Source organism: Coptis chinensis, chromosome 3 (genome assembly GCF_015680905.1).
Source record: "Coptis chinensis isolate HL-2020 chromosome 3, ASM1568090v1, whole genome shotgun sequence".
Lineage (NCBI taxonomy): Eukaryota > Viridiplantae > Streptophyta > Magnoliopsida > Ranunculales > Ranunculaceae > Coptis > Coptis chinensis.
The window spans coordinates 97954027-98013544 of NC_141458.1; the positions used below are offsets into that span (position 1 = coordinate 97954027).

General features: G+C 36.4%; 4 protein-coding genes and 4 long non-coding RNA genes across 20 annotated transcripts; 6 read left to right on the forward strand and 2 right to left on the reverse strand.

The window, feature by feature from the left end:
* The first annotated feature begins 10763 nt into the window (after window positions 1-10763).
* On the forward strand, window positions 10764-16661 carry LOC147511975 (uncharacterized). The gene is made up of 2 exons (XR_015219553.1): window positions 10764-12280; window positions 16498-16661. It is a non-coding gene; the product is annotated as an uncharacterized LOC147511975 (long non-coding RNA).
* Window positions 16662-17084: 423 nt separating this feature from the next.
* On the forward strand, window positions 17085-20351 carry LOC147511976 (uncharacterized). The gene is made up of 3 exons (XR_015219554.1): window positions 17085-18118; window positions 19275-19547; window positions 19812-20351. It is a non-coding gene; the product is annotated as an uncharacterized LOC147511976 (long non-coding RNA).
* A 675-nt stretch (window positions 20352-21026) lies between these two features.
* LOC147511977 (beta-glucosidase 32-like) lies at window positions 21027-28194 on the reverse strand. Of its 7 annotated transcripts, XM_086603567.1 has the most exons (6): window positions 26346-26486; window positions 26172-26243; window positions 26000-26028; window positions 25654-25909; window positions 25433-25525; window positions 23523-23726 (listed from the first exon to the last, which is right to left on the reverse strand). In XM_086603567.1, the coding sequence occupies exons 3-6, from the start codon at window positions 26014-26016 to the stop codon at window positions 23655-23657; spliced, it is 438 nt and encodes a 145-aa protein (XP_086459693.1). In that variant the 5' UTR covers window positions 26017-26028; window positions 26172-26243; window positions 26346-26486; the 3' UTR covers window positions 23523-23654. The 7 variants fall into 7 exon arrangements, 6 of the variants coding, with proteins under 6 accessions (XP_086459691.1, XP_086459692.1, XP_086459690.1 ...); XR_015219555.1 differs by lacking the exons at window positions 23523-23726; window positions 26000-26028 and adding an exon at window positions 27783-28194 and having other exon boundaries at window positions 25203-25525; window positions 26346-27660; XM_086603565.1 differs by lacking the exons at window positions 23523-23726; window positions 26346-26486 and adding an exon at window positions 21027-21545 and having other exon boundaries at window positions 26000-26236.
* Window positions 28195-28624: 430 nt separating this feature from the next.
* LOC147511978 (uncharacterized) lies at window positions 28625-33909 on the forward strand. 5 transcript variants are annotated; one of them, XM_086603556.1, is made up of 11 exons: window positions 28625-28782; window positions 29305-29580; window positions 30878-31018; window positions 31529-31606; window positions 31691-31744; window positions 31848-32026; window positions 32287-32583; window positions 32665-32760; window positions 32948-33274; window positions 33381-33674; window positions 33766-33909. In XM_086603556.1, exons 1-10 carry the CDS (start codon window positions 28716-28718, stop codon window positions 33672-33674), a joined length of 1809 nt encoding a protein of 602 aa, XP_086459682.1. In that variant the 5' UTR covers window positions 28625-28715; the 3' UTR covers window positions 33766-33909. The 5 variants fall into 5 exon arrangements, with proteins under 5 accessions (XP_086459682.1, XP_086459684.1, XP_086459685.1 ...); XM_086603558.1 differs by having other exon boundaries at window positions 31541-31606; XM_086603561.1 differs by having other exon boundaries at window positions 28638-28782; window positions 29275-29580; window positions 30840-31018.
* Window positions 33910-34158: 249 nt separating this feature from the next.
* On the forward strand, window positions 34159-39136 carry LOC147511979 (uncharacterized). Of its 2 annotated transcripts, none has more exons than XM_086603554.1 (16): window positions 34159-34315; window positions 34397-34627; window positions 35361-35671; window positions 35771-35983; window positions 36077-36169; window positions 36262-36381; window positions 36476-36925; window positions 37014-37079; window positions 37165-37419; window positions 37494-37711; window positions 37805-37963; window positions 38042-38146; window positions 38229-38292; window positions 38375-38470; window positions 38549-38653; window positions 38742-39136. In XM_086603554.1, exons 1-15 carry the CDS (start codon window positions 34159-34161, stop codon window positions 38639-38641), a joined length of 2631 nt encoding a protein of 876 aa, XP_086459680.1. In that variant the 3' UTR covers window positions 38642-38653; window positions 38742-39136. The 2 variants fall into 2 exon arrangements, with proteins under 2 accessions (XP_086459680.1, XP_086459681.1); XM_086603555.1 differs by having other exon boundaries at window positions 38776-39136.
* Window positions 39137-43411: 4275 nt separating this feature from the next.
* On the forward strand, window positions 43412-46920 carry LOC147511980 (uncharacterized). Of its 2 annotated transcripts, none has more exons than XR_015219557.1 (5): window positions 43412-44234; window positions 44575-44643; window positions 44748-44839; window positions 45751-46447; window positions 46704-46920. It is a non-coding gene; the product is annotated as an uncharacterized LOC147511980 (long non-coding RNA). The 2 variants fall into 2 exon arrangements; XR_015219556.1 differs by having other exon boundaries at window positions 46729-46920.
* A 9-nt stretch (window positions 46921-46929) lies between these two features.
* Window positions 46930-50237, forward strand: LOC147511981 (uncharacterized). Its single transcript, XM_086603569.1, has 7 exons — window positions 46930-47144; window positions 48436-48503; window positions 48639-48713; window positions 49254-49285; window positions 49392-49469; window positions 49574-49738; window positions 49847-50237. The coding sequence occupies exons 1-6, from the start codon at window positions 47103-47105 to the stop codon at window positions 49630-49632; spliced, it is 354 nt and encodes a 117-aa protein (XP_086459695.1). The 5' UTR covers window positions 46930-47102; the 3' UTR covers window positions 49633-49738; window positions 49847-50237.
* A 3951-nt stretch (window positions 50238-54188) lies between these two features.
* Window positions 54189-54798, reverse strand: LOC147511982 (uncharacterized). Its single transcript, XR_015217197.1, has 3 exons — window positions 54737-54798; window positions 54491-54637; window positions 54189-54318 (listed from the first exon to the last, which is right to left on the reverse strand). It is a non-coding gene; the product is annotated as an uncharacterized LOC147511982 (long non-coding RNA).
* Between the last annotated feature and the right edge of the window lie 4720 nt (window positions 54799-59518).

A 59518-nucleotide genomic window follows, 5' to 3' on the forward strand; every position in this document is an offset into this window, starting at 1 on the left:
AATCATATTCGTCATCATTTGTGTCCTCGTCTTCATTCTCATCCTCATCCTCATCTTCGTTCTCCTCGTCATCGTCGTCATCTTCGTCCTCTAACTCTACATCCAATACTGTAAAGCAAAAAGAATGGAACGTCAAGTTTTAAAGGCAATTTTGCGTAAGATAGGATACTATGAATTAAGCTTAAGGAAGCAATATTATACTTACTTGGGCCCTTCTTTCTATTTTGATTTTCAGGACAATTTCATCTGTCATGGTTAACACCAACTTTGTTACAACATGTACATCCTCTTTGTCTTTGCTTTGGCTTTTGTGCATGCTTGTTCAAGACCCCCTTTTATTCCACCAATGTCCTTAGTTTTCTTATAAATATTCATGACTTTTTTTTCTTCCTTTTGTTTGAGAGATGTTAGGATTCAAAAGTAAAACTTGGGATGGGTCGTCAAGTGGTGGTGATGAACTATCAACAATGGTGCATGAATTAACAAATGTAAACACTCAGTGGTCAACTTCCTTCCTTACGTTTCTTGAGCTCCACCGGCAGCTTCTTGTAGTCTTTGCGGATTAATTGTAAAAGTTGAATCGGTTCCCCGCACTTCATACACCAACCGATTAGCAACCATTTGAAGTTGAGTAGTTCTCGATTACCTCGAGTTCTTCTCATGGCCACTTACCGGTCCACGGTCATACTCGATATATACTTATTTACCCCTTTCATCCACCTCTTAAGAATAAAGTGCTCGAATCTCAATATCACGACTCTGAAATACCTTTATGAGGTGTCCACAAGGTATCCCCTTAAAACTCAAAAGTTTTGCATTCACAATTATCTTTTTTTGTCATTGGGTCTAACTTCATCTTCCATTCACGTTCACACCAGAAACTTCGCGACTTATAAGTGTAGGTTCTCGTTGCCACATACCTTTTTCATCATCATGCAGACATACTCGGTTTCAGCTAACTTCGATTCTTGCTTGAACCTATCATACACATTCCTTGTATATACACTTGCTGCACTCTTCAAGAAAAAGGAATTACCGCCTACAATCCGATTCAAGTGTTCAGTAATATAATCCTTTTTTTGTTCTCTTTCAACAATCCTCATCAAACACTTATCATTCTTCACTACAAACTCTCTAAGAGTTGTCGTAGATGTGAAAAAGTTCTTGTAAACATAATACATGCTTTCAGAACGCCCGGTAGTCGAAGTGCCGGCATAAAAAGTATCCAAGTGATAAACTGGAGCCCATTTGTGTCAAATCTTGTACATCTCTTGAAGCCATTCATTCTCCTCCAATTTAAAACTAGACATCAATTTTGCCCACCTCCTTTCAAACACATCAGGAATAAATATTTGTCGAATACAGTGTTTGAATTCTTTTTTGAATTTTGATCTCCTGTAATAATAATTTGGAAGTTTTTCGGGAACTTCTTCATAATGTGCCATAGGCGTAAATGCATGTCGAGTCTTAGGGAATATTGTACCAACAGCTAGAGTCATAGCTCTATCTTGATCTGTGATAATAATTGCGATGGGGCACGCCCCCCCATAGCTCCAAGCCAAGTCTCAAAACCTCACCGAAAAGAATCTTACGTTTCATCCAAAAGCGATTAGCACAACCAAATTGGATTGATTGCATATGGTGGTTAACTCCAGTAAATGGGGCGAATGGCATTTCATATACATTCTTACGATATGTGGTGTCAAAGAAAACCATGTCACCAAAATATTGAAATTGTGTACGCAACCGACCATCTACCCAGAAAAAATTAATGGCCCCTTGCTTCATGATCTATTTCTATTGCATAAAAGAAATTAGGATCCTCTATACTTTTCTTCTTGAAAAAATGAAGCACCGCAGTAGAATCACCTCTCACCGGTTTCTTGTATTCTTTCGAGGGGCCCAAATGGTTCCAACAATCCCTATCATCAAAACTAGTTTGTACTCCGTCAAGTATATCAACAACTTTATTCACAGGTACACCACCATCACGAAATGAGTCAATCAACATCTTAGCTGCAGCAGGCATATTTCTATTAACAGACATACGCATTCTTTTTGCCGGACTAACCAGGTTGTGATTGTGCTCGCAACTAAATTTCACCACTTTACAGATTCCACTATTTGCTTTGCTTTGTCACCCTCATTGAAGCAAGACACCCACATTTAAGTGTATTTGTGTTTCTTTTTCTCACTTCTTTCTAAGTTCCATCCACATTCTTATTTTTGCCTCCTCGATCTCTATAAACCCCAAATCGCGAGCAAGTCATTTGACAACTACTAACTTCATCCGAACGAGAAAATGATTTTTCAGAGCTTCGAATTACGAGACTAAACTCAAACGATTTTCCGTAATCTATATAGAATTGTTTTGCAGCCTCAAGAGTTTCAAAACACATTCCCAAACATGGTGGCTTCACAATTTCCACTTCCACTTCAAACTCCAGAGGTTGAACAGAAGAAGAAAATGCCGCAGAAGGCTCGAGTACTGCAAATAAATGTGTCCTCGTAAAAAAACAAAAAAACTAACACGGTACAATAATACAATATTGAATTCGTTGGTAGAAATCGAAAATAAAATTGAAACATTAGCTCACCTGAACCATATTCTTCATGCTCTCCAACTTCATCAATCAATATGGAGTCGTCCATTCCTGCAAATAACTCATGCAGAATGTTCCATTAGCCAACCACAATCAATAAAATTACCCAATTAAAAACTCCATAACATTCAGTTCCTCAAAATTCAAAATTAACACCAAATTCCCATATCATATAAAAGCCCAATTAAAAAAAAATCTTTCAAAATCCATTTCGGTGAATGAATGAAAATGAAAATAAAGGTTTACCTCAAATTAATGAAAATGAATTTCGGTGAATGAGGAAAAAGATTTACTTTTTTGGATAGAGATTTCAGCAAGATTTACTTTTTTAGATGGAGATTTCAGTAAGATTTACTAGATATGGTCGATTAGAAAGAGAAATGGTTAAGAAATTTCGGTGAATGAGAAATGGTCGATTTATTTTTCACTAAGATCGATCTAATTTTGGAGGAGTTTCAGAGAAAATTATCGGTGTTAATTTTGAAAATTTTGTGTTTTTTTGTTTCGCAAAATATTTTTTTTCTGAAATTTCTTTAATTTTGTTTTGCTACCTGAGAATTGAGATGGTCTGTAGGATTGGAAAGAGATCAGTGGTGTGGATGCACTGTGCCTAGAATGTGGCTACAGTGAATGTGCCTCTATATATATCACCCGGTTCGGTTTATATCGGTTAACCGAACCCCCAAATTGAAAATCGGACCTAACTAGTTGGTTCTGCCTTTTGAAAACTGGCAACCGAGGAAGTTAAAAGCCGTTAATTTCATCCGGTTTGGCTCAGTTCAGTTTGGTTTCTCGGTTTTTTTGACAAGCCCTATGCATTGCTGACATCTTAGAAGGCAAACGCTATAAAATTGGTGCCGTTTTTCTATTTTTTTTTTAAGAAGAAAGGTACTGGATTATATTATTATACTAGTTTGCCACTATGAGTTTACATAGAATTGCAATGCAATAGTTTATGCAGGTTTATTTACTTATTTTTTCCATAGTAGACAAAATGCTCTTCAATTTGAAGTTGTAGTCTTGGTTGTTGACATTTTTTTTTTCGAGTTTAAACTCGAGTACGACTTCAAACGAGCGAAACTGTGCTTGAGCTTGTGCATAGGAAAAAATCTCGAGTTTACTATGCATAGGAAAAATTGCAGCAAAAATCGATTGCATACCGTTTCGAAAATTGTTATTGGCCTCTCTGAAGGACATAAGAGCATCATCAATGCATTTCTAAATTTGATTTCTAATGTGACAGTTGACAATTTTCGTCCCCAACGCGCTGTTATAACAACGTTTTTATAATAACAATTGTCAAATCCGGAACCAAATTACCCAGAAATATAGAAATGACTCGCACGGGACAACTTGTCCCGTCCAAGAGTGAGATGGGACTACTTTTGCTGTTTAGAATTTTTTTTTGTTTTTTTTAATAAAAAATTCCAAATGGCCCAATTTTGTACCGTTGGGCTTTTGGACTGTTGGGCTTTAGTAATTTGGCACGTCCAAAATTAAAAAGCAAATTTTGCCCCCAAAATGCACTGGTTCTTCCCTTCGTTTTAGAAATTTTGAAGTACCAAAACTGTTCAGGTGTCACAACGAAAAATGGAATTGCGTTGACGATGTTCTAATGATGTTTTGATCAAGGTGGGCCTTTTCAATTATTTTATTCTAGTTAGCATTTTATATTTTTGTTTTGAATTATTATTGAATATTTTTGAACGTTTGGTGTGTTGTGTACGAATACAAAGTAAGGTAGGTTCTGACTTCTGAACCAACTTTTTTTTTCAAATTTTAAGTTGGGGTTAGGCAGACCCCTACCTGCATTAATCAACCAAATCTTACATATATGTTACCCGCTACATCATCCTCGACAAACTTATATAATTCTCTCTCTAGAGGAGGTCCAACATGCAAAATATCCCTTACATGGGATCTAGAGAGTCCTGCAAGATGATCTGCGACTCTATTGGCCTCCCGATATACATGTACAAAAATATAACTTATAAAGTTGGACGACATTTCTAGGATATGAGTTAACATATCGAGACAGTTCCAAGGTGGCTTTGCCAGTTTTATTATCATTTGGATTGCTAGAAGCGAGTCTGACGCCACATCTACATTCCCAAAACCCATCTCTACGATTCCGCCCTGACCTCGACCTCTTTCAGCTTTCTCTCACGAATAGGGGACCGACCGCCGCCACCACTACCGTAAAAAACGCCGCCGAACTTCTCCCTTGCAATTCGATTGCTCCACCATGCCCCGTACCCTCCGGCTATCATTGACCCATCCAGATTCAAACGGACTCGATCTTGTTCTCGGCGCGATCCATTGGCGGTCTTTGTTGTGTCGCTCTTTGGAACTTGACACGGATGCCGATAGCTTTGAGCCAACCTTCCGCTTCGTTGGTCCTCCATTTCCAATACTCGTACCTGGATGTATGTTTTCATATTCCTTAGGACTCTTCTCAAAACCACTGATGTTGGTCTTTCCTGATTTTGAAACATACGCACATTTCGCTCTTTCCAGATTCCATCAACTGCCGCGCAAATGAAACTCTTATATATTTCGGTCACCCAACTCGATCCCCTGCATAATCTCAGAATAGACGACCATTCTCTATTGGAATTCCTTCTATCCGTAGCTATACCCAAAATCTGTTTGATTCCATTGATGGTCTCGCGAGAGTACGTGCAATCAAAGTAAAGGTGATTAGAGTATTCCCTACTTTGCTGACACAAGCAACAAGAAGAGTGAGAGAGTATCTTCTTTTGTACTAACCTGTCTTGGGTAGAAAGACTGTTGGAGAACAGTTGCCAACAAGTGAAAGAATGCCGAGGGAATACCAGTCGGCCCCATACCAGTCTTTGCCACTTTACTTTTTCCCTTTGTCTACTCAAAGCTTGATATGCACTGTTAAAGGTGAAGGACCCACTATGATGAGGAAGCCACACCACTCGGTCTCTAGCAAGGTGGCGATTAATTGGTGTGTTCAGGATATCTTCTCTGAGGTTTTGACACTGCAACTCATTCACTGTATTATTCCACTCGCCATTTGACACGAGTTCCTTCACTGTCGCATTGAGAGGTAGCTGAATTTCTGCTATTGCTTGAGCATTGTTGAGTAATGGGCTACTATCACACCAAATGTCATGCCACAGTAGCGTATCTTCGCCATTTGAGATCGAGTATCTAATCAGCTCTCTTGCTTCTTTCTGGCACTTCAAGATGTTTCTCCATAACCATGAACAATCAGCTAGAATCGGCATGGTCCACAGGTACTTACTTCTCATCTGATTCTCCCAAATCTAGTTGACCCATACACTGATGTCTTTACTTGCTATCTTGAACAGTAACCCACACTGAGCACCCTTATTCCATATTTTCAAATTCATCATGCCTAACCCACCCTCCTTTTTTTTTTTTTTTGCATATAGTGCTCAAACTTGCTTGATGCACGCATCTCTTTGCTTCTGTCCCACTCCAGAGAAAAGTGGCACATATCTTCTCCACTTGTTCTAGGACCATTAAAGGCGTAATGAATGTAATGAGCCCAATAGATATTTAGCGAAGCTCAAAACCGGCCGAATCAATTGTAATCTACCTGCATGGGATAATAGTTTAGCTTTCCAATCCTTGATTCTACAAGTTATCCTCTCGATCAAAGGTTGACAGTCTTTGATACCTAGCCGATCAGAAAAAAGTGGGAGTCCGAGATATCTCACTGGCAGTTTCACTAGTTCCGTGATGTCGGTGACAATAATTGTTGCTTCTTGTTGCTCCATGGAACCCGTCATGATTGTAGTCTTTTGAGAGTTAATACTCAGTCCAGACGCTTCATTAAAGATCTGCAAGCACTCCCTGAGGGCTTCAATAGAGCATACTTCCCCTTTGCAGAATATAAGGACATCATCCGCGAAGGCCAAATGCGTCAACAAAGTTCTCTTGCATTTTGAATGGTAGCGCATGAGTTTTGAATCAATACTCTCCCTGATTACAATACCCAGTATTTCCATGGCAATCACAAAAAGATATGGCAACATGGGGTCACCCTGTCTCAACTTTCTCCCTCCAGCAAAAAATCCTTTAGGCGACCCATTCACCAAGACAGAATAGAATGGCGAACTGATGCACATATGAATCCATCGGCAAGATCTTCTTGGAAATCCAAATCTCTCCAGTAGGTAGAGAATTGATTGCCAACTGACCGTATCATATGCCTTCCTGATATCTAGTTTGATAGAACATCTGGGCGTACCATGTTTTCTATTGTACCCTCTTAACACTTCATGGGCCATGAGAATGTTGTCTTGTATAGATCTACCTGGGATGAAAGCAGACTGATTCTCATGAACAAGGTCAGAAATCACCAGTTGCATTCTAGAAGTGATTACTTTGGAGATACACTTGTATATCGTGTTGCACAGTGCAATAGGACGAAAATCTTCCACTCTTGAAGGGTTGCTCACCTTTGGAATGAGGCATAAGAAAGTTGCATTTATACCCCGCGACATCTTAAAGTTTCTGAAGACATTTTGGACTGCTTTTATGACATCGCTCCCCATCGCTTCCCAAAGACTGTTTGAAGAAAAATAGATTAAACCCATCGTGTCCGTGCACTTTGTTATTCTCCATATCAAAAATTTACCTTTCTTATCTCGCCCCGTCACCTCGGCTTCTAGAACATCACCTGCGAGTCACTTCAATAGTATTCCGAACTTTCAAATCCATGAAGAACTCTTTTCCCTAATCGGTGCCGCTGCGCGCCCAACATCCCGGTGAAATAGTCAACAATGATCCTCGCCATTACACTTTTGTCCATGGACAAATCTCCCCATTTTCATTGACAATAGTCCATATACCTTTCTTAGCTATTTTTCCTTCAATGAGTTGAAAAAATAACTTGTGCATCCGTCGCCATCTAGCATCCACTTTTCCTCGATTTCGGTCCATATCTATCGCCGCTTCTGGCGAGATTGATATATTTCTCGCATGGCCTCCCTTTCTCCTCTCTAGCATGACATCATCGACTTATTTTGGAGCAAAACCTCGAGCATCTTGTAGTATCTACCTTGCTACATTTACTCTCTCATGTAGATTGGAGAAGTTTCTCCATGCCCATGGTCGAATCTTATCCTTTAGTAACTCGAGTTTTCGTGATCAACTTATACATCGGATTATCGTGATTTTTCGTTTCCCGGACATCCTCTAGCATAGTCTTAAACTCTGTCTGATAAACCCAAAAATTGCGAAATCTGAAAGGAGTGGGTTTTTTAGATAAGTCATTCCATGTTAGGAGCATTGGAGAGTGATCCGAGACTCCTTGCGGCAAAAATTCAGCTATAGTTTGTGGGTAGCGAGATAGCCACAAATTATATATTAACCAGGCATCTATCTATCCTCGACATGACTCTGGCTATTCCAATGGATTTATTCCACCACGTAAAAAAGAATCCTGTAGACTTGATGTCCGACAGCCCCACATTCTGAAGACATATATTAAAATCAGCCGCTTCATTCGGATGCATTGGTTCTCCACCTAACCTTTCGTCTGCAGTCAATATGTTGTTGAAATCTCCTGTTACACACCATGGCTTCTGTATCAATTTTTGTATGCCTATCACCTCTTTCCACAACTCTCTCCTTTCTTATAATGAGTTACTCGCATATACCACTGTGAGTAAAAAGTATTCTGCTTCTGGAAGATAGGTAACTCTACAATGTATAAACTGTTCTGAATATGTTAAAAGAACCACTTTAATAACATTCGGATCCCAGCAAACCCAAATTCTGCCTGACTGACTCCTGCCATAGTTATTAATATGCTCCCAGGAAGGGCAACAAATATTTCTTATGATATCATACTTCGGATACTTAACTTTCGTTTCCAGTAAACCAAAGATACACAGCTTCTTATCTACCCTCACCTTATTAATTTCCTTTGCTTTTAATAGATCATTAGCTCCCCTCACATTCCAAATACAAATAGGACCTATCATTTAGAACTTAGGATGTTTGTTTTTTGAACCTTTGGGACGCCCCTGCCCTTCTTTCCTTTTTTTTCCTTTCCACTTGATTCCTTCGTATTCTTTCCTTGATTCTTTGTCTCAATTCCATTCCTTGGAGTAACCGGAGATTGTAAATCAGCCAGTGGAATATTGTTCATATCCTTAAAGTAGAGGGTTTCATCCTCTGATGGCTCCTCTTCCTCTAAGTCCCCATTTCTAGTAGCTTCCAGGAAATTATTATACTCATTATGCTCTAGATCATAGTGTATCAGAGGGTTTGAGTTATTCTGCATATCGTCACTCTGCCTACCCTCCACATATGGCACTAATGCCGCAAACATATTACTCTGGCTCATTTCAGTGTCACTATCACTATCATAAACTTGTGCATTCCCTATAGCTACTTCTGTTACTTCTGCTGTTGCTATCTCTACTGCCAACTCTGAGCCCTCAATTCTATCCAAAGCCATATTCATTTCATTTACTACCACCTCAGAACCCTCTACCAGTTGGGTTGACTCTTCCGTAGCCACTATTCCCTCTGCATTCTCAGCCACCACTGATGTCTCATCAGTTCTCCTTAGTACCCCTTCACTTTCAACTGTTATAGCACTCAAAATTAACTCACCCATTGAAACCTCATTAGGATTTCCTACAGTTCTATCCACTCCCTCAGTATTGATTGTTTCAGCTTGCCTAGTTATGACTGCTGCATCAATATGACCTATGTTAACTTCCCCTATCTCATTTATATTGTTTCTATTTTCATCCACCTCCACATTAGTAGTCACCCCAACTTCCACCTGAGTATCTGCCCTTTGATTATTGCCTCTCCTGAAGCATCCATCTGTTTTGTGTCCAAACCTCTTACAATGATCACAGAGTTTTGGTATCCACCCATATTCCACTGTAATTTTCCTTATATCCTCACCTCCCATATTGATATCAAATGACTCAGGTAACTCTGAGGCAATTTCTACCAAAACACAAACCCTAGCATACAAGAGTCTTTTCCTAGTTGCTGTAGCTTCATCCATTCTCTGGGGGTCTCCTATTCGACTGGCTAGGAAACCCAGCCCTTCCCCAGTCCATAACTCCTTCGGCACATTGTACAAATTTACCCAAATTGGTATTGCTTTCACTGCACTCTTTCTCTTCTCAATATCCTGTGTCCACTGGGTAACTATGAAACATTTCCCTGCAATATATATAGGAGAATTTTCTAGCACTTTCCTCTTATCTTCCTCATTGGAAAACTTAAAGTAAAACAAATCAGTATCCGCAACCATCTCGTAGTCACCCTTTGTTCTCCATTTTTTCTTCAAGGCTTCCTTTACTACCGGATATGGCAGCCTTTGTTCCAAGAAGAAACCCACCACATAATCTCTCCACACATTCAAACCTTTCCATCACAGATCTAAAGGTACTTGGGTAACACCCTCTATCATATCAAGATCAAATCTTTGGAGAGTTGTGTCAGGGGGACTGACCGTACCACCCTGAAAAAGAGAACTCCAGCTCGTAGATGTGTTGGCTGGGGGGTTTGGTTGAGTATTTTGCTCTTTATTGTTCACCATAGATGGACTGTTACCTTGCTCTCTAGAGGATTGATTTGCAACATTTGATGTTTGTAACGTCGGAAAAATCTGTAAATTGTCCAACTGAGTACCCATCTTGGTCTCACAAACAATTGCTAGATTAGATTCTAATTCTTCCTCTGAACTCACACTGTGTTCAGTTGAGGATTTTACCAGAAAAAGAAGAAACCTTGAAAAGAGTCGGATAAGAGAGGGAAAATTGAAATTTTTTGCTAAAAGAGGAAGAAAAGTGTGTACACGATCACGAACCACTTAAGTTATATTACTACCAAGACCCCAAGTAAAGGTCCCATTGCTTAAAGTTCTGCAAACAACAACTTTAGTCACGGGCAGTTAGTTAAAACTTAATACATTACTTGTTTTTCAACAAAACGTGGGCAACTGTTATAAACACAAAAAACAAAGGTTAAAAAAGTAAAAAAGAGAGAAAGTACAGTACAAGGTTATAACCGTTGATTACACGTGGGATAATCTTATAAGCCAGGCTTTCGCTATCTCAAACCTAATTATTATAGACTAAACGCAGAGTTACTAGATTTTCCTTGTTTTTACCAAAAAAAAAAAATAGATAGACAGAAGACAGCACACCATCCACACGACCACACATAACAAAAGAAAAGGAAAAAAAGGAACCACCTTGAAAACTTCAGATCCCCAATTCAGTACCACTAACAATTCCCTTTCAAAAATTGTTGTTATTGGCCTTTCTAGGACATGATGATGATGGGTTCAATCAAGGAGAGCTATTTTAAAATTTTTTATTTCATTTTTTATTATTTTTTTTTAAACGTTTGTTGTAAAATTTTGATACTTTGCTGTCCGGATTGATAGAATTTTAATGGTATTTGATGAATTACGTGTTTTGGAAGGATTTGGTATTTGAATTTATTGGTTTGCGATCAGAATAGCTTTGTTTTTGTGTGCAAAGGAATGAACATGTATTGCAGATGATTATTTCTTCACAATTGCTTCTAAAATATCTCTTCTTTTTTGTATGGTATTGTATACAATGAGTGCTGTTTGTTTGTTTTCGAGTTATAGATGGATTTCTAGTGAAATGTCTGTGATTAGTATCAGATTTGTTTCTTTGGGAAGCAGAACAAGGTTTTGACTTGTTGAGTTTTTCAATTAATTTGCTTTGATTTGGATGAGTTTATGTTTTGGGTCAGAGTTGGTTCCTCAATCTTTTTTTAGGATTTTGTTTCATTGGGTTAGTTCTGAGATCCAATTGGATCGCTTCTAATTCTCAGTTATCCTCTCTATCTGTGTACCTGCTATTGGTTTCTACCTTTTTTTTTTTTTTAAATCAAACAGAATGTGTGTTGTGCCTTGTGATGGCCTCCAACTCCATTTTCACTAGGAGAAGTAGCTTCTTCTCTTTGAATTCTTGATGATTACAAATTCGTGTACTGGATCCTCTATTGAGACTTGATTTTGAGTTCTTCATGTTATGATCCTGTTGAGGCTTATGATTTGCTAATCTTATTTTTTATCTGAGATGCGTGACAGAAAGAAAGTGGATTGTTTTTTTCAATTGTCTTAGTGTTAGTGTTCATGTATGTGAAAAGCTTTGTCTTGTGGCTTTGTAAGGAAAATTGTGTATTCCACCCTGTCCATTTATTGATATACTTATTTCAGTTAGATCCACCCTTATGTAAAATCCCCCTGTTCTTTTTGAAATGAACAAGTTAGTAGACTAATATTAGTCAACAATTAAACTTCAACAATGTTATCAACCACCCTAACCATCTCCTTGATGGTCATAGTGTTGGCAATATTTGCAATCTAAAATTTCATGTTTCCAAATGTGATTGCAGCATTTACTGTATCGTTTAGTGTTTGTTTTGGTGAGAGGCGATATTGTCTCACTATGTGCACATGAAATTGGATGGTTTTAATGAATTATGTTTTATATTTGGAGTTTGAATGTATTAATTAAAAGCTGTCATGTTTGACTTATTTTGTTTTATGTTTTAATACAGAAAGAGAATGACCCTTGCACTTGCTTGATTTCTATATCCTGGTGGTGAATCTGAACGTTGCTTTGCATGGGACAAAAATCTGAGCACTGGTTTACTTGGAGGTATAATCAGAACTAACGCGATTCTTATTCATATTGTCTTGGGCATTGATATCATAGACATTACACTGGGGCAGTAGGCATGTGTTTGTCTTTTATTTATTTATTTTTTATTATAGAATTTACTGTTTTCTTTTTCTTTTTTCTTTTTTCTTTTTTTTAGTAACACGTTAGCTGCGCTATCTTCTGTAAACTTTAATTAATCTTATTAATTGTTGTATTCTTTTTAGTAGATTGGCAGTGCTCATATTGGGAATGTTAGCCATTAGGTTTGTTTTTGTTCCACTTGTATTAATGTTGTACTATGTCTATAATAGTCCCACATGGGCTTTAGAACCTTTCACCACAGTACATAGAATTCTGGGCCTCCACTCATAGCCAATTGGTATTTGAGTTAGATGCCCAAATCTAATACGGTATTTATACCAGGCCATTGTGTTTCACCCAAGTATGTTGTACACTTGTTAGGCTATAGTAAGCCACACATGAGGAGGTGTATTGAGATGTTCACTATAATCTCACATGGGATATGAAAAGCCTTGCATAACACTTAAAACAGTATATAAGTACCTGGGCATCTCCACTCATAGCCATATGGTTTTGAGTTGGATGCCCAAATTTAATACATGTATACGGTCCTAATGATTAATAAAAACCAAGGAAAACACAGTATATCAAGTCAGAAGGTGCTAATAGTATAGAAAATTAACAAAATCAGTCTAGATCATTACATCAGAATTAAGATAGTCATAGAAATGTCATGAGATCATAAGTGAATCGTAGTCTCCATGCAACTCCCATCTGGTATCCAGTCCCACCTGAAATAGTGGAAGCAAATATTAGAAACCATAATTTTCAATGAAATTTTTGTTTGTTTTTTTTTTATTGGTAAAATTAGGTTATATCTATATCTTAATATTAAAGCTCCCACAAGGGGTATTTTTCGAGCTCTATTAAAATTCCACGTCATCTCCTATTAAAACGAGAATTTCTCTTTTATTTAAAAAACGAAAAGTTTTGTATGTAGGGTTTCTGGGCCTCTACTCATGACTAATTGGTTTTGAGTTGGATGGCCAAACTTTTTTTTTGGTATTCATGCTAGGCTATTGTGTTGCCTGTTACACCACGTCACCCAATAGGTATGTTGTTCACGTGTTAGGCTCTAGTAAGCCACACATGAAGGAGTGTATTGAGATTGTTTAGTACAGTCTCACCTGGGGATTAAGGGTCTTTTGCTAAACCCCTGCCTCCACTGCCTGTCTACCTGAAATAGTTTAAACAGATTTATTAGAAACCATGTGTGAAAATGAAATTTTCGTTGATAGCATATATTGATAACCGGTTTCAAAACTGAAGTATTTGTCAACACACATCATCAATTAAAGCATGTTTATTCTTACAACATTGTCATTCAAAACATGATTGACAACTACAGTCCAAACATGAAAAGTTCCAAGTTAGAAATTTAATCATCATTTGGAACGTTCTCTTCCCCACCATTGTAGCCATCAGACTCCCCGCTCTCAAAAGTTTCAGTTTCCTTAAAGAACAGTGTTGCATCATGAAGTGGATCTGTCAGTTCCCAACTTTAAGAAAATACCGTTTAAAGCTTTTCCAACATGGTTAGAGGATATTCCCAGTTGGTCGGCCAGCATAGTGACTAGCCAAGTGACCCAATTGGTAATTGATGGACAGTTGTATAGACTTTGAACGGCTTGAAGGATTGCACATTCCTTCGTTTGGGGGTGTACATCAATCTCTGCACAGACAGCTTGAGTGCTATCTAAGACCTTCACGGGAGAAGGGTCACCGACACTCTCATCAACCTCAGCTCTTTGAGCTAGAGCCTGCTCAGTTTAGGGGAATGTTTCTGGGGCATTTGACCTCCCTTTCTTGGATTTAGAATGAGTACAAGCCTTTTGTTTTCTAGAAACAGATTGCATCCTTTGTTTTCTAGAAACAGATTGCATCCACAGCTTGTTTACCCGTGGAGGATACATAAATCATTGTCCCTCATTCCTGTTCTTATGAGAACAGTGTGGCTTCTTGTTTGACTTCCGGTTCTGGCTCAGATTTTTGATGTTTACTTGTGGAAACTTGACCTGGTTATGCATCTCACTTTCAATCCCTTGGCACAACTCAACTGCCACACTAGGAAGAGAGTAAGCTGGAACTTCAACCCTTTTATTCATCTCCCTATGCTTATCATTTGTTGTCCTAGGGCCGTTCCTGTCCCGATCACCAACTTCAATAGTTAAAATAAATCTAGGAGGTGCACTAGGAGTGGCCCCAGAGTTCTGGTCAGAAAACCCTTTTGCATTTTATTCTTGGTTCTCATTCACAGTATTTAGCACCTTAAATTTCTTATGCGATAGCATAAGCTGCCGATCAGTTGATTCACTTGCTTCCCTATCCTCAGTTTGTGCTGCGTGTGTTCTAAATACTCTTTCGTGGTTTGGTGATATGTGGCCTTCACCTTCCCTATTGTGTGCGAAGCCAGGTGGGATGGTGAAAGATGGCGTAGCGCAGACATTGGCCACAACCTGGGCTTATGATGGTTGTGCAGTTTGATATATATCTCCTTGTGGACTTTTAGCACTCATCCCTGGAAATCTTCGAGTAGCTGGGATCGGAGATTTGTCACCCTCATATTTTTCCACCTGGCTTCGCACACTGGGAATCAATATCCTCTTTCCTCGATGCTCACCAATCTGGAGAGGCAATCTGGGAATCTCTCCGAGCTTCGCTTTAGGGAGGTGAATTCTTATCATGGAACACCCAACAACCAGTGTTGATTCTTTAACTTGGTAGTCAGAGCTGCACAGTTTGGCAATCTTCGCAACCACCTCCATGGTTTTCAAGTGAAGGGGAACTCCAGATACTTTAATCACCCAAGGTCTTTTATCAAACATCTCCAACCTTTAAATTCCACAACAAGGTTGGTAGATAAGGATTGCAATGGCGGCAAGTTTGTTACTTTCAATTCTTCTGCCTCAGATTCAAAAAAGACCACGGCTCGAGTAGCATCAATCACCTGAAGGTCTGGGGACGTGAAATATTCGTTGAGGGTGTTTTCCACCCAACTTCCAATTGGCCTCCCCTGAAACTACCTCACACACCGCCACTTTAATCCACCTAGTGGCATTGCTGACCATCCTTGTGGAGTTAACGACCATTGCTTTTTTGTTCAAAGCACATCTATGAAAATGTGCATTCTTAGAATGTCCCTCGTTATTAGTATCAATGGTTCTAAGATGCTGAGCCTTACTTTTGTTTCCCAAAGTCTCTGGAAGACCACCAAATCTTGCTCTGGGAATGAAGAGCTCCAAAATCGCAAGACCCAAATCTGCCCGTCCCTTACCTTTCTTACCCGATGGAAAGCATAGTGTTTTGTGCCTTTGAGAACCTTGTTTGTAGAAGACAAGAACCTGAATAAACTCATCCGACTTGTTCTTTCTACAATAGCTAGAGAGGGAGATCACTGAGTCCTGAAATATTTTGGCATCACCACGATTCTTTGACATTGAACTCTTCCAGACACCATTCCTTCCGTTTTCCGTGATCCACACTGCTTCTCCCGATCTACCTGGTTTTGTCTTTTCAAATTCAAAGGATTTGCTCTCCACCACCGCAAACTGTCTATTCCGACAGTTTGTCATTCACTCTCGCTCAATAGCAGTTGAAGATTGAAGCTTTAATTCTCTTCTAAACTCATTAAGGAGCTGAGGATTTTACCAAAAGGAAGAATATTGTAGGAGCTACAGGCTAGAAGTAGTGCCTAAATACGTCATAGATACCAAGTAGAAGGAATTCACACTTATAGTGATCTCATTCCTTACCTAACGAGGGCGGAAGAAGAAACTAAAAGTTGAGTCTTGAAACGCCATTTCTGTCATGTAGTTTACACCATATACCTAGTTTTGTAACCGGCTGTATTGCTTTGTAGCATACCAATGTGATGTCCTTAATTTACTTCTAATTGATCACTTACACCATGCTCTGCGTTTACCCCCTTCAAATGTGGCCTCCGCAATGCATTGTCAACACACATTCATTAATTAAAGCATGTTATATTCTTACAACATTGTCATTTAAGACATGATTGACAACTAGAGTCCCAACATGTAAATGTAAACTGCATGCCCTTGCAATAAGAAATTTTGAATTGTATCAAAACTTTAATTCGTTAGCTAATCTGCTTGCAGCAATGACTTGTGCAGACAAAACTGGTGGGGCTGGTGGTCTCGTGGTGCTGTTCTGCGGACCCTATATTTACTATTACTATTCCGATAACTGTTTTTCACTACCTATTAGTAATTGTGTAATAATGTACATCCACTATCTATTTAATAATTTTAATTAACAATATATTCAATTTTATTTACCTAGTGGAAATAAGGCGCGGATGTGCTGGTTATGGTGGATTTGATAAGCTTGAGTGTCGTCGGTATCGAAATCACAATCCGGACTCTGACAAATCCATTTCCCAATTTTATTTGACTTTTGGTCGACTGCTTCAGCCCTAATATGGAAAATAACAAATGAGATTAGTACAAAAACAAAAAAACAATTAAATAAATATCCAATGGCTCGGCTTAACCTACATCTTCTTCTTAGCCTGTTTTTTCTTGAGCTTCCGGCGGTTTTTCTTTCCCATCTTTGTTTGGTTAGGATTAGGATGTCGTGAGAACGTTTTTAGTAGTGGGTATTCTGAAAAGCCCAAAACGCAAGTCCAATAAAAAAAAGTTTTGTACGCGAATAGATTTTCTCTTTTATTTTTCAAAAGTTTTGTGAGATTTAGTTGTTTGTGTTTGTCAAGGGGTGAAAGGAGATGTAAGATTTAACGCAAAACAGAAATGGAGTGACAGGGAGACTCAGATTCTTAGATTCCTTAAGTTGGCTACTTAACGACTATTTTCATAGATCAACTACCTTTCAATTGTATATATACGTCTCTTTGATCAGTGAGTCACTGTCCTAGATCCATAACACGATTATGGTGTGGTGTGTTTACTGAGCACGGGGATTTATTAGAGTTATTATGACAGTGGCTTTCTAACTTTGTGAAGAATGCTTTAATCTATTAAATGCGAGAACTGCAAAGCGACTATATTCACCCTTCTATATTGTGAGACTTGATAGGATTATCATTTCTAATTGAAGGAGTAATATTGCTTAGTGTTGTTATTTCTAAGATGTAATGTCTGTGTTGATAATAGTATATTATGAAACTTGAGTATTTTATTGCCACCAAATTGTTCTATTGGCTCTCTAAAGTGTTGTATTGATTTTGTTGTTTGCTTTTCAAGCAGATATGGCTTTGTCTTACATTCACTATACCTAACATCTTATTTGCATGAACTTAATTTAAATAGTTATAATTAAGAGTTTTGAAAATATTTGTCACATTGATTCAGAATCAGCTTGAACATTTTAGGGCGTTGTTGCTTTAATAGAAAGGATCTGTGTGTGTGTATATGTGTATATTTTTTTTGCTAAAGATAATTGGTGTGTATATATATATATCCTTTCCCGATATCTAAATATTAACACTCGATCTCCTGTTGTTTTCAAATTTAATTGTGGGTGTATTACAGATTTACAGACATCGTTTCTCCATGACTCTAAATTTTGGGGTGTTAACTTAAAACTTAAAAATAAATGAAGTAGCTATAATATGTGCGCCGCCTCTACAAAAAAGCATGGGAGAATATTTTTATTTGGATTGTACTTTTCTTCTTCAGCTCTTCACCTCTTTTGGCCCACTACTCGGGCTGCCCACAGACCCTTCTTTATTCTCCATCTGAACTTTTGGTGCTTCAAGATGTTGACGGAAACCAGGTTAGTTCATAAGGTTTAAAATGTTTTAGTTTTGGATCTTATTTCCTTTAGCGTTAAATCTCGAGTTCTAGTTTTTCTATTTTGATCACCTATGGAGGTTCAATTCTTATTTGGTGATTATCTTTGTTCCATTTCATAGTGTTTTAAAAACATTTTCCTCTCAGTATAGAATTTGTAATTGAATTTCTCTATCCTAATATCATAAAGAAACCCAACTAGGACAATATATGAGCACCTCTAAATGATCAGTCTTGAACCAAAATTTACTCTAATATTTCTATTTTTTAAGCACTTTGGCCATTGGAGATAATTCTATAATTTCAAATCACAGGTGAGTTTATGGTCTAAGAACTTATGATTATGAAATAATGACTCTGAATTGTTTTCAGGAACACTTCTGAAAATGCTTCAGAAATAAATCTAAGTTGAACTTTTGAAAAATAGATAATTATGTTATATATGTTATGATTGTACCTTAGTTGTATGTATGTATCATTTGAATGTTCTCATTGTTAAATCCCATATTTCAGTATAGATAAATGCAAACTATGTTAGGTACTAGAAAAATCCAATTCGAAATGATACATGACAATCTTTACTTGGGAGTACCCCATACAAAATTAAACTCTTTGGGACCTTTCAATTACGAGACTAAATATGGAATAATTGGGATTGAATCTTGACATGAGTGTTTGTTTCTGTAATCAAGACACGAAAATCTTTTTAGAATGATTGTTAGTCTTTGAAAGTTTTTTGAATGGCAAGCAAGTAAAGGAACAATCCCTAACTAGGCACTAGAGATAAGCTGATGGGCCCTTTGCAAGAGTAGGCACACCTATGTGCGTGCCTAAAAGGCCTTAGGCGCGAGACCTTTGGTTGAGCCTAGAGCCTAAGTAGTGGTCTGAGGCAAGCCTTTGACTACAGTACCCCTTTTGAACTCTGACCCATTGGTATTTATTTGCATGAATGATGGCATGAATGATGACCTTTCAATTTGTTTCCTTATATGTAGTCTTTCTCCACTAGGAGTATTTGTTTTTCTTCTATTGCAAGTTTATAATATTTCAGCTGCATAGAACTATTACATGTAAGCTAGACATGCTTAAGGCTTGCACTGCCAGGAGCTTTCTCACCAAAGATCTCTGGTCTGCTGCAGCAATTACATGCTCAGTCGCTATCTAGAAATCTAGAAATAAGCTTATGTATGATGGGAAGCAGGCGAAGGAAGGCTTTGTGAGGCTACAGACTAGAACGGCTATATTGGAAGCGTACCACAAGTCAGGTGGTACAATGCACAACACCAGACAAGAGTTAGCAACCTCACAGGCTCTTGGTCTTGAAAACAGGATGAGGAGGGCATCTAGAAGCCTACTACAGGTTCCTTAATTAAGTTGGAGATACCTACACAAGGCTCTCACTGAATGTACATGTAAAGTTTTTCATTTTTGCTTAATACAATTACCCTTTAGCAAAAAAAAAAAAGTTTATAATATACCAAGTTTTTTCAGCTTCTTGGAGAGTTCAACATACATGGTGTTTGTAGTCTTTTCACTTTTCTTTTTTAATCCCCTGGTTTTTCATAATCATAAGATCAAATGGGTTTATAGAGCTAGATAGACAATTACTTGTTTGAGTGTCTGAGAGTAGAACCGTACAGACATTGGGTGTGAAGATAACTTTTCTGTTGATGCAGCAACTCAACAAGCTAGATCAGAAGTTAAAGAAATTCAGTGTTATGCACCTAGTGGGAACGTCATCAAAATCAGTAAGGATGGAGCGGTTCAAGGAATCCTAGTCCTGCAGGATCAGGAGCTACTTTCAGGGACAATGGAAGTCAATTCTTGTTGGTTATGTCTAAAGGAATAGGCATTCAAACCAACTACATGGCAGAATTTCATGCTATTGTAGAAAGTACTGAATTTGCACTTAATCATGGTTGGACCTACGACCTCCCTCTGGATAGAATCTGACTTGCAAGCAGCCGTAGAAACTTTTGCATCAAGTGATACTCCTCAGAGCTTCAAAGTCAGATGGGGACATCGCAAGGATAGACTAGTGAAAGTGATCTTAGTTGGAGTATGGAAAAGACATTTGGAGCGTAGCAGCAAGCTTTTCTCCTATGGAGAGTATGTCAGAAAGTATTTACTTTTGTAAGTCCAGGGTGCAACCTATTATTGTGTGTTACTTATGTTGATTGTACTTGAAAGTGTGCGTGTTATACACTTATACCCCTTAGAATATATATATATTATTTTATTGAAAAAAGTGAAATTTCATGAAAAAAAAAATATACAGGCTCAATTAGCAAGTTTTTTTAGGGAAATTTTCATTTTTATAAACTGTGCTAAGGGCGGGCAACATAACTCATCCGTTAGGGAGGTGTATGTTCTAAGAAGTGGCTGATATTCATCTAGCATTCTAGCCTATGCCTAATATTGCAATCTTGAAGGAATGTCATGAAACTGATGAAAGTAGTAGACGCTTATCCAAGAACTTTCGTGAACAAGTGCTATGCATCGTGGGCTCGTGTAGTGCTAAACCATAAGTTGATGTCCCGGTGTCTTGGTGGTAATGTGGAGGAAAGTACGAGACATTGATATTTTGTACTTTCTAAATCGAAATGAGATCATCATTAGTCATTGCCCAGCTCCATATAAGTCGGCACATAACACATACTTCTATCGGCTTCTATTCCCCGACATTTCTAAATTTAACATTTATGATAATGGTATGTCGTACAGAGTCGGAAAATCATGTCAAAGGAGAAGTTCTATACGTTGTGCCCAGGGACGAAGCCAGGATTCTAAGTCAGGGGTGCGAGATTATGTGCACCCCCCTCCAAATATATATATATATATATATATTCAATTTTTTTTTTTTTTTTGTTAGAATGTCTAAACAATAAAGATCAACAAAATTATGCATTTATTTCAATTCACAAAATTAGAATGTGTTAACTACAAAGAATTTAATATGGATTGATAAAGTTAAATACTTAGGATTGATAGAGTTAAATATTTCAGTTCGATCTGCTCCTTGTTCCATCTTTAGGCTAAGAGAGTGAAGCTTTATCTTTACATCTTATAGTACTCGTTGAATGATGTAGTCTGCGCTGTTGTGTTAGATTATACTAGTTCATAATCGTAACTTGTAACCTCCTCAGACAACTTAACTATGAAATCATCTACTATCACAGCTAGTAGGTCTTTGACTCCTTGACTTAACCATGAAGACTTTGATTATAAGCTTGCTGATACAGCACACACTATAGAACAATTATTAGCCGGCTCTTCACCTCCGCACTCTTTTATGGATAACGCTAGCACCTCCATATGCTTCTTGTAGATAGCACCAGAACCTCCATTGTATTATTCTTGAATGGATTACAAGTTACTGATTTCTATCAACCTGCGCAAAATATTTTCAACTGATCTCCAAAGTTCAGTCACCAAATATCTAGTGTCAAAGAAAAGTGGTTGCAATGGCAATAGCCAAAACTATTCCCCATGTACATACTTTAACATCTTCAATGCATCCGACCCAAACAAGAAGAGTTACATTAAAAGATGCCAAGAGTTCTGTGAGAGGAAGTGTACGGCAACAGTGATGATGTAACCTAGCTTGTATGCTATGGAGACCTTAAAATGTATTATTGGTTTTGTTGTTAGATGACGATAAACTGGTCGTATGTAGAGAATTCTCAAAATATGCATGTTATTTGTAGATTTTACTTACTAAATCATACAGGGGAAAAAAAGGAGTAGCTGACAATTTTGTACAATGATCTCCACGTCACGCGCGCCCTCACGAAAATCTCTTATTTTGTTTGATATAAGCAGCGCTAGTTGGACGCAAAGTGTGTTTACCCAAATTCCAAGGTGAAGATATGAAGGAGCACATTGCACTTACAATCAGAGAGCTTGCGTACCAGGAGGATCCAGTTTTAGTACAATAACTTCATAATAAAAGAATGAGCATGTTATATGAACTCCACTTTATATGAACTCAACTGTCAAAAGTGGAATTATAAAATGAATTGAGGACTGATTTTTGGTGACGGGCAGAATAAACGAATACCAAATTCTTGAATCCTTTTCCTTTCTTTTCTTAAATCACCGCTAGCAGGCAACACACTTGTTTCTTGCATATATGTCACCTTCACTATAAGCAAAAGGCATTAGGCATAGCTTGTGTTGGTGCAACATAAGCGGTCCATGGTGGACCAAAGGCATTAGACATTATCCCTCTATCATAACAAAATCTAAGGCATTAGAGATTGAGCTCAAGTAATCTTGTGGCATCTCGAACTATTGGGTTTGACACTTACGTACCCAATACTCACAGTTTGGTTTTGGGTTAGAACACAACTCGATCAAGCCCACTAGTATAGTGTCCGTCATGGTTCCGAGAAGGTAAGCTATACTGGATCAAATCCACCCTGAAAGTGCTTTCGATCACCTGATCTCTAAGCTACTGAAAGACGTACTCTAGTGTATTGTCCTGACTTCCAACTACCCATTTGATGTGAAACAATTGTATAGTTTTCAATTTCTACATCGAAAATCTGAAAAAAGCGTTGATTTCATACACCACTGAACTTTGATGCTTTGTACATATCTCCTTTCCATTTTCTTTGAAAATGTCAAAGAAATCACATAAATTTTGACATCTTTGATTTCCAAATTCGACTATTGATTTGTGATATATGCTATTTGAACCTTCCATGAGCGACGAAATTTTTCAAATTGTTGTTGTAATTCTTTGACCATGCTTTGAGTTTCTACAACTCACTCTTGAATTGATTGCATTTGAATAGATTAAAATATGTGTACCCACATACCAAAAATTGAACGACTCCGATACCACTTGATACAATCTTAATAGATTGTATGTAGATTCGAGTTAATTCGAGAAACCCGAGACCTCTGAATGGTTCAAGTGAGGAGCCAATGCCTCCAAGATAAACACAATGTGTCAATACAATAATAATCAATTAACTCTTTGTTATTCCATGAAACAATTTAAATAGGAGTACAACACCATATACTCCACTACACCACTACATGAACCACTACAAAGAAAATGCCTACAAAATAGTAAACCAAGAGAACCGATAAATATCTAAAACTACTTTCCTATATGCATAACACATTTCTAAACTAATTAATATGAAACAAGAGCATAATTGGCACTATATAAACTAGCGAGAGCCTAATGCGAGAAAGCTAACGGTACGGTACAATTCAAAGCCCCCGACCCATTGATCTCATCCCATGACTGTCTGTGAAGCATTTTTTAGCCTAACATTTCTCTTTCTAAAAATCTTGTGATATATATTGGTTCATTGAATAGATCGATGTGATCTATATTTTTTTATTCATTAAGATCTAGAGATGAGCGTCCGGCCATTCAAAATTTCCAATGGAGATCAAACTTTTAGTCCTCCAGTCATGAATGTTTGCTACTTATCCGACGTGGTTTACCCATCCCATGAAATTCCACATGCAATTGTTGTTGTACATGAAACTATTTATATTCAATTCAACTGTTGAGGCCTTGAGGGCATGAGAGTGGGCATCAGCACGCCAATACGGCAATCCACGACTTCCTAACCCAACATACACAGTAATATTAGTAGAGTCGATCAATTTTGAAATGTGTAAAGTAGAGTCGATCGATTTTACGAGATATCCATCATGGCATTTTGTGCTATTAATATATGATATTCCCAAAATTGACATGAAAACCACCATTTACTAAAAAAACAACTAGGATTTTAGAAACAAGGTCTCCTAATGAAATCATTGCAAGATGATTTTAGAAACACTATCTAGGCTGGCTTAATAATGATACAATCGACCATATTGGGGTTTTTAAGATAGACTTTTCTAGGGAGGTATGGGTGAAGGTTGAATGCCTAGGGAATCGTGTGTTCTTCCTTTCACGCATCAGAGGCGATGGTTCTAAATCTTTTTCTGCTCCTAAGTTAGGATTGAAAGGAAACTACATTTATTTTCCTGTGTCAGAGAATGAGAGTTTTTGTGTGTTTGCTTTGGAAGATGAGAGTCTCTCAAGTTCTTTGTCGTGTCCTGATTTAAAGCCTCATGCATGTCTTCTCACCCTTTCGGTTTGTGCCCAGCAACAAACAACATGGAAGACCAACCATCAAGGAGCATCTAAAGATGGAGTTAACGAAGCAAAACATGTCAATCATGAAGGGACATACTGATGAATCTGGTCGGTGTCATTTGATTGAGCTCCCCGCTGATACGCTACACAAGGTAGATAGCCATGTGTCTCCCTTTAACTGTAGAATACTTCAATCTTCGTCTTGCTTGTAAAACATGTGCATTGCCTATTCCTCCAATCCAATGGACAACACAGTATTCTTGGCTCATGTCTTACAATAGAGAGAATCAGATGCAGTTTCGTTGATCCATTGTGCAATACTTCTTATTGCTTTGATATGTCCGAATTAATAGGTGTTACAATTTGCTTCTCAATGGATGGTTGGCTACTAATGTCTAAAGGTAGAGATTCTATGTTTTTCTTCAATCCCTTTACTAGGACCACAATTGAGCTTCCTGATTTGCCAGAGCATGTCCAACACCAGGGTCTATCCTTCTCGTCTGCACCAACATCTCAAGATTGTATTGTTTTTGGATTTTGTTTTGGTGGATACGTACAATATGGTTCAGCTATTATATATGCATCCTAGAGAAAGTGAATGGACTTCCATACATGGTGAGCATGAAGTTGATTTTATCCCTTCTAACAATAACCCTGTTTTCTATGATGGTGCATTCTATTGTATTGGTATTAAAGAATCCATCAGAGTCTTTGATATAAAGGAATGGATTGTTTTTCGTACACCTCATCATTGTTCGTCATTCGAGCTAAACTATTTGGTTGAATATAACGGAGAAATTTTATCTATTTTCTTCGGTCGTTGGGGGAAATTTGTTAATGTCTATAAGTTGGATCATTCAAATATGACGTGGAAGAATCTAAGTAGTTTGAATGATCAAACATTGTTCCTTAGCCAGTCTACATCTAATATCAATGAAATTGACATCCACAAGCATGCAAAATATGATTTACTATCCGATAACATTCAAGGAGAAGAACAATGTCCTATTTTATTCTCTTGAGACTCGCATATGGTATTCTTTTTTTGGTGACTTTTCTAGAGAGAATATCTACAACACTAGAGAAAAACTGCATTGCACTTGGATTCTACCTACCTTGAGCTAAAGACTAGTTTTTCATCCTGATGGAATTGGTAAAATCTTTGAGGAGTAAAATCTTACAAACCTTAATTGCGGCAGCGATGTCCTGTGGTGAATTAGTCATAGGCTCAAACCAAAATCCTAGAAGTGTTATTCCTATCTGGCCTCTTTGCTTTTCCTACAAATGAAGCATAATTTGTTAATGCCAACTTTCTTACTGCAATAGCAGAGTCACCAAAATCACTATTCTTAGTAATTCTCATGGTCCAAGGATGTACAAGAGGATGAAGGGGAGAGAAGTAAAACCTGGTACGTTGTTCTGTATAAATGCACTGCTGCTGCATGCGACAGTAAGATAATGTGAGCACCAATGTACAGTTCTGTCGTTGAGTCTCCTTTTGTACAATTAACACCAAATGGGTAAGAGCAGCGGCTTGGTGGCATCATGCCGACACTATTTCCACCGATTGTCCATATGTTCGGTTCATTGAAAGTCATCCAAGTGTTTACTCTGTCTCCAAATTCTTTGAAACATACATTAGCATATGCAGTGAAATCCTCACTGCAATAGAACCAACAATAAAGGAGAAGACATTTAGACTACCCCTTGAACCGACAATCGTCATTACTGTGCAAGTGATGGAATAATTACATGAACTTTCGTAACATGAGGTTCAATTCCTGTAGGATCAATCGGGAAAGAAGAGAAGTTTTCATACACAAATGGCATGAATGAAAGCCTATCATTGTTATTTCACTAATACTTTCATAGTTGTGGACTCTTTATCTGATACAAAGGGAAACAATGATATTCAGGCAGGTACCGTAGCTGACAAGTTGATCGATGAGATTGTTGTAATAATTCAGGCCTTTGGGGTTGACAGCTCCATGCCCATCTACAAGAAAGGATATTGCAAACAAGCAAAGTTCAAAATACATTCAATTAACAAAGAAATGAAGTAGTACTGACTTGAGGAATTGGAATATAGTGGGCATACCAGGAATGAGCCTAGACCAAGAAATAGAGAACCTATAGGCTATGGCCGACCTTGATCACGCTATGGAATCCCATATGCGTGGAAAGAAGCCCTCGCAGGGAAGGATGCGAAGAATCTTGGGAATGACTCATTCGATTGAGTAGATACAAGTACAGATCATCCACTTGCAGAAGTCAAATAAGGTTCAGGACCAAACTTACAGGGCACTTGGTCAATCAGGACTTTGAGCAGACCCACCTCCAATTCTTCACTGCTAAGGCTTCCTGACTTGAAATATTCAGAGGACACCCAAAACAGATGAGCCCTTTGTGTAAACTTCGAATTTGAATTCACTTTAGGAAGTAACGCAGTTAAACGTATGGTCCCAAAATCAGTGTTGCAGATTAGGCTAACCTTCATTCAAGCAAACACCATTTTTCCTCAATCGCTCTATACTTTCTGCTATGGTCAACCCAGCAGTCCCGACAAAACCCCATTTCCCACAATTGCAAATGGCTTCTTCCAAGTACAAAAGTATATCGGGTAAAATATCTACACGACATTTTTTGTTCTTATTAGCATCCAGATTCCTAAAGAGAGAACCAGATCTCAATCCATATTCTACATTTGCAATCTTCTTTGCAATCTGTACCGCCAGCTCATCCCTATTCACATTCTTGCAAGATATGCAATTTGTTTTCTAGCAAAAATTCATATTCATCTTCGGCATCAAGCTCTAAACAAGGGTGTGAGTTCGCTTCAATGCTACTTCTGCATCACTACTTTTCTTGAACACCACTTTAGCACTGCTCATGTCCCTCAAAACGTCTGTTTTCGATTCCTTTAAATGTCCAAAGCGTCTGAATATCTTATTCAGATTCAATAGCGAGGGAATACAACCTGAATCAGTAAAGCTCATCGATAATATTGTCGGAGAAATTTCAGTTAGAGAAGCACAAGAATGTACAGCCCGAGAATGACCATGGACAATTTGTAGTTTGCTTGAATCCACTGGGACACACTTTTCCATGCAAACACCAGCTCCTCTGCTTTCACCAATAGGCTTATCTTTCAACCTCTTATTTTGTGTCAAACAAGAAGACTTCCCATGAGTGTTATAAACGCCGAAAACTTTGCCTTCACTTTCCAAAACCCACTCTTTGTCCAACACTACTTCTGCTGCTACAACTGCTCCAATTTCCTTAACCACTGATTCCGCAATCAGCAAAAGCAATCACTGCTTCAATTACACTTTCAACTTTTCTTAAACTTGAGTATGGTCGCCAATATTGCTCACCAGAATCCCCTTTTATAAACTCATCACTCATGCATAATCCTGACATATCAAATTGCAAAGGCTCATCAACTTCCTGGAAAATTCAAGAGACACCTGCAATTTTATCTACAAGTGCTCCACCAAAATATCTTTATAGTTAACTACAAAAATGATATCTGTACCTTGAACACAGCAGCACTGCAAGGGTATTGCAGCAAACTTCCCATCTTTAGTAAAAGAAACACCCTTGGAGGCATGTTTCGGCCATTGCACATGTACACAAGCTGTGTTCACCAGTGACCAAATCAGGATGAACAGAGATCAAGTGGTTACTACTCCCACTCATAATTAATCACCAATCAAACTCACAACAACAACAATATTAAAACCACCCTAGATCAAGTAGTAATAAACATGGATTAGCATCAACAACGCGAGATAGCTGAGAAATCCTTCTCCAGGATATGGTTCTTCAAAGTTACTTAAACTTTCATCATCGATTTCCAAATTCCAATAGTTCAACCACCATTAAAGAGATAAAAAATGGGGGATAAGAGTAACTGAAGGTGTTTTACTCAAAACATCCTCAAACACATTTGTCCAAAATGTGGACACGTGCTATCTTATCTGTATCTTCTCTTACAGATGTAAGATTGGTAATAACCGTAATAACATTAAAAAAAAATGGACTAAGGCCGAAAGCCCAAAATGAAAAACGACCAGCCCGTTAAAGTTAAATTAAAATTGAATAACAGACCCACTTAATAGATTTGAAAGATACCAGGCCCGACCACAGGTCGGGCTGCATGGCTAGTTTATATGTGTTGAGTCAGTTATAGTTTTTTTCCGGTCCTTATTTTTTGCGTTTGTTCATTCATTTAAACAAACTGGATTGTTCGAATATAAATTTATGTAGTTCAGGAGATCAAATTTTCTTCGTCCCGGGTTAGACACTTGCCCATAAGTCCACACTGATGATTTTCGATCCGGGTTCAGTACCCATGTATATAACCCAGTCCATTACCTGACCCATTAACACCACTTGTCCGTAAAACATTTGAAACCTTATAAAACATTTCTCTTGTCATTAAAATCATTTCACTTGTGGTAAGTTGATGAGGTCAATTATGTCGATGACTCAAAATACACCTGCCCAAGATGATCAGATTAATTTCTTGTTAGGTACACTCCTTTTTTTTTTTCCTAATAATTATTTCGCTTATTAGCTGGTACACAATTAAGTAGCAATTTCGATATTTAATTGATTAACTAGTAAGTTAGTATCATGAAGTTATTGTAACACTAGGTGTTATTAAATTTCTAATAGAAAACAGTAAAGAGCTTGAATCAAGCTAATAGAGCAGTTGAAGAGTAAGATATTATGAACAAGGACATGCAACTATGCAAGAGAAGTAGATAATGGTATGGCTTATAAAAGACATGCCTTATCTGTAGCAACTAATGCAAGATATAGAGGAGAAAAGTAATGAAAGAGATTTGGATTTTAAGAAGAGAGATGGTCTTGTAGTTTTGTAATTTATATTCACTTTGAAAACAGAGAAATGATAGTTTGGATTTCAGAGTTTAGGCTAATATGAAGGAAAGAGTTGATCTTGATACTTCGGTCATCTACCTCCAAATATTTCTAGTGCTTTGGTTATCTACCTTTTGAAGCTGAAATCTAGCTGCAATGGTAATGTACAGAGCGGTTTTTCCCGGCACTCCAAGATCTTATTTCAAAGAAGAATAACCCCATTCTGGAGCAGGAAGAATCAGATCACGAGGGGTCATCTAGAAAGAGGAAGAGAAAGAAATCCAAAGAGAGGACAAGGGTGAATGCAGAGAAAGGTAAAAGTAAAGGGCCAGAGAGTAACAAGGTTCAGGAAAGGGTTGCAGTTTCACAACCCAGACAGAGAGCTGAACCTGGGATCGCTTTCTCCAACCAAGAAGAGTTAGAGTTTGTAGCGCTCAGTTCTGGAGGTAGTTTCTTTGTTTATCCTTTTCATTATTCTTGTTACTTGTAATCCCAGTACCTTGTGTTTTTCTTTTTACTATATTCTTTAGTTGATTTTGTAGACCATATCCTTCATTAATTGTTCTTTTGACTTCTTCCACACTTTTACTCTTGAAAGTTTTTGTTGTTGTTGTCCTATTCTCGTAATTTTGTTACATTTACATGTTTTATAATATGTTTGTTCCTCCTTTAATATTTTTATGATGGATATGGTTATCTGTATAGCTTACAGACTTTTCGTAAGTGACATATTGCTTGAAACATAATTAGCGTGTTGAACAAAATGGGTTAACATGCTGACCTGTATCCTACGTAAAGAGTCGCGTAGGAGAATTTATAGTCAAATTTCCAAGTTTTCCGCAGTACTCAGTATATCCTTACCAAACTTAAAAATAGACAAAAGCATCTGTAGAGAGTAGTAATGGCAAGGGTAGGCAAGAAAGACTCCAGAGGATGCATGTGACAAGTACTGCTGTGGGTCAGCAGAACTGTGCTTCCATGCCTTTCCGATGGCTATTTTGCTATTTAGTGTGGACATATTTTTGTCCAAAGTGTTGTGAATTTGTTGAGCCCCATCTGAGTGTGTTTCTGAAACAATGGTAGCTAATTTTTGTTTCATTCAGGATGCTTATAATTTAGAAATTTATTTAAGATCGCAATGTATACTTTGTCGCTGTCCTGAATATTTTATCAAACAGTGGTCACCATGAGGGCGAGATTGTCAAAGCAGTGGTCTCATAGTAGCTTGTTAGTCAATATCGGCTTTCTTGTGCTTGGGATAAGTAATATAGTAAACCCTATAAACTAAATTTTAGGAAAATTACCAAATGGGGGTGACTTTTAAATTGTTAGGACCAGAAACTGGATTGCCTTCACCCAGCCCATGTGTGTCTGCATTAAACCTGGTGTTTGATCATGAAATGTATTAAAGTCAAGTCGAAAGGTAACATCCCCGACAAGTCTCATTGCGTAGCTTGACTTAATAATGACTTTTGGAACTATAGTCATGGTTTTTGAATGTTCCTTTTTGGATTTGGTCATTGTTCTAGACTTCTAGGTGTAGTATATGTCTGCAAGGGGTTTGTTTACACATGGTGTGGCTGTAAGTAACTGAGAATGTAGAAATGTCATCCTAATATCTACAAAGTTTGTAATGTACTTGAAATTTTATTTTGATGATTTCATTTAAAGTAGAATTGTGCATGTAAGTGAAGATTAATTTTAGGTAAAATTGAGCACTTATGGAACAAATGGTTACGGCAGAGGAAACGTTCGACCAAGACTATCAAAGAATAGGGCAAAAGTTGCCTGTGAGAAGGAAGTTACCTGCTGAAGATGGTGTAGATTTTGAAGATGTTGAAGATGATGAATTAAGTGTTTCTGAAGAGCTTGATGCAGGATTAGGTACAAATATGCCTATCCTGTGTTGTTCCTTATAGGCACCTGAGATTTCCTATTTTTGTCATTTACCACCTATCTTTCAAACTCCTTGAAATTCTGCTGTATAAAAAGATTTGGTAGCTGTGTCGTGTTATGTGATTTTTGCTTCACATATCAGATCTCGGATATTTTTCAAAAATCAATGAGCAACAAATTTACACTTTTAAGGTGAAACTTTAGATTAAATACCACTCACTATGTTATGGATTAAGTGTTACTCGTATGGTTTTGTGCTGGGTGTCGGACCAAAAAAAGAATCCAAATTGCTTTGTGAAATTCCAGATGAAGTATTTTTGATATTGTAGAGTTTTGTACTCTTTATTTTGACTTAGGTATGATTGTATAAGTATGATTTTTCAAATTCTCACATGCCAGACTTCAAGAGGTCTTTTATGAGAAGACAATTCATCACTGTGAGAACTGAGAAGGGACTCTCTATTGTTCTTGTTTTTCTAATGTTATTCATAATTTCAGGATCTATTTCAGGTGTTAGGATGAGCCTTCAAGGCTCACGACCTTCTCCTGTATCCAGTGGTTCAAGACCAGTTGATGGTAATGATCTTTTACTCTTTTAGCAACATATTTTAGAAGCCAATTAGTTTGATAGATAAGTAACTTTAGAGTTACTGATTTCAGGTTCCATGTCAAATGCTTCTGAAGATTCTAGACAGCTTGGTGGAGATTTTTCTGGTAACAAATGACGACTTTTTTCTTATTTGATTTATAAACAAGTTGTGCTTTCATGCAAAAGTTGATATGATGTGTATATGTCTTATATTCGTTATTGTATTAGAGTCCTCAAAACAAAAGAAGACGGTTGAATTTGATGCTGATGGACAACCAGTTGGGGATCGTTCAACAGATTATGTCTCATTCCTTGGTAGGATCACTAAAAAATACTGCTCGATTGTCTATGAGAGTTTTAAGGATGTGACTGACCAAACCAGAGACTTGATTTGGAAGTGTATCACGGTTAGTTTATAAAAAGCAAATTATGAACTTTTTAATTTTTTTGAATATGTCGAAGCCCATTATTTCCTTTCTCCATGCATTGAAGTTCTTTGAAATTCTTTTGTCAGCATGTTTTTTAAGAGATCTGCACCGTGTTTTTAGTTTTAGTTTTACTTTCTTTTTTCTTTACCCAGTTGCATTTTTAGTGTCTTTTAATTAATTTGCCATCATATAAATTGTTTGCCTATTATTCCCATTATGTTCATCTGATTCTTCTACAGGATGAATATGATGTTCCTGAATCATACAGAAAATGTCAGTTCAAAAAGATTGCTAAGTGCTATAGAGAATATAAACATCGGCTGCGGAATAAGCACTACGATAAGTATGATAATGACGAGGATAGAAGAAGGAATTGTCCAGAACGGGTGAAGCAAGAAGATTGGGAAGTGTTTGTACGTAATGAATCTAAACCTGCTAGGAAACAGATCAGGGCGAAGGCCAAGGCAGCAAGAAATTCTTTAAAGGCGGTACATACATCTGGTAGAAGAGGATCGGCAAGAATGGTGTATGACATGGTAAAGCTTTTCCATACAGACGTGGATAAAATCCTCTCGCTAGATTTAATTTTAACTTAGTTGTATGTGTATACATTGTAGAAAAAAAAAGATCCTACTGCTAACGTCACAAGAACAGATTCGTACATGGCTATTAATACATGCAAAGATGGGTCTTTCTTTGCACCAGAGAAGATGGTGAGTTTTAGTACTTTTAGTTGCTACTCTTTACAAATCAATAGTATATGCAACTCTAAGCAATTTAATAGAAGCTTAGAATTAGAAGAACCAACAGCAACAGCTTAGTTGGAGAAATTGCTTGCGCGCTTCGTCAAGTGACGGAGATACACCATTTAAATAACGGATTTTTCTATTGCTTCATCAGGAACAAATAAAAGCGATCATTGAAAAAGACCCATCTAGCATCAACTTAGATATTGACCATGATCCCGTTGCACAAGTTTTTGGCCGTGATCGTCATGGTCGTGTTCGGGGAATGGGGGTGGGTGTCTCAAAAAGCACCCTTTTATATTCAGCTCCTGCGAAAGAGCACCTTCGCCAGGAGAAGGAAAAGCGCATTTTGGAACAAGAGAGGGTGGGGGCTCTAGAAAAACAAGTGGTGACACTTGAGCAGATGATGATGGACATGAAAGATCAAATAAATACTAGGCAGTCATCTCAAACTGTTGATATCAGTTCATCAACCATCAGTGTACTAATATATATCCTTATAGTTATTTCTGTTTACTTTTTATTGTTTACGGTGATTCTCTCTTAAAATTATGTTTGTTTTCTTTCAAATTATGTGTTATTTGTAGACAAGGGAACCATCCAGCACACAGGTGCAACTGCAATCCCATAAGAATGTTTCGCATGAGTTGCAACGGTGTGAGTTGTTGAACTTCCATTGTGACGTTGTTGCCAAGGGGAGGGCAAGGAGAGGAGAAGTATTTTCTGACAGTGATAAGCATGCGCCTATAGACATATACGAAGTTCATGTTGGCATTGTGTTTGACCCGAAGGAGCGGTTGTTTGGATCAAAGATGACATTTGGGGAGTTAGATCCACCTGCAACCATCAAATGGCCTGCAAGTTTTACACACTTCGTCTAGGTATGTCATGCTTATGTCTTAGTTATTTACTATTATACCAAAAAAAATAAAAGCTTGTTTTTGTTGATTTTTCCCTTTCTTAATACAACAGGCCTCTATAGAGTTCAGCATCCTTAAAGGAGGAAGATGAACACTCTTTTGGAAAAGTTAAAAAAGACAAGTGAATCGTAGTCAGAAATGTTGACATCTTATATGTGTTATTGTTGAAGCGGCTAAAGATCTTTTCCTTTTTTTCCTTCGGTTCCAGACTTCCAGTAGAATAGTCAAAACTAGTAGAAAAGACCAACATTATTATACTGATTCGGCTGGCTTTGTAAAAAAGCGTTAAGCGTCCGCTCGTGCCTCAAAATCAAAAGTGAAAACTAGTAGCTAAGGGCCCAAATCCACTTAAAAGGTGTACCGGGTCCACAGACCAAACCCATATATTTCACTCTTTTTACTTACTTGTTGACTCAAAAGTCAAAATTCTACATTGCGAAAAAACATGAATTTGAGAGTGAAGAAGAAAAATAAAGAAAGGGAAATAATTATTACTACTAAAATGCCAAAGAATCGAAGACAAAAGAAACCAACAAATCACAAAAACACCCCTGAAACTTCTGATCAACCTGCTGAACTAAACGCGCTCGATGTCTTATTAGGTAATTTCCAACTCTTTTAATTATTTCACTTATTTATTTATATAATATATTAAGTTTTATTTAATTTTAATGTAATTACAGAGAGGTTTTTTTCACCCGAGAAAAATTCAGTTGTGGAAGAAGAAGAATTAAATAATATGAGGAAGAGGAAAGTTATTGTGAATGATGGTAAAATGGTGAAGAAGGGGAAAAGGACTAAGAGGTTTAATAATAATAATAATAAGGTTCAAGAAAGGGATGGGAATGTTGATTTGGCTTTGGGCACGGGGCGAATAGAGGACGAGGATGGAATTATAGCACAGAATGCAGGAGGTATTAAGATTTGTTTAGTTTGTGATTAGCTCGAGTTTACTTATTTATTTTTTGTTACTTGTGATTAATGTTCAGCATGATTTGTATAATGTACGGTTTGTATGTCCAAGTGAAGTGAATATTATGTCTGGGACTTCATTTTCTGTTTTTTTGGTAAGTTGAGTTTACTTAAATTTGAAAAAAGAACGCAAACACATAGAAAATGACAGAAACATGCCCTACCTCTATTTAGTGGGGGAGATTTTCACAATAGGATAGAAAATTAGAAATAACAGATATGTGATATGAACTTAGCTAGGACCTCATAAGAGCCCTGTGAACAAGAAGCCTCGTGTTCAAGCAGTACAAGCATTGATTATTTTATTTCAATCGGTGAGGAACTCCTCAGGCTTGCGACCTTTTATGGGTTTTTCAGTCCATCCAAGTATCCAACCAGCACTACAATTGAGCTTTGTCTAGACTCTCGAAGCTGCTGAAATATTGTAAATTGCATCGTTGTGTTCTTCCATGTAATTTGGCAATATGTCTGACTTCATTGACTATTGCAATTATCCAACGGAATTCAGATTTATAACCTTTGTTGTGAATTCCTTTTCTTCCTGCTGTTATTCACATGAATACTGATTTGTGTTGGGTATTAGTTGCGAATGTTTTTATTTTGTAATAAAATTGGTTTTTGGTCATATACGTATCCCAGCTGATGTACTTGTGACGGTATGTTCCTTCAATGTAGATAACAATTCAGAACTTAACTATGAAGAATGCGCTCGGACACAGAATACAAAAGATGTCGCGTCATCTTCGACGAATCCAAGTAATAAAAGGAAAGGGAGAGGGCCCACAACCCTATTAAACATCACTGAGGACACTAGTGGTGTACAGATAGTGGTTGAGTATAATGGCAAAGGTCAACCAGTAGGTCCTGTTGGCTCGAAGTTTTCTAGTTTCCTCGGTATATTGGGTCGGAGGATGGTTCCGATAATTTATGAAACTTGGCATAAGGTGCCAAAAGAGTTGAAAGAAAGAATATGGAATCGTGTGGAGGTAAGTCAATGACAACTTTTTTTCTTGTACATGTATTAGGATGTTTCAGTTTTTTTGTTTTTTTTTTTCAATTAATATAGGGTTTTTCATTATGGGTAGGCCAAATATGTAATAGACTCAAAAAGAAGAAAAAATGTTATATCTTCCATTGGAGAGAGATTTCGGACGTTCAAGGGAAATCTTACAAAGTATTATATCAATCCATTCAAAGACCGGCCTGAGCTACTTAATTCTCCTCCAAAAATATATAATTTCATTAGAAAAGAGCATTGGGATGCGTTCGTAAAATCAAGACTAACAGAAGAATTCCAGGTATGTGTATGCAATGGTACAGTATTTCATGATTAATTTGTATTTTTAATGTAATGGACTAATGGGCTTACACCTTTTCTTGTAATATTCAAGAAAAATAGCAAGTGCCAAGCTGAGAGGCGGGCCAAGAATATATACAACCACCGCCTAAGCCGAAAGGGCTATGCTGGTCTAGTCGAGGAACTAGTATGTGCTTACAGATTTTTTTGATTTTGATATTGTTGTAAAGTTATGCTACAACCAAAAACACTGACATGATGCTTTCATTACTGGTTTAGAAACAAAGTTTAGGGACATCTGTTGATGAATTAGATAGATGCGTCCTTTGGAAAAAGGCTCGACAAAATAAAGAAGGCGTCTATGTGGATGATGCTGTCAGAGAAAAGGCTGAACACATTGTAAGTTTCTTCATGCATCATTCCCATTGGCAACATGCATACTCCTGTTGATATCAAATTCATTCTTGGATGTCCCTATTTGGCGTTCTTGCAGGATGAACTGACAAAACAGAGTGAGGAGGGGAGCATAGTCATTGAAGGAGATAGAGACATTCTTACCTTGGCATTAGGTACTTCAGAGCATTCTGGTCGGGTTAGAGGTGTAGGACAGTTTGTTACCCCAACAACCTATTTCAATCTCCCTAGACGTAATTCCAGTAAATACGTTGGTGAACTGGAAGGAAAAATAAACCAACAAGCTAATAAAATCCTTGAGATGAACCAGATAGTGCAAGACTTGCAGGCGCAATTTGATGGGATATTGCCAGAAGTTCCACCTACCACACCATCATCTGAGAAAATTAGCTCCAATGCCAATAATACTGAAAGTAGAAAGCACTTGACTACTCCATCTGTTGAATATGGATCAATTAAATCGCAAGGAAGTTCTGGGTATCTGAATGACGATCAACCGTTGCATCTTGTGTTGAAAACAGATTGGCAGGTGAATAATTTTCTATATCTATACTTTTGATAATTTTTGTGCAAATGATTCATTCATATGAGTTTACATATCGTTTGCTAACATATAGTTAAAGAACAAAGGAAATACAGAACCTGGCATGACACCACCAGAGTCTGACTCTAGGATTGGGAAGGTTAGAATCTAATTTACTTATAATTATATTGGTAATTTAGTACTCTTCCTGTTTAATAATGGCCTAAACACTTTCTTTATGATAGAGTAAACAATGTAGGCTGGCTTTGGATTTCAAAACCAACATTGTAGCTCGTGGTATTGTATTTGATAGAACTGATCTAGAGGAAAAAATCCATAATGTTCAACTGCGAGAAACTGATGTACGTGTGGCGGTCGAGTATGCAGTATCTCCAGATTCCCTGCTCCCTATACCGGTGGTTGGTGAGATGACCATGGTTAAGCATGCGATTGGGTCTTGCGTTGCTTGGCCAAAAGAGTTTGTACTGACAGGAGTTGAGGTACAGTACTTTTAATATCTTGTGTTTATTTAGTAACATGTATGGTTTTCTTTATTTATTGTATTTCTCCTTAGGAAGAGGAAAATCAAGATGATGGAGATAAATCTGGTCCTATTCAAGCCTTTGCCAGTTTAATAGATCAAATCATGTCAACAGATAACATTGTTATTCCAGTGCAAAGTGTGATATTTGAGGGAGAGGAGGTTGAATGTGCTCACCTTGGCAAACCTGATCTGGTGCATTTATGTAACATGCAAGACCTAACAGCTGGTTGCATCATCACATACATAAGGTAAGAGTAATTGTGGTATTTTTGTTTTATTTCTTTTGAGATTGAGATTTGCCTTAAGTTTGTCATATGACTATTGGTTCTTCTGTACGTCAGTTTCTTGTATGACAAGTCGCCTAATTATCAAGAAAGGTACGGATTTGTCAATCCTGCTGCCATCAGTTCTGCAAGGGGCTCCGATGCTTCTTTTATTATTACAAAAAGATTACAGGCTGCGAGAAAGGACCAACTCATGTTCATTCCTTATAAGACGAGGTAAGTGTATTTGCTATGATTTGTACGTTTTTATATTTTTATTAAATTATTTTACAATCACCACCTTATCAAGTGCAGGGGACATTGGATTTTGATTGTTATTGATACATCATCAATGGATGTTTATTGGCTGGATCCAATGCAGAAACCCATATCCATTGACGTTAAAATCTATGTCACAAGGTGAATTTTTTTGGCTTTTGAGTACCTCAAAGTATAGGTTGCTTCCCCATTATTACTAATCGTTTGGATTTCCATTATGAAGTGGACTAAAAGCATTACAAGGTAATGGGAAGAGACGACCAAATCCAACTTGGCACTGTGTCAAGGTAAATGAAACTAGTCACAACTGTCAAATCGTTTTCTTAGCGACAAATCTTTGTATGATTTTAATGTAGATGCTTATTGCAGTGCCCAAAACAACCTGTCGGCGTTGAATGCGGTTACTACTTGATGAGGTACATGAGGGAGCTCATGGAGGGATCAGATCAACCAATTTCAGAAATGGTGATTAAAATTTTCTTTTCTATTTAAAACATTAATTGTTTGCTGTACTATTTACCCCTTGTTCTCTTGTTCATCTAGATTTTGCAGTTTGCTGAAAAAAGTAGCTACTCACAAGATGAACTAGATGAAGTTAGACTCGAGCTGATTGACTTCATCCTAGCACAAATGTAGTCACCAACAGAAGTATGCTTCTTTTTTATGCTCATGTGTGGCATTTGAAAATTTTATCATCAACCCTGTATTTCACTGACTGGGGTTTGGTATATGGAAGCTGACTCCCTTTTTTTGGGCACGGGAACGCAAAGGGCGAAATAATGGGTTCTGAAGCAATAGAAGGGTAGAGCAATCAGTGGAACTTTGAAACAGAAGGAACACAGGCGACCAAGGCAGCGTATATACTGAAGAACCTAAGAAAAAAGTTTGCTTTTGGGACTGAAGAGTTCCACAGCGGAAGCCAGTTATGCATTGGCCTCAGACGGCGTCATTCCTGAGCTATGTATTCAATGCAATCCTTACAATTACAATTCTCCTTCAGTTTTGGTATTGCAAGTGTGCCAACTGTGACACTTTTATTGTATCAGTGACAGTTATCCACAAGAAACACTCACGAATTGATCTCAAAACATAAAGAACGCCTGATAAGCTTAGGACTGATTAATCTCTAAACATCTCACTTGCATTTTTCCAGCCCTCTTATAACTAGTCATGAATAAATGGCAATGCGTCTATTAAGCAACTTGCAAAGCTTTAATATGCCTAGCAGTCCGTTCTGATTCCTGTCAGGTACATTTAGTTTTATACATGAAAGTGTTCTCCATCTCACGCATTGATCTTAACACAATTGGAACTCCTAGTCTTACACAAAAGTTGAATGATAGACATAAAGGGGAGAAATAGCACTGGACATGATCCTAAAATCTGGTAAGCAATGTAACAATTTGGTGCTGCCGGGGGGTTGGGGTTTCGGTTTCTAGCGAATCCCAAAACGATTCGATTGTGTTCCAAGAAGCATTGGCAACATATTTACATTTTACAGTTCCAGTAGAGTTGGGAGAAACTTCAAAGAGCTCAACGGGCAAAACGTTCTACCTTGAACTTGCAGGGTGCTGAGCAAAAAATTGTAAAATGAATATGCAGATTTCGGGCGAAGTGTAAGAGATTGAATTAGTGAATTAGCATCTCCACCCCCTCTCCCCCCACAACCGAAATCCATACATAAACAAAACGAAAAACTAATGTGTTAGGAAGGGTAATTACTTGCCTCCTTGGCACTATAAATGCACCTTAGCCAATGATTTTCAAGTTTAATGCATATAGCATTTGATGAAAACTATCAATAGAATTGTGAAACCAAAAACTTTATGGTAGTAGCATATCCAAAGAGCTATAGGTTGCGCTTGATAAGTGGTTATTTAAAGCCAGACTGAGAGTGGAGATTCGTAACTCAGTACTGGCGACAGCAGTTTGCCTATAAAAAATCTTTAGATCTCATTATTGAAATGCATTTGGAACAGAAAACATCCATGACCACCATAACTGGATATAAGGCGACTGTGTTATAATATGTTTTTGCACGTTCCACACTGAAGAGTCTTGCCTATTCTATATGGACGTGGATGGAGGAGGCAGAACAATGGCAAGTATAGTAAAGGAACACAAATCCTGGCTATTAATCACCCTGATGATTCGTATGTGGTAATAGGATTGTTGAAGACACTAAACAAAGTTTAATAATGCATGACTGCATGAGTACACCTCAACAACTAGTGTGGGCTCTTTGTGGGATCACGAAGGGGAAGACAATAGTAGTGCAACAGGTTCATCGGTTAGAGGAGAATAAGATATTTCATGTTAGTCAATTACGAGCTTACCACTTTACCTTAAGTCTCGAAGATTCGAAGAGGGGGGCAGGAGTTTTTTGGTTCAGCGAGACAAATAAATAAGTCAGGCTTATATAAGCTAATTTAGTTCTTCGGTTCTTCCTAAGCTTCTTGTAGCTGGTTATCTGCCTCATGAATTTTTTCCTACTACAGATCATAAATATAGATTTGCTTATGAAGATATGTTGACAATGTCAACCTCAGTTGTGGAAATTACCCACAATCATCACAAACCTGGAAATAATAGAAGCCCAATTGCTTTTAGCAAAGCTATTTTCAAAAAAATTATCTCTGCAGGACAATTAATAGAGATTAATCCTATTAAATCCAGGAAATCAACACTTACTGATATCACATTTCATTATTGGGATTATATCGTATCATTATACATTCTTTTATCAGAATCAACATGCTTTTTTGAAGGGTTTTTTCGGATTTGGTCCTACTATTAGTTGGTTTATTAGCTTTTGGTCCTGAAAAGTTTAAATATTAGTTTTAATCCTACTTCCAGTACTTGACCGTCAGTTTGTATTAAAAAAAAATCAATTTGGCCATGGTCAACTGGATTGATAGGCAAGTACCGGACATAGGACTAAAAACTAATATTTAAGTTTTTCTGAACCAAAGCCTAATTACAACTAAATCCTAAAATCCCCTTCTTTAAACTATGTCCTCTATCAATAAGGATAGATTATCCATATAATGGTGGAAATGTTTTGGTCTAAACATGGACACACTTCCTGAGAAAATTTCATAGTTATTCTCCAAATGGACACTGTATTATCCTTAATTAAGAGGGAAAGGAAAATATTCTTATTGGGTTACCAACCCTATTATTTTCTACCAAATATGGTATTTTTTTCTTTCGATAAGGGTGTTTTTGTAAGTACGTCACACTATATTAGTGTGCTTTTGAGTTTAGTCACACGAAAAATATATATATATATATATATATATATATATATATGACTCTTAAGCGGGCGTCCGTGGACGGACTTCTCACTAAATTTGGAAATCTCGCGAAGCTTCTCTTACGTGGTATAGCTAGTGGGACCCAAAAATTCTAAATAACAAAAAATACCATATTTCTTTTTCTCGAATACTTGCTCTCTCTCACCATTAAATCTCTTCGCGAGCTGCCTTTAAATATCCGTAACTAGTGATCTCTTCATACAAAGGTCATCCAAACATGTGTATACTCATCTTTAACATCTAATTCCTTGGTAATTGATTCTTTACCAATAAAAAAATAGGTATATACGAGATGATCTTATAGCCATGTCTGGAAAATCAAAAGGATTGAAAATAGACGTGAGTTTCCATTCAATGAGAAGAATTGTGTAATTATTCTACTTGTGGGACAAGTTTGTTCTACTTCCACCAAATTAACAAGAGGACTTCATTTTTTTTGTACTGATTTAAGATTGGAATTCAAACTTTGGTGTTCTTGTTTCCTTTTTAACGAGTTGGAAGTCGCGTGGAACTAGACTTTGGTTAATCTTCTTTTAGTTTTCAACTTGTTCTAAAACCAGTGACAAAGGAAATATTCTCTTGATTAAATGTGGATATTCACTCCCCAATTTGAAAATCACAAGAAGGATCTATGGTGATTTGGTTGGCATGAAAGAAAGGTTCATAGTTTCTATATCCTTGATTCATTGCTAGTTGAGAGAGAGACTACGTGAGGAGAGAGAAACGCATGTGAGGAGAGAGGTGGAGGCTTAGTCTTAAAGAATTAAATACATCGCCACTTTTTAAGGTATCAAAGACCATGAATACTGAGTAGTTGAGAATGCTCCCATGCCCCCCAACGTCAGCTCCCATTTTTTCTTTAAGACTGACACATCAGATTTTGTGATAATTCGGCAGAACAAAAGGAATTTTACGCCCTTTTTTTGCCGCTTTCAATTGTTCGTTGTTCAAAATAGCTAAAAACCTCTTTCCATACTCTACCAAATACCTCCAACTCTACCAAAAAAAATTCATCTCTTCAAACCCTCAAAATAACAAAAGAGAAAGCATCTGCTCGCTAAAAAACATCAACAGTGATTGATAAAGACGATGATGAAAAGTCTCCTGCAGATAGCTATCAAGAAAGTGAAGAGAAAGCATCTGCTGAACAGAAGAATTAAACTAAGGTCATCCCTTCAAGCCCTCCACACACAAAAAAAAGATGCAATATTTTGTGTCATGAAACACTACTGAAGATTTGGACGACTTTTTAAGTAAAGTACTGATTTCATTGTATTTTGATTTCTGGCATGGTTATTAAAGGTATTGTGGTTAAAACTGCATAGAGAGTAAAGTCATTGTTAAAATGGTGCCTTAATTAGATTCAACCAGGTTTTTTCTCTTTGTTTTTTGTTTATCTTTTTTTTTCAAGTACCTTTTGTTTGGTTTTATTGTTTGTATTGGTAGTGTTGTTTCTTTGAAGGTTTTTATGATTTCTTTCTCTTCCTCTTATTTGTCAAAAAAAAACAGAGTACGTTATAAAGAATTAATTAGTCAATTGGATATTCGGGAGCCAAAACCCCTTTAAGTTAATGCGATCAAGGCGATATAGTGATGAATATGAGTCTGATAGGTAGCTTATACTACACTACCTTTGTTATGATGTAGTTTGTTTTGGTTTTTGTGGTTTTTGAATAGCAGCTTTTATAGAAATTTCATCTGTTGAAACTGTTTTGTTTGGTACAGGGCGCAAGGAAATAATTCTCCTGACCAGATTTCTGAGAGAGAGGGCGCCACATACCAGCATGCAAATTAGAGCTTTGGTTATCACTACCAAACATCCCATAAAAGGAGTAGGAGGTAAGTATTACTTCTTATTCTCATTCCTTTTCCCACCCACTCCACCTCTTTATTTCCTCTTAGCGCGGCCATCCAATACCAAAACCCAACACATCAATCGAAACTCTCTCACAGAAGAATAGCAATCAACAATAAAACAAAACCCAACCTTCGTCAAACACTTTAAAAAAAAAACAATCTCAATCGTAAATACCCTCTGCGAAAAGCTTTACCTCTTCTTATTGTTTATCTAGGAGGTTGGTGGTTGCTTTGTGATTCTCTTTGAAATAGCATAGATTGTGTATTGTTAATTATGTTTTTATTGCACGGTTATTATTTCCTTTAATTGCATTGCATTTTTGTCTTTTGTGATGAAACACCAGCCTTGAGCATACAATATGTATTTAAGATCTTAAAAGTTTAGGGTCATTGATTGATAGATAGATATGAGGGTGAACAAGATTAGCTAAGGTGCAACAAGAGAACCCATAGGAGTTACTATACATTTATAGTGGTTCTAAAAAAACAACTATATAAACGTTAAAAATGGGGTTTCTCATGTCTCGACCTGATTAATCTAAATTAAAATCAGATTATATTTTAAGTTTGGGTTTCTTTTACATGTTCTAAGATGTGTGTCCTTGGTTTAGCTAATGGGTAATGGTCATATGAAAGTGATTGGGGGGCCACTTATCATATCTTATAAGAATGAATAGCTACCAAGAAAAGAAGGATTAGAGGTCTAGAGCTGTTCACACAGTGTGGATGAAACTCCTCACTGTGTGAACCAACCTAATTCGAGGTAAAAACATATTCAATTAAAAAAGGATGTGATTTGCGCAGCAGATTTTATCTGGTACTCAGTGTGGATGGAACTCCTCAAAGGTCTAAATGGGCTCCTAAAATGCCTTGAGAATCATGCTTAAAACCACTATTGCTAAGCATACAATTGTGTCAATCTTAATTTTGGTATATATTTTCACTTTTCAAGTACTTAAGTATTAGATTGAGGAGGGAGGCTATAATGGCTAGAAACTTGAACCTACATGGGAAAATGGCAACTCGATGTTAGTCATAGATGTTTCATTGACATGGTAAGCACTATATTCTAATACATTTTGTTTTCTTTAACTTTTTCGTCTGTGTATCACAAATGCATTGTTTAATCTCTTTACTCTTTGGGGATTCAATGGTTTGTAACATTTAGTTTATGTTCAAATTTTGTCATTATCCACAAGAATAAGTCATTTTAAGCTCCTAATCTTATGCTATTTGTCCTGAACCCCTATCTAGCTCACAAAATAGAACGGATGCATGTTAACATAGTCTGGGCAAGTCTATAACATGTCTAGCAGTAAAAATTAAATTTAGTTTTTACGATTTCTAAATTTTGTAAAAACTAAATTTTGTTGATTTTATTTGTTTGTATTGTAGAGTTCTACTTGGATTAATGAGTGTTGCTTGGAGCTTCAAAAGAAGAAGAAAGATGTTTCCAAAACGAAGGTAGTAAACCATTTCTGATTTATTGACTTAACTGCTACAGTTTTATATCAGTTCCTACGTATCATATTCTAAATCCCACCTTTCTCTTCTTCCTACCAAGCCAGACTTCATGATTATTTCTTCTTGACTTTATGGAGCTCCAAACGACTATGCTTGAAGATGTAGAAAAGAGTGCAAGAGACGTTTTGTTCGCAAGGTAATTCTGTTTTTTTTTATCTAATTCATATGAGTTTATACGTAATATTTCATTAATATTGAAATTGGACAATTTAATATTGAAATTTTAACTTTTGATTGCTATTAGTGATTCAGTTTATTAATTTAATGAGTCTACTTCACACTTGATCTATTGTTTTTGTACTTCTAAGACAGTAGCAACTTAATGTATAGTGAATTTAGTTATGCGGTAACTTGAATACAGTGAGACGTTATCAAAGTAATCTACGTTACCGTTTATCTTATCAACAGATTTTTGCTGATTAGTAATACAAAACTAACATTCAGTAAAGTAAATGTTGATTTTCGCATCATTGGGATACTGTGTGGTGAGAAGGTTGAGAAACAGAGAACTCACGGCTGAACAAACAGTTTTGCTCCAAGAGCATCCCAAATAGGCTAGATCATGTAATTCCGCTATTGAATTTGATATGTATATCATATTCTGCTATAATGTAGCTTCACTCGGTCACTATGATATAGTATACAACCCCTTGGAATTTTAAACTTGATTCTTATAATAACATGCTGGTGAGAGAATGGATTGCCCTGTGGTATAGGCCACCAAAAGATTGGCCTATAGACACAGATTTAGACTAACTTCTGCATATATCTCTATTTGAACATTTGGTTAGAAAGGTGTAGAGTGCTCCATACAAAGTCTAAAGTCTGAACCCAACTGGGTTCATCTGTCTATCCTCATCAAAACCTTCATGAGCACACACAACATAAATGAGGAGGTTCATAATCATGCACCTGAAACATCAGAGAGGTGGAAACAGCCAACATCATGCAACTTCAAACTCAATATTGATGCAAGCTACTAACCAAAAGATAATTGTGTTGCAATAGGATATGTACTAAGAGATGCAAATGGTACTTTTATTGCAGCAAGAACTGACAAAGGCAAAGGACGGACAGCAGAAGAAGCAAAATGCCAAGGAGCACTCAAAGGAATACAATGGTGCCGGAAATTCTGCTCAGTAGAAGTCGAAATTGATGCTCAACAAATAAACAGTTTTTTGGAAGGGAAGGAAGTTAGCATCTCATGGTTTTCAAGAAGACTGGTGGATGCCTTAGATTATATTCAAGCTTTTGATTACTTTTGTATTAACTATTAAGTGGATCCACATATCTGCAAACACCCCAACGTTCTGAGTAGATTACCCTACCACCAAGTTGGTTGCTGAACGCTTTGGAGGGGGATAAACCATCTTTACATCCTCTACTTTCTAATATCTAATATTTATAGTATGTTGACTACCGAAAAAAATAGGAAAACCTTATTGGAATGTATATTATAGGCCAGCATTAAACTATCAATGTAGCATGCCCGGTTATGAAATAAAACATAGATGGTCTTTCTCATGTGTCGTTGTTTATGATTTTTACTTGACAGCTTCTATTAGTTCATAGTATTTAATATTAGGGATAATGAGTTAATGATATTATTATGACTCTTCTATTAATGATTCTTCTTAAGTCTTGCAAGCAGGCATATGATCATCAGATTGGTTATGAAATGCCATTTTTCAAGCCATCGATGGACGAATCAATGCATGGCCAAGGTGTACCATCTCCATGAGAGGTGAGTAAATACTGTGCGTGAGTGTGTGCATCTTCACTAGCTTCCCGCTTTCTTGACACGCCATTGCACATCACTTCCACGTCGAATATTAGATGACTGGGTTAGCAAGTTAACTGTTCATTACACAGTATTTGAAAAGAACAGTAAGGAACAATCAAATAAAAAAACTTCCCAGTATCAGCCTTATGTTCACAAGTAAAAATGTAAAATCACAAATTATGGCTACATACTTATTGCGTGCTCTTTGAATAACAAGCCTTCAATTCACATGTGGCAAACAGCATATCTGCATCCTCAGTTGCAATGCTTCAACAACCAACCGCCTCCTCAATTGTATCCACAAGTTCATGTCTCTCATTTCCCAAATTTCATGCCGCATCGTCGGTTCCTCTCTCCAGTTTATGTGCCACCTATGGGTGTGCCTGGGTATTCTAACAATCTTGCTTATCCTCATCCCTCGAATGGTAACGGCTACTTGCGATGCCGAGGTAGTTCACAACTTGCCCCAGGTGGCCTCAAGTATGGAGCATCACAACATAAGCCAATTCCTGCAGGCACTCCAACAGGGTTTGGAAGTTATTCTAATCCGGCTGGATACACTCTTAATGCCCAGGGAACTGTTGGAGGTGCTACTGATCTTGATGATTCAACAAGAATGAAGTACAAAGATGGCAATATATATGTTCCAAACCCACAGGTAAAGCATTTTGTTCTACTTTCTTTTCCTCATTTTTCAAAAGCGTATATAGATATCAAAGTAGGGAAAGAGAAGTTTGATGGACTGCAGTTAATTGTGTTATGATGATCCTAGACTTCTCTAGCCGACATTAGCCCACATATCTTTTTACGTGTTTAGGCCATAATTAGTAGCTGAGATTGCAAAGTTACTGAACTTGTAGAAACTCATTTTAGTGTATATAAATTTCTTATTAGGTATAATATAAAAGATATAAGTTTCTTTATCTCACACCTTTTCTGCTTTGCAATTGAAATGGATAATACACAAGGCCCCACTCACCCCTCATTGCATTCATTCCAGGCGATGAACTCACACAGGTTTTCCTGCATTTGTGACTCGCAATCCTTAGCTAGATAATTATTTCTTATTTACAAAATGTTTTTCATATCATGTTCAAACCTTCATTTTGCTTTTAAATAACCAAAATTTTGTATTGAAAGAAAAAAAAATGACAAATTGAAAGTGAACAATGTGTTTGTTAATGGTTTAGCATGCAACTTAGATCATATAACACCATACAAATCTATGCATGTCTCCTGATCCTGAGGCAATTAATAATATCTTTTAAAATATGGCGTTCATATCATTGGTGAACCAAACATTTAAAATTATATAGGTAATTGTTTGGTGAAGAAAGGGTAAGATTAGACAATCACCCCCATGTAGCTGGTATCCGTAAGCCGAGTTCTTAATTACCTTAACTTAATTTGTCCTGATTTTGGTCAAATTTTTTAGAGCAATTGTTCTTCTGATTTTGGTTCTTCTCCTTTGATCTTCATTGCGAGTTATCATATCATTATCTATTCTACTTATATAAGAGGCTTGATGAGCCGCCATTCGTGCCCTTCGTCTGCAATTTTGTCATTTTTTGTTTTCTGAAATTTCTGGCGTAGTTTTTCTACACGTGTTCGTGTTATTTCTCTCCAGCTTAAAAAAAAAACTGCTCAACTTCCATCGCCTCTTTCTTCACCTAAAAAAAAAGAAAAAGACTCTTCACCCATCAAAGAAATGAATTGCCATAATCCATTTTACAAATACTATTTATTAGAAATTGAAGGTTGCCTCTTGACCCCATCAAAGAAACAAATTGCCTTCAAGGTTAGTAATAAACTTTGAAAAAAACATGGGCATTTTGATAAAGTTTAGCTTTGGGTGTAGTGCATAATGGATTGATTTAGTACACAATGACTAATGTGTAGGCAACATAGTAGACTTTGAATGACTGAATTTGTTACACGCTTTGTCTCAGGTGCTAGCAGAAGAGGGAAAAGCCAAGGCTCTTGCCTTTGGTGAGATCGACAAAGCTCCTGCAGAGAGGTAGAGAAGAATTACAATTTTGCGTGTTATTGTAATGCATATATGTTTTGTAGAAGCATAAATTTTCTTTAGTGGTGCTAATACATTGTTTTGGAAATATATCTCACTTTCTAAAATTTTATGGTGCTTTTGCAGTCCCATGTGGAGTATGAGACTGTTAACCGACACTATGCGCATGTTGATTGTGCAAGACACGCAGACTATGTTAAAGTGAGCCTGATTCTTTCTCTTTTTCTTCTTTTGATATGTATCTATCTTCTTATTTAAACACATCATGCATCCCAAGACATGCAAAGCATGTAAGCATGTTATGTTCACCAATTTAGCTTCCATTTCTTGAAAAGGATTAATATCTCTTTTTAAGTTGTTGATACCCGATAAATAACTTCATATCTGAAAAAAGTCAAAAGACAACTTCGATCAACACATGCATTCTCCAAATAGTCATGTGGTTTATGCCGATACCAATCGTTGTGCACATTGTCTTTCATTTGTGTTCCTCTGGGTCCTTATTCCTTTAGTTAAGTCTTCTGAACCTATTGTTGCATAATTTAATTAATCCACTCCAGGCCCCCAACAGAAGTCTTTAATTCATACACTTCATATAATTGCTCGCACCTTGCAAGATTCAACTGGTTTCTCTTAACATTGTCATTGTGTTGCATGTTGCTATATCACGCACTTCAAACTTTATAAGCATTTGAAATTAATATCTGAATTCTTTTGTGTTATGTTCATCATGTTTTCCAGCTCATTCATATACAATAATAGCAAGGATGTAGGTACGCAACATATGAATTGCCAACATCAATTGCATAGGTTTGCTTTCTTATGTACACGGTTATGCATAAACGTTAACACTTTCTAATCTACTTTATCCTGCTACAGGAATCTCAATAGCAAGTTATTATCTGGAAGAGTCCCAGCTGTGCTTGGAGGAAGACTTCTTTATACAGCTAGCTTCAAGTATGCTACATTGACTCTTTAAAAGCTTATAATTAACTCTGAATTAAATGATTTGCAGATAAGAATACTTATTGTGGGAATATATACCTCTACTACTAATGCAGGTCTTTATGGTATACCTAGACTACCTACATGTGGTCCACATCTTTCCACTGCTGCTTAGAGAGGCATTGCATTCAGAGTGTTTTTTGCGCTTTTGCTAATTGTTATTGGCTTTGTATGTTGGTGGAAGCGAAGGCAGAATATTCTAAGTTTACAAAGGATAGCAAGTAAGAGCATGCATAATTCAGAGGCTAATTGAAATGTACAAGTACGGGACCATGCATTTTTTTTTCCGTTCACACGAACTCATAGATTTCCTGCTTTTCTCTTTGCAGCAAGAGATGCTCCATATGCCAAAGCTAGGACACATTTTGTTCGTCATGTCAAGAATACACTCTACTTGCTACTAAGAATGGAGCTACCTTCCTATCTTGATTGGAGAGCTTTGTTCCAAGTACATCAATTCAGTTTTTGTATCCAATGCCAACTTAGATCATAAAACGTGGAGTTGATACAAAATGTTAAATGTTTGTCGTGAAGTCAGTTATGACTCAAGTTATGTATCGGTCCTATTTTTTGCATCAGTTGAATTGGTTTTGTTTGGTTTAATTTTCAATCTATATGTGTCAGATAAAAACACTGCTATATATAGTTTTGAACTTATTTGACTCTTCAATGAGCTCTTTGTATCAAATACATAAGTTAATGTAATTCTCCATTTCAATGCTTTGATTGTGAATAATTTTGATGTGTATACCTCAACATTGTATAAATGCAAGAACTATCTACAAATGGAACTTCTTCAATTATCTTTAATGTAATCATTCATATAAATCTCTTCTTGCTCTGACAACTATAACATTTTGTCACTATCTACAACTGAATACTTCAACAAAGAACTTGCCAGACAGAAGGAACTTCAGTGGCTCTAACTTTACTTACACTGTATATGTAAATGATATTAGTCTTTTCTTAGGCGTTCTTTTGTGACTTCTGTCTCTGCACTCTATCTTAATAGCTTATTTGTACATGAATTTTTTTTAGCTTTACTGTTTAGTCTATAATGAACACAAACGAACCTGTACATCTATACATCAACTATTGTACAACTATACATCAACTATTCACTAAGATTTCCACATGCATTCACGTGCAAAAGAGTGAACAGCACTCACCCCACTCTATATTTGACTCTCACAGTTTATATATCTGTATTTCGTTGCATTGAATTAAATTCTTAAAATGCATTTATCTATGACCCGAACGATTTCAAATGCTATTTTTCATTACTTGAAACTAATTATACGCATTGATGTCGGAAATCATGTGAAATGATTGTTTTTGACTGTTGGTCAGTGGTCATGGTTTATACTAGCATTTGTAAACCCTTTGTCGTTGTCTCCATTAAAACCTTAATCTCTCTCACTCTTTGATAATCAATTTATCAGCTAATCTATTGAAAAGCTAAGGATTCATTCACATTGGCTTATGAGGAGGAAGGTTAGTCAATACTCTACCAATGGTAGGTAATGCAACTAATGGCAGGTAACGGTAGGTAATGTTGTATTGTAGTTGTTAATAGTATGATAAAAGTAAAAATTGTTCATCGTGAACTATCAATGTAGCAGGTCCGGCCACAGGCGAACTCATTGGCTAGTATCTACAAGAAACCCACTTTTTTATGCAAACTTAAGTGAAATTGAATACGAATCAAAATTATAACTTTATCCAGATTAGAGAATAAGAACTCAACTCGCTTGTTAAAATCTACGATTTCGCAACTTCGCAATAATCACTAGAACATTCGAAAAGCTTGGTAGAGTGGTTCATCTGTTATGTACCACAAGTTCCATCTCTTCTTCTTCTAAGTGCGTTGTACCAGAGAGAAATAAGATGGAGAAGAAAAGGTTTCGTAGGAGAGAAAAGGTTTCGTAGGAGAGAAAATAATAAGGCCTATCAACATTCTGACTTTCTACGGCGGTTTTCTCTTTTTGTGTTGGGGTCCACTTCATGTGAAATACGTGACTCTATTTTTATTCACATCCGTTTAAGGACGTCTGTCAGAGAGCCTTATATATATATATATATATATATATATATATATATATATATATATATATATATATAGTCAACGTACGGTCAAATCTAGTCAAATACGTTGACTAACGGCTTGAGACAGACTTGTTAACGGAGTGTGACTAAAATCAAAATTTTAAACTTCGTGTGACTAAACTCAAAAGCGCACTAATATAGTGTGACGTACTACAAAAAGACCCTTTCGATAATCAATCCAAATATGGTATTCCATGGATATGGAAATGAAAATTCAAATGTGAATATAATCACTTGAAGGTCCCAATTTTAAAAAGAAAATTTTACTCGAGATGGTGGAAAGCTTTCTCCATTGAAGAAATAATAATAAATATTGAAAATGACACTAAATCCTATATAGAAAGTGTCCCAAAAATTAATCCATCCCCATAAATTGATACCGGAAATCTTTTTGAAATGATGAAAAATTTAATCAAATTTCAAAACCCGAATCTTTCTAAAGTAGAAGTTACTGCCCAATGTATGGATAGACTTAAAAGTCACTTTGTTGCCTCTTTTAAACCTTCCTCTAACAAAAAGAATACTTCTTCACCAAAGGATGATGCATCCATGACATCAAATTCAAGTCAGGATGATTTTTTTATTTTTTTATTGGCAAGCCTGTTTTAAATGAGATCAGCAACTCTTTATGCTGGCGGGGTTCGAGCCCTAGACCTCTGGTATCATCACCCAAAGATTTTACCGACTTTGCTAGTCGGCACCTGCCGGCCAAGTCAGGATGATACCAATCTATATCATTGTTTAGCAAGAGAAAGTCAGTCAGAAGAAGACTATTGATCCTGACCAAAGAAATGACTCAGCCATCAGCTAGCATAGTCAATGTGGGAAGCAATTGTTGAATATGTGGTTTCGGAAAAAAGGAAATAACATAAATTAAAGCATGTTTGAAAATACATAAAGCAGAAGAATTATATTCACAAAATATATTTCTCAGACAAAGTAAAGTGGGAATGGCCCGTAAGGAGACGTACATAAAGTCAAAAAGAAGAAAAATATATAATTCTCTTAAAGTCAAAAAGAGAATAGTAAATTTTAGATTATTAATTATCCCTAAAGTAGAAAATGAAGAATGATTCCCAGGCATGGTGGTCCGCTCGACTGCAATTATAAGCACACGTCACCACATACTACGCAAACTTCAAATTTATAATATATATTAAGTCCAACTATTATATAAAGGATACCTCACCCTTGTTGAGGATTTCAAGCTTTACAATTCCTTAGTTCTTTCTTTCAATTTTTGTAACCAGTCTCTCTTCTATTCCCCCCACCCCCACCCGGTTGTGTACAATCCACTTATATAAATAAAATTCTAGTATCAAATTTATATTGTTGCTAATGGATCTCTTCCACTCTACTTCTTTGTATGTATATATACCGAATTTATAGAAAACCTAAATTATACATACAAAGAAGTAGAGTGGAAGATATCGATTAGCAACATTATAAAATTGATACATGGGAACCAATTATTGTTGCTGATACATGAGTTATATTGAACCTGTTGAAGAGATGCAAAACTTGAAAAGGGGGAAAATCCAATTGGACATAATGGAAGTTGATGATCTTAAGATAAAGACGGACGAAGCAAGCTACGCTCGGGTGTTTGAATTTGGATGATAAAATCAAGAATTTCTAATAAGTGGATCCGGTTAATTAAGAATTTAGTAGTATCCTAAAATAATTGCTTTTCTAAAACTCGGTTAAGAATTTAGTAGTATCCTAAATTAATTGGCCATCTGGTTAATTAAGAATTAGTAGTATCCTAAAATAATTGGATTCCTAAAACTCGGTTAAGGATTTAGTAGTATCCTAAATTAATTGGTTTCCTAAAAACCCGGTTAAGAATTTAGAAGACATTAGGAAACTCTAACTATACAGATCTCAAGAAAATCAAGACCACCACATAATAAGCCCTTACAAAAAACCGAGTTGTTTTTTATTATAAATGTTGTGTATTATATTCGCAATAAACATGCATGCCCAACAACTGAAATTTACAAACGTAGTTGGAATCAAGATCTTGGAGATCACTTTATTAGCTTGTAGACAACGTTCTAACATTATTGTAATACATATAATTATCATAGCTTAACAAATACTAAACCCCACAATTTCCTCCAGGTCCACCAAAGGTGAACAGATATCCTTCTAACCAAATTTGACCAAATGGCCATACATAATAGGTTTCAAACTGTACATTTGGAATGACTGCTAATTGATTCAGGTTTCAAAATATGCTACTTTCGTGACATTTGGAATGACCCCAAAAATTTTGTTGATTCCCCCACAAGATTGGGTTTTATGTTGAAACACTACGTAAAGAAAAAACCTTTTTGAAAATATGCTACTTTTTTCGCGCCTTCATCATGAGGTTCAAAATGTCCACTCCCCAATAGTGGTGGAAAAATAGTCTATTTTTTTCGGTAAGGTTTGTGCCAATCCTCCCCAAGCAACAACATTGAACTAAAAAGGTTTGTTTGTTTGATTTGTTCATATCAATTTGATTTTCTTGTTTACTTAACAATAAGTATATTTTTGGAATAAGTTTCCTACATCTATTTGGTAAGGTTTGTGCCAATCCTCCCCAAGCAACACGAGATGCGCCTCCCTCTAAACGTGGGACTAAAGTATTTATCCAATAACCTATTGGAATATCGTTAACTTGGAACCACCAATTTCCAGCAACCTTGTCCTGCCACAAATGTACAATTTTAAAATTAAGTTTATTGTACCAGCATAACGATGATATGGAAAAACTAAATAAATAAATAAATTTAAAAAGATTAAGAAATATAACTAAGAAATTTAGAACAAATATGTGAAATAAATTAGTATTGTTTAGGGACAAGTATGTAAAGTTTTACCTTGAATACATAGAGTTCAAGTATATACTGTTCTCCACCATATATAGTTGTTGACTTTATAATAGTATTGACAGGATTCTTGCTGTTGACTTGAACGAACCCACGACCACAGAGAAGGTTGAAGCAAGCTTTATTTCCGCCAAATGCCTTGGGTACATACGAAGTGAACATTGGGTTACCGAAGATAGACTTAATAAATTAATTGAAATTAACTAAAAAAAAAATTATGTATACAATTTCACTTACGTCAGTTTTCCAAAATACAAATAACCGAGTGAAGTTATTCTTATAAAACTGTGACGAAACCTGTCAAATTGAATTGAATAATATTTAAGTGAACATACAATGTTGAAGGAGTGTATGTGTCAAATTAATAGAAACAACTCTAATATAGGGATTGTGAAAAATTACCATCCATCCTGCTTGTAAACTATTGAGTGAGTTACCATAACCAGTTTCAAACCACACCTGACTAGAAGTGGTTTGATATGCTCCCACACTTAAATTGTAGACGGAAACATATCCTTGGATTCCATGAAATTTTGTTGGGACTTTATCTAGTGATTCCACAATGGCAAATTGCACAATAAACAACTTTAGCACGCAATTAACAAATTAATTACAATTTTGCATGTGAATATATAGGTTATATACACCATTTTAATAATGTCCCTATCTTAGGCAAGTCATCTTTAAACACTTCCTCCTTGTTAGGTACACGGGTACCACCTCCATCAAATGTTTCAAATACAACAGATAAGACACCCTAAAAGTATACAAGTGTATGTATCACCTTCAAAGGATCAAAATCAATAGTCAACTGTGAACCAAAATAAAAGAAGTATGTAAAAGGATCCCAGAGTGCTCTTCAAGAGAAGTAGAGAGCCTACTATTGCAATGATGAAGAAGGTAAAGTCAATAATTAAAAACAAAAAGTTGAGGAGTCTTGAGGACTACACCAAAGAATTTTGGGATAATACTCTAGGACTCACTTATGTGTACGGTTGTGCTTGCGAGTGTTTCTTTTGTGATTGGAAAGGCACAAGTTAAAATTTATGCATTACAACAAAATAGGTTGTTTGCTAATGGAGATTGCATGGAGTAAATAGGCAATGGTTTTACATAGTTCGACAATAATCAGTGTTAGCGTCCACAAGGAAGAAAATAAATGAAATTTATTCATATCGGTGTGATGTAGTATGGATTAAAATATGTATATGACTGGGTGTATAGAATGAGTTTATAGTTTATCCAATTCTATTTAGAAGTCATAATGGAGAATGGCATTAGAAAGAACTAGTCATGTAGGTGTAGAGAACATGGGGGAGAAGACATAAGAGACACTTGGTTAGTTTTCCCTTCCTAATTGTAGTAGATGGTTCATAATGGCTCAGATCATAAGTGGCTCATTAACAATTTACATGTATGAGAATGAATTTGTAATCATTCTATATAGTTAATATAGTATTAAATGATTTCTCAAATGAATATGTTTTGACCATTCTTTGTAATTGTTGTCATGTATATTCATTGGCAAGAGTGATACCATAAGTTATTATACAGCGTCATGTCTTCGTCTGATTGGAATATAATTATATGCACTTTCAGGGACTATTAGAAAGCGCAGAGTCATCCTAGGAAGGATCATCATAAGATAGTGAAGCAAATCATGGTTAGAAAGTAGGAGAATTAGAGACCACTCCCATTACCACTTTCTGGCTATTACCATTGTGGTATGTATATATTTTTAGTAGGCTCATGTATGTCAGGCTTGCTACCTATTGACTTGTAAATTATTGTGTTACTCCCATTAACGATCAACCACATATGGACGCTTAGTTTGTAAGGTTTAACATCAGGTAATAAAACATGTGGGGCCCGTCTTAACTCCAGCTTAACTTTTCAAAAAAGAAAAATAAATAACACCATATCCATATCTTCAATATTAGATTAGCATGTACAACAACAAAAACAACAACAACAATAAAACCCAAAGCCTATTTTGTGAAGAACAAAATCAAACATATATATTTGTTGATAAATGATATAGGAATAAAGAATTGCTTTCATAAATACTAAAGAACATTTTGTTACTAAACAAATACCTTAGGTATGATTGATAAATATTCATTAAACCTAAAGACCTGTTTTATATAGGTTATAAACTTATGATTAGTTCCACTAGTTACATTGGTCTTAACAATCAAATTGATTTTAATAACTAACAAACTGATATTAATGCATAAGCTAATGATACAAAAGTAAAATTGGGTTCTAGAACTTACATGTTTACCAGGGGAATCCTTCGTTAGCGGATGAATAGAACTATTACTGTATGATTCCATAAATGATTTAGCTTTTACTAAATCTTCTTTATGAGTCCTTCGAATTGGAACTGTTCCTTGTGGGCAATCAACAGTTGTTAGAGTAACCTTTATTTCTTTCTCAATTGTTGAAGTTTCACCGGCAAATCCTTGTGGAAAGGAACTAGGTTCCATTTGTATGAAATAAACATGAGATAATATAATGATATTGCTAGATTGATGAATTGTTCAAAGAAAAGATGATGTGATGAAAACCTTGACGACTTGCAATCTACTTGAGCTTGTTGCTTGATTCATTTGAAGTGAATGTCTTGGTCACAATATTACTACTTACTATAAATCAACTCAAAGCCATTTTTCCTATTATCTCATTTAACTTTATAGAGTCCGATTTTCCAGTCCTAAAAAAGTGTGTCATAAACCCTAATCTAAAAGTACAAATAAAGTATGTCTTGGTTGCCTCGAGAAAACTGTATTCATGATCGATCTGACGTTCATGCAATTGCAGGTGTTGTTCTTTCGTACACGTTTAGTATGTCTTTCGCATTATATTTCCAGTTTGGGTTAGTTTTGGGTTACTTGAAAGACCACGGTAAAATAGAGATTTTTAGAGTGGATTGTACACTAGGATTACATATTTTGGACAACAATGAAAGATCCCATAGGCTGCTGCGACTTGAAGTTGCTCTATGAAGACACACTTTCATTCATAAGGTTTTTTTTATACATGTTAGAAAATTACTACACTAAACAGGTGAAACACTAGAACTGACATCTTGATTTCAATATTGTGAATGTCTTTGTATCTGTCTTTGTGCTTCCAATCTTGATTACGTAATATATGCAACTTTTTTTTGTTAGGTTATAGATGTACTGAGGTTCATTGAAATAAAATTAGATTCATTGTTTCTGTATTCCCCAAAAGCATTCAATAACTACCCCAAATAGTTTAAACACAGTTTTTGTTGCTAGAAATGAATTTTAATTAGCACTATGAGGACATGTAAGCTTTTACAGAATTTGTAGGTGTTATGCACGTACTGGTTATTGTGCAATAAGCGTAATATCATTTCAATATTGTGCATGTTGTTTCCCTTCGCTATTTGATGTACAATATAAGTCCTATGTTAATTTGTCGTACTTCTAGCCGTTTGCTAATTCCATGTATCTTTACAGCTATATATTATACAAATAAGCATGCAAATTGTGATCCAACTGTTCAATCACGTCTCTTTCAAACTTTTCTTCTCTGTACACGTACTATTTTATTGATCGAGCTCCACATGTTGATTTCACTAAGGCAACACACAATGAATCGGACATATTTGATCACCTTCAATATATTGGAGCTACCTATGCCTCAAGCTTGACAATTTAGAGGAGCTCTACCATGTATATGCCTTTAGTCGTACGTCATATATGTTTTAAAAAGCCAACATGGAGAAACATGTAGGTACGTTCAAGCAAAAAATTTAAGTTTTGTTTGTGTTGTATATATGGATCAAGGTTTGGTATTTGCCAATAGAATGGCAAATCTGATCCTATCAATCCATGATTTAACGGGTTCATATACGTTCAGTGACCAATCTGCAGTACATTCTAATAACTTTTTCTAGGAATAAATAATACCTTTAAACTTCGTGACCAGTAGCACTAGATTGAGCAATTCATGGGAAACTACCTCCAAATTGAGATTTTCTTTACCTCCCTGACTTTGCACACATTGGATTAGAAGACAACTTGACAGTACAACTCATACTATATATGTGTATTGGTATCATCTTTGCGCTAGAAGATGGTCTTAAGTAGAGATATATTAGTTTGTAATGGGAATGCATGCATGTGATTCTTTATGTTATTAATAGGAAGTCGGAAATTGGATGCAAATGCATTGAACTAACCTCAAGGAATAATTCATGTGAAATCGGAAACTAGATGCAACTGCATTGAACTAACCCAAACAATAATAAACATGCGGAATTCAGTAACTAGATGCAACTACATTGAACTAACCTTAAAAAATAATTAACGAGAAATCGATAACTGAATGCAAATGCATTAAAATGCACAAACCTCAAAGAATATATAACTAACGGGAAATCAGAAACTTGATGCAAATGTATTGAACTAACGTAAAATAATAATTAACAGGAAATCGGAAACAGGGTGCAAATGCATTGAACTAATCTCAAATAATAATATATTAACCGAAAATCGGAAACTAGATGCAACTGCATTTAAGTAACCTCAAAAAACAATTAATGAGAAATTGAAAAGTGGATGCAAATTAAATGTATTGAACTAATTAACCCCAAAGAATAGTTAAGGGAAATCGGAAACTGGATATAATTTTAATTCATTGAACGTTATAATCATTAACAGGAAATCAGAAACTAGATACAAATGTATTCAACTAAGCTCAAAGAATAATTAATGAGAAACTGGAAACTGGATACAAATGCATTGAACTAACCTCAAAGAATAATTAACGGAAAATCGAAAACTGGATACAACTGCATTGAACTAACCTCAAAGAATAACTAAAAGGAAATCGGAAATTGGATGCGAATGCATTAAACTAACTTCACAAAATAATTAACGGGAAATCAGAAACTGGATACAAATGCGATGAACTAATCTCACAGAATCATTAATAAGAAATCGAAAATTGGATACAACTGCATTGAAGTGATTAAACTAACTT

Bases quoted from the DNA above. Each gene is read 5' to 3' on its own strand.
- LOC147511977 (XM_086603562.1), bottom strand. From the start codon at position 26,094: ATGATAGGCTTTCATTCATGCCATTTGTGTATGAAAACTTCTCTTCTT. The intron at 25,910-25,999 runs GTAATTATTCCA...GTTCTATTGCAG, and splicing joins CTCATGTTACGAAAGTTCAT to TGAGGATTTCACTGCATATG. The intron at 25,526-25,653 runs GTTTTACTTCTC...CTTCATTTGTAG, and splicing joins TATACAGAACAACGTACCAG to GAAAAGCAAAGAGGCCAGAT.
- LOC147511978 (XM_086603556.1), top strand. From the start codon at position 28,716: ATGAGGTCAATTATGTCGATGACTCAAAATACACCTGCCCAAGATGAT. The intron at 29,581-30,877 runs GTAGTTTCTTTG...TGGTTACGGCAG, and splicing joins TGTAGCGCTCAGTTCTGGAG to AGGAAACGTTCGACCAAGAC. The intron at 31,607-31,690 runs GTAATGATCTTT...TACTGATTTCAG, and splicing joins TGGTTCAAGACCAGTTGATG to GTTCCATGTCAAATGCTTCT.
- LOC147511979 (XM_086603554.1), top strand. From the start codon at position 34,159: ATGAATTTGAGAGTGAAGAAGAAAAATAAAGAAAGGGAAATAATTATT. The intron at 34,316-34,396 runs GTAATTTCCAAC...ATGTAATTACAG, and splicing joins CGCGCTCGATGTCTTATTAG to AGAGGTTTTTTTCACCCGAG. The intron at 38,293-38,374 runs GTAAATGAAACT...TGCTTATTGCAG, and splicing joins CAACTTGGCACTGTGTCAAG to TGCCCAAAACAACCTGTCGG.
- LOC147511981 (XM_086603569.1), top strand. From the start codon at position 47,103: ATGAAGTACAAAGATGGCAATATATATGTTCCAAACCCACAG. The intron at 47,145-48,435 runs GTAAAGCATTTT...GCTTTGTCTCAG, and splicing joins TATATGTTCCAAACCCACAG to GTGCTAGCAGAAGAGGGAAA. The intron at 48,714-49,253 runs GTGAGCCTGATT...CATGTTTTCCAG, and splicing joins GACACGCAGACTATGTTAAA to CTCATTCATATACAATAATA.